This window comes from Clarias gariepinus, chromosome 1 (genome assembly GCF_024256425.1).
Source record: "Clarias gariepinus isolate MV-2021 ecotype Netherlands chromosome 1, CGAR_prim_01v2, whole genome shotgun sequence".
Classification (NCBI taxonomy): Eukaryota; Metazoa; Chordata; class Actinopteri; order Siluriformes; family Clariidae; genus Clarias; species Clarias gariepinus.
This window is the reverse complement of record NC_071100.1, coordinates 11,267,303-11,339,391: the sequence shown is the minus strand read 5'-3', so window position 1 is coordinate 11,339,391 and position 72,089 is coordinate 11,267,303. Positions and strand designations below refer to the sequence as shown.

At 36.9% G+C, this 72,089-nt stretch overlaps 2 pseudogenes; one reads left to right on the top strand and one right to left on the bottom strand.

Annotated features, from left to right (window-relative positions):
- The first annotated feature begins 49,907 nt into the window (after positions 1-49,907).
- On the top strand, positions 49,908-51,993 carry LOC128520159 (E3 SUMO-protein ligase RanBP2-like; annotated as a pseudogene).
- Positions 51,994-52,003: 10 nt separating this feature from the next.
- On the bottom strand, positions 52,004-53,099 carry LOC128522572 (peptidyl-prolyl cis-trans isomerase-like; annotated as a pseudogene).
- Positions 53,100-72,089: the final 18,990 nt, after the last annotated feature.

Genomic DNA, 72,089 nt, shown 5'->3' with positions numbered 1-72,089 from the left:
TAGATAAGGCAAGCTTCCTGGTCGAACGGCTCTAATCACTAGAGGCGAAGTATGCCACGCGCCTCATAGGCTAGACCGCTAGCATCTTTAACCCGACTCGTCTAATGGCGGCGGCCCTTGGGCCGCGGCCCCACGACATATGAAACCCTGCTCTAATTTACGGCCCCGGCTTAATGCAGAGGTGCGCTGTAAATTGAAGAGCATGAGCTGGACACAGCGATTGAAGACTTACTACTCCGGGGCTAACGGCGGAGGACCGAAGGCTTCGACTGTGGGAGATAGTTGGGTAAGAATGCAGAACGGCTTTTTTTTTTTTTTTTTTTTTCTGCAGAAACTTCCAGCACTGTAACAGTTTGGCAGTGGACTGGGTCTACATGTTTTATGTCCTGGAATGTAAAAGATCCTGAAGGACAGAATTTGTCCTGTCCTCCTAGGCTAGGGCACTAGCATCTCCAACCCAACTCGTCTAATGGCGGCTGCCCTTCGGCCGCACCTCCAAGACGTATGAAACCCTGCTCTAATTTACGGCCCTGGCTTAATGCAGAGGTGCGCTGTAAATTGAAGAGCATGAGCTGGACACAGCGACTGAAGTCTTAACTGCTCCGGAGCTAACGGCAGAGGACAGAAGGCTTCGACTGTGGAAGATAGTTGGGATGGAGTGTAAAAGGTCCCGAGGGACAGAATTTCTCCTGTACTCCTAGGCTAGAGCGCTAGCATCTTTAACCCAACTCGTCTAATGGCGGCTGCCCTTCGGCTGCGGCCCCAAGACATATGAAATCTGCTCTGATTTACGGCCCTGGCTTAATGCAGAGGTGCGCTGTAAATTTAAGAGCATGAGCTGGACACAGCGAATTAAGTCTTTACTGCTCCGGAGCTAACGGCGGAGGACAGAAGGCTTCGACTGTGGAAGATAGTTGGGCTGGAATGTAAAAGATCCCGAGGGACAGAATTTCTCCTGTCCTCCTAGGCTAGGGCACTAGCATCTCTAACCTGACTCGTCTAATGGCGGCTGCCCTCCGGCTGCAGCCCCAAGACATATGAAATCTGCTCTGATTTACGCCACTGGCTAGTGCGGTGGTGTACTGTAAATCCTAAGGAGCATAAACTAGACGCAGTTAATGAAGTCTTACTGCCCCGTAGCTTTAACGGCGGAGAACAGAAGCTTCGAAGACAACTGCAGAAGATAGTTGGGTGAGGATGCAGAATAGCTCTAGCTAGCCAATGGCAAAGCCTAAGCACAATAAAAAGGCTGATGAGGCCCGTGAATAAGCCTGCAACTAAGGGGTGCTTTCCACCATCAGTCAGTAGGCGAGGAGCGGCCATGTATGTTCTGAGTGCACTAGGGCAAAAGCCTGAGGTCAATTTTCTTGCAGAAGCTCCAGCACTGAAGCAGTTCGGCAGTGGACTGGGTCTGCATGTTTTGCCATGTCCTAGTGTAGTTTTCCACGCTAGGACCTGTTAACCTCCTGACTGCTGGAGGGAGTATTTCAGAGTCAGAAATAGAGTCATCGTTTCGGGGCAATTGATGTGCCACACGAGCAGATGACCTCTCCAGTTCCCTTGGGCTGGGCGGCCATCTAAGGCCGCACTCCAGCCCCTAAGGAAAAAACGTCTGCCGTTAGCAACTTGCGACGACAGGACGGACCTAGAGTGGGACCCAGGGTCAAGGACGAGGGTCTGAACCACATAAAAAGGGTACGAAGCTCCCGGCGCGTAACCCTTATTACCTCTGGGGATTGGCCCTTGGATGAAATCCCCAGGCACTTAGCCACCACAGAAGCGGTAAAAGTTACTTCCTGCTTAGCTTGAACTCCTTTAGAGTGTTCAAAATGGACTCGACGCGCACAGGAGACAGCTGTGCTCGCATTGCGGTCGGATCTCACATGACACTCAATGTATGCTTTGTGTAGGAAAGAGATCGCTTTCCGTGGCGTTGAGACTCGATCCTAAAGAAAACGAGGTGAGCTACGATGACATGTTGATGCCAAGGCGCTAGCTCCATGAAGAGGGTACGAAGCTCTCGGCGCGTAACCCTTGTTGCCTCTCAGTTGCTGGAGGGAGTATTTCAGGGCCAGAAATAGGGTCATCGTTTCAGGGCAATTAATGTGCCACACGAGAAGATGACCTCTCCAGCTCCCTTGGGCTGGGCGGCCATATAAGGTCGCGCTCCGGCCCCTAAGGGAAAAACGTCTGCCGTTAGCAACTCGCGACGACAGCACGGACCTAGAGTGGGACCCAGAGTCAAGGACGAGGGTCTGAACCACATAGAAAGGGTACGAAGCTCCCGGCACGTAACCCTTGTTGCCTCTGGGGATTGGCCCTTGGATGAAATCCCCCAGCACTGAGCCACCACTGAAACCATTCTGGGAGCGGTGACGTTACCACCTCGCCTAGCTTATCCTCCTTTAGAGTATGCTTAAATGAGTTTGGCGCGTGCAGGAGACAGCTGTGCCCGCGTTGCGCTCAGATTCCACATGACACTCAACCTCATACCTCGTGTAGGAAGGAGAACGCTTTATGGCGTTAGGGCTCCACCCTAAGAAGTGAGGTGAGCTAGGGCGACGTATTGACGCCGACGGAGGGGTGGTGATGGTGGTGGCTGTTAGGTGTTCGGTTCCCTGAAACACGGAAGGAGGAACCCGAGCAACTAACACTTTGTCCTGAGGATACTGGTTTTCCACAGTGCTTCGTGCTTAAGGAGACATAGCTGGCAGTAGGTTCCCCGCTGCCAGCCTCTCTAAAGGTGCACGAACTTTAACACCTCGGCTAGATGGGTGTATCACTGGAGACCGCTGCTCTCCGAAACACCAATGGTGGCGGAGATTGAACCACGGCCTCCTAAGGATGCTGGTCCTCTTCATAGCCTTGTACCTAAAGAGACATAGCTGGCCCCCCCCTTCACAAGAAGCGCCGAAGCACGCTGGAGAAGTGGAAGGTAAAAGACTCATAATCCGGCGAGAGAGCGAGAGAAAAGGAAAATCCTGTCTCGCGCACCTCGGCCAGATTGCACGCCAGAAATGCGCTGCGGGTCACGGTTTCACTTTAAGACGGCGAACCCGAGTGCGCGGGACTTTAATAGGGAGAAAATCGCAATACTTACCTGCTCCCTGAAGCCCGAGGATAGCGTGCTCCTTCCCCAAACACTCAAACAGAAATGCGAAGATCGCCCTCAGCGAGATATTCTTCTACACGGAGGGACGGACTCGTGTCTAACTCGGCCATCTTTTTGGTGAGTAGTAAGACACTTCTATTTTTGCTTTCTGTTAAAATGCTTGCACACACGCACACACACACAACATGGATCCTGAAAAGAAAATGATCTGAGGGCGTTTCCGGTTCATGCCTATTTATAACCTCCAGGTGCACCTCATCGGTTGACGTCACCTGCCTGAGGTTATAGATGCCAAAATATTTGGCGTGTTTGACACACACGTGCTTCACAACCGGTCACGAGGAATCGTTTCCCATAGCGCTTTCGCGCAGCATCGAGTGTAGCTTTTGAAAGGGAACAGCATGTTACAATGTTGAATGCTGATTGGCTAATCACCTTTTATTATTTTATAAGTGATCATACATTGAGTTTTATTATTTCATTTTCATGACAAATATTACATATTAAACAGCTTTATTAATCTGAAGGTGATGATACGGGGGATGGTGATTTCACAAAGGGGATGTTTTTTGTACTTTTTTTCAACAAGCCCTGTATATATTAGTCCAAGAAGTATGCATTTAAGCAAAAGTACTATTTTACCAGGCTGGTAGCCTTTATAGTAATAGTCACACTTGTACTTACTTGTATACTATCATTCCATTTTTAGGTGCCAGCTTATGGGATGGCAGTGTAAGCCCTGCAGAAATCTTGCTTCATCAAGAAATTACAACCATTATTGAGTGAAGCATGGTACCTTTGGTCATGGATATTTAGTGTCCTGTCTATATTTAGACTGTCATTGCTTCTTTAAGACCTCAGGTCTGTGCACACATTTGTATGCAGAACACTTAGGAGTGTGAAGGTGTGCAATCTTTTAAATGTAAAATGTGTGACTTATTAGATTCTAATACAAAAGTCTACTTACTTACTCACATAGTCACATATTAACTGTATAATGTCTGTGGCAGAAGTATTGTTTAAGAGACTGTTTACTAATCAATTTTGCTCACTGTTTTTATGATCTTGTTTGTCATTTGCAAAGTGAAACAGGTTGGGATTATATGTTATGTCCTGTCAAATTTGGTAAATAAATATATAATACAAATTGTAATGTGTGTGCTGTTGCTTTGTTTATAATTTGGTGCCATTATATATGCTTTCATCAATTAAAATATTGCTTAAGTAAAGGGTAAATGCAGTCTATAAATGGTCTATAACATTAATTATGTGATAGACCAGATAGTTTAAATTCTGTTAAAATACAGTTAAAAGTTAGTTGGATTGCAAGCATAAGTTGTTCCGAAAGCGCACTTGTAATCCAGTTCCTTTTTATATCAAAGCAAATTGCCCCATAATAAATAATGGAAACTGAGATAAATTGTTCCACAACCCAAAAATATTAAAATAAAAAAATATATTAATACAAAATATTATTTAAAAATAAAAGAAATTAACCTGCAATTTACCTTTAAAAAAATCATGGCTGAAGTAAGACGTGAGAGGAGAGGAGGACATTAAAAGGGCTACTGTGTAGGACGACTTTTACACACACACACACACACACACACACACACACACACACACACAAAATTAAATCACTCCTCTCTGACGGAGTCTCATTTGAAATCAGGAACAGGAATCTTTAACAAGGAACCCCTCAAATAACACTTGCTTTTGTGTCCTTTTAAGGAGTTTGCGGAAATATGATGAAAAAATAGCATTGTTGTTAAACAGATTCATGTCCCGCCTGCTACAGCATTTTTAACAGATTTTCTTCATGAGTTCCGTTGTTGCAGTACAGTTACTAAAGAACAGTCACTACACTTGATTGTTGACTTGTTGACTATACAAGTGATACACTCGCACTGAGACTGTATAAAGGACGATTAGGCTTAGGGTTAGGTCTTGACATACGAGTAGAAATTTTTTATTTAAAATTTTATTTAAAAAATTTTACTCATCACTCATATAGTCAACATACTTGTGTGCATGTACTGTACTTTACTAGAAATCTATGTTTCCACTGATTTCAGTAAATGCACCACATTCGTTTGTTAAATAATAGTCTAGTTCTACCTTTCATTTCAATTTTATTTACTAAATGTTTTTTTCCATTTTTACTTAGGGTTACCATTCCATTAACTTGTGATTTTTATTAAATTTATTCAGTTTTATATGTTGTTGTACTACTGTGGCTATTCAGGTCTACTCATTTTTAACTGACTTATACTCAATTAATAAAGTATATTTATATGATTTCACATTTTTTTTTATTTTTTAAAGTAAAATTCTTTGCCAAAACAAAATATCAAACCACAGATTAATTGTATTTGTACTGCAATTGCAAATAATGTGTAATTGATTAAATTATCAGAAGTTAATTAAAATTTATAAGATATGTTTGTTGCTAGTTTTCTTTAAGGCCAGTGATTATCCTGTTCCATGTGTCTTTCATGTGCTTGTCATCCATGCTCATCTACAGTTTTGGTTTCCTACCTCTATATAGAGTTTTCAGACCGTCTCAGCTGACCTTGGATTTGCAGGTTTCCGCACCATCACATACAGTGCTCCCACTGCTTTTGATCAACTACTGAAGACCTTGTCTCTAGTGAAAGAGCAACTAGAAACATACATCACAACTGAGTTTGGGAAGGTAGCAAATCAAGGTAAACTGTACTTCTCAACTGTCTTTTATCTTCGGACTATCTGTGATTGTCGCAAATTACATTTAGCGCAATAAGGCTGTTACTAAGCAAAATAAGGTATAATGTAAATACAGTGTAGTGTTGTTTACAAGATAAAGAAGTTCTCGGGTACTCACATTTAGGGCCATGCAATGTTTGTAAACACGCTAATCTTGTTAGTGGCACTTGCTAAAAATGTATCTGCAAGTCCCAACTCACAGAAGCTACAAAAAAGTGCCATCTCAAACATATCTACATTGCACTACACTATCCACTCCCTCATTCCCCCCAACTCCCGAAAACAGTGAGTTTTCAGCAGTTGTTAGATGATGCCCTTGTGCAGATGATCAGGTAAAATTAGTTGTACCTTGCCATGCCTCATCCCACAAAAGCATCACTGAGTGTGCAAAAAACACACATATTGTAAGCACCCCTCTCATCATATGCTCTGCCTCTGTACTCGGCTTTGTATTCAGAGGAGTTAGATCATCCTGGAGGTTACTGTGTGTGCTGCCTTTTGAGTCTGCTGCCTGTACTTTCCATGTGCAACATATGAAATCCTATTTACTATTATCTATATTGTTGCGTTTTACCGCCGGAAAGGACGTTGGAGAGACGAGTGAGCTTAATTGCTGCCCAATGCAATGGCTGGAAGTACTTTATTATGCAAACAGCATGTATAGCATGAGCAGCACATTCACATCCAATGACTCTACATCCAATTCAGCCTAAGCATAAACTGGAGCACATTTAACACCCACACCCACACACAAACAGCATGGCCGAAGCCACTACCCCAAACACCCTTTCCCAACAGGGTGAACACATAGTAGCCCCCGCAAGGCATGCTGGTCGTCAGCTGCGCCCCGCCCACGCCACAATATTAATACTGTTTTCATCATGGCTTTGGTAATATTAAGTTCTATATTCATTAAACAATTACTTTCTACTTATACATATATATGTCTACATCCTACAGATGCTCCTTTCTCTTTTGAACCTGATTCTCCAAGGTCATTTACATTTGCAGACTTGGCAAGGAATCCTGGTGGATTTTTATTCAAAAAGAATGGTAAGTTTTACAAATAATTTTGATCTTTCTAAATAAAAAAAAAAAAAACAACTTCACAAGTAATGATCTTGATCTTTTGATCATTTGATCTTTCTGACTAATTGACAATAGCATTAAGAATTAACGCCAACACAAAACACGAAATATTAAAAACAACTCCGCTTGTTCAATGCTTAAAATGATATTTTTGAAGATGTTATTTTAGTACTAAACTTAAAGTATTTAAAGAATTTTTAAATTATAATTTTTTTGTGTGTGTAAAAACATTATAGATTTGTTGTAATTATATTTACCTTTTAAAATCAAATTTTAATTTAGCTAGTCCTGGGTTTGTAATATTTGAATTAACACAAATAAAAAAAAAATCAACAGTATTTAGAATAAAATAAAGCATATTAAAACGCCAAAACTCTTTTTTTATTGTTTGTTTGTTTTTGTCTGTCTGTCAAGACTCATCTTTTCCCTGGGCTAATGGTAGGACAACAGTCTTTGGTGCCAAATCAACAGCTTTCCAAAAAGAGAAGGAAGACCATAATGGCAGTGTTCAACAAATTTTCCTATCTAACGTATGTTCACATTTAAATAACTATATTAATTAAACCCCCAACTTATGTGTATTTAGGGTCATGTAAAAAAAAAAAAAGTTACAAACATAGGCATATGCTAATGAATGTGCTTCTAAGCATAGGGAGCACAAATCCTGTTTTTGTTTCCATTTTGAGAAATGGTCTGCGGTCAAAACACATAAAACTTACAATGTAATTCTGTCAGCAATTTATAAACAATTTATAAAATTAGATTAATAAAAGTCCTGCAATAAAAAAAAAAATTAAATTAAAAATGTGGTGAGTTCAACCACTATCACCATATTTACATTTTTTTTTATTTTTACAAGCTGTATCTGTAATCATCAAAATTACAGATTTTATTTACAACGCAATTAATCTGCAGATCTTTATTTAATTTTGCCAATTTAAACTGCAGTGCATTCTATCGTGCACTGTTTATTCACCAATTGCACCACTGACTACCTACTGTGACCAATCACATCGTGTCAGACAATTGATCAGTTCAGGTTTGACAATAGGGATAAACAGTACAAAATACAGTAAAATATACTGTACATGAAGCAGAAAAATGCCATGCCTACTCCCAAAAATATACCCAAAAATCCCAAATTTGGACTAATCAGACAGCAGCAGCCCTGAAGCAGATTTAAGGACCCAAGTGCAGATATACAGCTTCTAAGGAGCTGCTTAGACCCGGTTTTAAACGAGGGAGCTGTGGCACACTGGCAGTGTTGAGAACTTTGTTTACTGCCTATTATGGACGTCTCTGGTGAGGATGCTAAATCAGGTCGGATGCCTTCTGCTACAGCCAGTAGTAAAGTTTATACGTGGTTTGGTGTAGAAACCAAAATGCATTAGGTCGTTCTTGTGCAGCCCCTTCCTAAAATTAAAAAAAAAACTGCCTCCGCCAATGAGACAAAGACAGGAGAAAAATAAAAGTGAGGGTTCACTTGAATGCTCTTCAAGAACTTTCTGCTAAACATGATGAGACCTCAAAAGCTCTGTTTGATAAAGTCTCTGCTGTTGCAAAAGGTATCTTTATTTATCTTCGAAACAATGTCCTCACTCACTGCTACAGTTAACTAGCTTGTCATTTATGTAAGTGATCAAAAAAACAAAATGGTAAGACTGGAAAAAACAGTGGAGCAAATGAAAGTTAAAAACAAACAATTGAAGACCAAAATAGCGGACATGCAGAGATACAGCCGGCGCTGGTCGCTAACACTCCACGGCTTAAAGGAGAAGAACGGGGAAGAAACACAACATACACGCATCAATATTTTTGGAAAAGTGGTCACTAAATATTGGGAGAAACTAAAAGATGTTGTTGACATCGCACATTGCCTGGGCCCGCAAAGAAAAGACAGATATGCTCGCTCAGTCATAGTGATCTTTTTTTTGTGTTACTACAGAGATTTGATTAAGGGGAGAGATATCAGGTGCTTTATAGACAATAATCTGCGCCATACTGAAACTCTGTCTCTAAAGGACAAAGCTGCTAGGGGCAAATTGTGGCCTTTTCTCAAAAAGGCGAGGGAAGAAGGCATCATAGTACGGTACATATGGTACACACATCTCTCTGCATAAATGTAATGGTATAATTCTAGAGAATCTAACTTTAGATATTGGTAGGTGTTTAATTCTACTGGTTAAATTGGATAGTTCTGTTTTTATTATAGGAAGTGTGTATGGCTTTAATTCTAACCCTTTAAATAAAGTTATAAATATGGACATTACTAGTAAGTTCCGAATTTTACAATCAAAATACCAGAGTGCATATACTGTATTATGTGGTGACTTCTACTTATGTCTGGATGAATCTATACATCACAGAAGTTCACAGTCTTACAAAATTATTTCGACTGTTTGCTCTGATCTATCATTGACTGACACATGGCATGTCTTTAATCCAGACATTAAAGACTATACTTGGCAAAATAAAGGACAATCTATTAGATCTAGGATTATTTAATTTCTTCTATGGTTTTACAGTTTGCCACAAAAGTATCTCACATCTATGCCCCTTTATCTGATCATAAAGTCATTGTGTTAAAGGTAAAATCTTCCCAGGACTCTAAGGAGGGAAGGGGATATTGGAAATTTAACAATCAGCTTCTTGAAGATAACACTTTCAATACTACCATATGGGAAATAGCTAAAGAACGTTTTGTCATTGAGACAAAAAATTATAAAATTAAATGAAAGCTATAAAATGATCTAAAGAATTACTCTAAGAATTTAAAGGAAACCAATTTACTGAACAAACTGAAATTGTTGATGAGTTTAGAAACTCTAATGCCTGAGGAAGAGACAGAATTAACTAGTATACGAATTGAACTTGATTCAAGATATTTGGAATTGGCAAAAGGTGCCTTTATTAAGGGTTATGTTAAATGACTTGTGAGTGGTGAGAAGAACGCTAGCAATTTTTTTGCTCTAGAAAACTGTTGTCCTCTCTCCTAATAAATGGTGCACCTTGCACAGACCCAGTAGAAATCTCAAGTTCCGTCTCCGCCTTTGATGAGAATTTATACAAGTCTCATTTAAATCACAATGGGTGTTCTGATTATTTTAATAAAATTAATAAGTTTGTCCTGGTCATCACTGAGAAGGAGAAATCAGACTGTGATCACTTTTCAAAATAACTGATGCTGTCTTATCAATTAAAAAGCTTAAATCACCTGGTAGTGGCGGTCTAAGATGTGATTAAATTGCTTATTTTTAATTTCTAATGATTAATTAGTGTATTTATGAGAAATATATAATTGCATTAATGAAGCAGGCAGTCATTTGTTTAATACCTAAGCCAGACTACTAAGGATCTCCAACTTATTGAAAATTGACATCCAATGACACTTTTAAATATTGACTATAAAATTCCAGCTTTAGTTTTCACCATTAGACTTAAAAAGTATTAAACTTTGTGATTGGAGAACCTCAGACAGGCTTTATGAAAGGAAATAACATCCGTAATAACATTAGGCTCGTTTTAGATTTACTGGACTATGCACACTTATTTGTTGTTGACTCCATTATTGCTTTTTTAGATTTTTTTTAAAGCATTTAACAATTAAAACAGTTTTTTTTTTTATTGCAGTCTCTTAAACTTTTTGGTTTTGGTGATACATTTATTAACATAGTCAGCCTATTCTATAATGACAAACAGCTCTGTTATACTACAGTCTAGTACCTCAAAGAGGTTCAGTTTAGAATGAGGAGTCAGACAGGGCTGTCCAATATCTCCCCTCCTTTTTTCATTAGTGGTGATGCTGTCTCGTGATATTCAGAATGATACTATTTTTAAAGCATAATATTTTTAAGGCATCATAATTTTTGATAGAAAGATTAAAATCTCACAGCAGATGACAACAATTTGTTGAAAATTAAATCTCAAGTCAGGGGTAGCTCAGTGGATAAGGCATTGGACTACGGTTCGGAAGATCCCAGGTTCAAACCCCACAACCACCAAGTTATCACTGTTGGGCCCTTGAGCAAGGCCCTTAACCCTCAACTGCTCAGATGTGTAATGAGATAAAAATGTAAGTCGCTCTGGATAAGAGCATCTGCCAAATGCCTAAATGTAAATGTCAAGTATTATATGACTTATCTCTAATTAACCAATTCTCTATAGCCCTTGGATTATCTCTTAATATTGGTAAATGTGAAATTATGCCCCTTCACTCTTGCAATGACACCACAATTGCAAATATACCTGTTAAAAATACTGTTAAATATTTGGGCATTTAATTTTCAAAAGATGTGGCTAAGAGGCAACAACTAAATTTTTCACACAGGCTGAAAATAGTATCTACTCTATGTAATAATTGGTTACAAGAAGATTTGTCTATTTTTGGAAGGATACTTCTTTCTATAGAAGGATTGTCTCACCTTTTTTACCTGGCTCTATCTTTATATGTTTACATTAATAATTGCAGGGAGATAAATAAAATGATCTTTAATTTCATTTGGAAAAATAGATCACAAAAATAAAACAGTCAATTCTTGCAAATAAGAAAACAGGGGAAGGACTTGAAGTATTAGACATAATCTCAACCATGTGTTTAAGATAAATTGGTTAAAAAATGTCTAATAAACCTTTAAACATCTTTGTTTTTTTTTTTTATACCATCTCACATTTTTTGTAAAATTGGTGGGTTAAAATGTTTGCTCTCTTGTGATTTTTCACCATGCAGATTTCCTATTAAACTGTTTCAATTCCACCAGCAAGCACTGTTAGCCTGGAAAATCTGCAATGTCCACAATTTTTCTTCCCATAAAACTTTATTATGGAACAAATACTAATATTACAGTCAAAAGGAAGTCACTTTTTCTTACCAAATGGCATCAAAGAGGTCACATATCTTTGATTCTAGACGATTTAGGTTCTGTTCTTGCATATGAACAGTTTATGAACAAATTAGATTTTCCTATTCCATTTAGAGAACATAAATCAGTTATTTTTGCTATTTCAAGTGGCTTATTACAACTTTATAAATCTAATCTTATTACTTGTGAAATAGCAACTCCGTATGATGAACCAGTCAGTGGAGGTGTTTACTTAAAACCAATAACTTCCTTCTGATTTTCTCTTCTCAGTTGACATTGAAGTCTGATGAAGAAGATATAGAGAAGGTTCTTTTCAATCAGAAGGTAACACTGTTCAAACGGAATCAGGATGATCGCCAGTGGAAGCATCATGGAGATGGTGATCTAAAGATCCTTTCAGTGAAAAAGCACTACCAGGTCCTGATGATGTGTGACAGGATCTTAAATGTGTATGTTAATCACATCATCACCAAGGACATTGAGATGAAGTTTTTAAACAAACACATACTTTTTTGGACAGCTATCAACCATGCAGGTAAAAACATTAAAAAAAATTTTAGAGTATTATTTGAACACCAGTATTGTTCTTTACTCTTTTGTCAAGAATTAAAAAAATCTGCCTTGTTCTTTTTAACCAAACAGAGGGCAACGCTAAGGTGGAACAACTTGCTGCTGAATTCACAACACCTGAATCTGCTGAATCCTTTAGGAAAATCTTTACAGATTGTCAGAGGTGCGTGTCTCACTTTAATTTAGTATTCTGGTATTTAATTAGGTCAGGGGTATTAACTCATTATGGTTATACATTATACAAATCTAATGTCCAGAAAAATCACTTATTAGGCCTACAGATATTTCTGTGTTACTGGAATTAATAAATAAAATTCAGTTCTACTCAATTTTATTTGTATAGCCCTTTAAACAATTGACATTGTCTCAAAGCAGCTTTACACAATTAAAATAACTATTTTAGTTTGTATGAAATGTGAATGTGTATGAATTGAAATGATAAGATTGTCAGTGATGAGCAAGCCTAGAACAACGGCAGTGGGAAGGAAAAACTCCCTGAGATGGCAGTAGAGAGAGACCTTGAGAGAAAACAGACTTAACAGGGAATCCATCCTCATTTGGGTAAAAACGGATAGCAGGGATTGATCTGCAGTCATACTGTGTGAGACTGGAAGTTAAGTATAACAGGAGATGTGTTTAAGTTAATATCTAGTTCAGTTCGTTATTGGAGGCTCAGGTAGACTGTAGGAAACTCCAGTCCTAAACTATGGTATTAGTTGGCAACTAAAGTGATGAGTCCTCAGAGAACAGCTGTCAGCATAAGCTAATGCCAGGACCGTCTTCGTGGAAAAGTGGTACCATCCCCATTCACCACACGCGAAATCCATGCGATGAGATCTCTCGAAAGGGGTCTGGATCACTGGCAGCTCAGGAGCGACATGTTTAGCTCGACAGAGAGACAGGGAGAGAGAAAGAGAAAGTAAAGGGAGAGAAAGGAGAAGAGAAAAAGGAGGAGAGAGAAGAAGAGAATGAGAGATAACAGTTAGGTATGGTCACAGTCACATAATGTATAATGTGAATGTATATTAACTGTAGAGTGCAAGTAGAAACTCCGGCAGGACTAACTATGACAGCATAACTAAAAGGGAGAAACAGAAGAAAACACAGAAATGAGGGGGAACTGGGATGTAAAGCAAACAATCACCTCACCATCAGCAAACCTGAGTGATGAGTAAGGGAAGACAGCATCTAAACATACCAGTTTACTATAATACGTCCATGAGTCCCCCAGATCTGCTTCTCTACGTGGGGCAAATCTATTTACAAAAATGCGTCAAAAGTAGTATTTTAAAATCAACACGAAATTTCACAGGGAGTCAATGCAGTGCAGATAAGATGGGATGTTATATATATATGTATTTTATATATATTTTATGTCAGATGCCCTTCCTGACAAAACCCTCCCATTTTATCTGGGCTTGGGACAGGCACTTCCTCCATTTGTTAGGAATCGAACCAAGGCCTTTCGCCTGGCAGGCGAAACACCTACCACTGTGCCACCAGTGCCCTATTGCCCTCATGACGTCAGACACAAAATCGCTAGTCTGAAAGATTTTAAGTCGGTGGAATTTTAAGGTGACAGTTACTGTTACTTAAGTACTTACAGATACTTAAAATATCAAATTTGTTCAGCTAACTTAAAAAGTGTAATTTCTACAAACTCAAATACGAAAAAGTTCTAAATACTCAAGTATAAAGGTCTTTTAATTTAAACTAATTGTAATTATTTAAGTTAACAGTATTCAATATGTTTAATTACTTATGGGGCTAGTCAAATATGTTACTGTTTTTTCTTTTTGCTTTGTTTCATTTTAAACACATTGAATACTATTTGCCATACATATATGCCATGCTAAACTGCAACAATGTTGTGGTACACCCCTCTTTTAAGCCCAAAACATTGATGCGAATCATAAAAGGACACACTAAGGTGGCTTTATGGCAGATTTCTGGGTTCTGTGTAAGAAGTGTCTTTTTAATGGCTTTATATTACAATTGTAACGGGTGTGTGTGAGCTTTTGGGAAGGCATATATGCAGAGGTGATCTTTGGGGAATGATCTTTTAATAAGAAAAACTGAACATAAGTAGACACTTACACATGGAAACAAAAGAACTGAAATAAACAAAGGCTAAGCTACACAAGCTAAACTGACATGACGGCTAGACAGGACAAGGGGTAACCATAACAGAGGGCTACACACAACTAAGAGATAACACAGGCTAGGCTAGGAGATTACACAGGCTAAGAACTAAAAATAACAGTACATAAACAGAACAGAATCAGAGAACAGAACAAACCAGGAGCTAGGAAAAAAGGCATGACACCAAGAATTAGGCAGATTTGGGGAAATGGCATGACACTAAGAACATGGAACTGTAACACCCACTTAACAGACCAAGAACAACCGAACAAAAGACTATTTATAACAAACGTAATAAGCTACCCTCGGTTCAGGTGTGCTCCCATCACCTGACGTTTAAAGGAAAACCAAGGAAACACAGGAAACACAAAAGAACACAAAATGGAGTCCGGGAGCATGGCGCCATCTGGTGTTTACCCGTGACAACAATCTTTGTGAGGAGGGTAAACCTGCCCTTTACTTTTACTGCCATTACTGAGTAGTACAGTTGTTTATTTTATACCTCTGCTAACTGATTATTTCTTTTTAAATCTCCCAATAGCAGGTTACACACATCATCAATTTCAAAACATCCCATTCCAAAATGACAGCTTTGCCTTCAACTGTGTTTCTGTGACTATCTTTGCTAACAATTTACTGTTGCAACAATAACTCATTCATTATTCATTGAAAAGGCATCGTAAAGGTGAAACAGTCTAGCTTGAACTGACTGTGTAAAAGGTGCTTGTAAGATCTTTCACACGAGTGGCACCACAGACTTGAGTTGAAGTCTTACAGGAAAAGGAGTCATTTAATTTGGAAAATGGGGAATGGAAAGGGTTTGAGAAGGGAGGAAGGGGAAAAAAAGAAGAAGGGGGGACTGGGCAGATTCCCTGCTTGGATGGCAGGACTTAATGTAAAGCACCACAGTCCATACTTCATCAAATGGCATATGGCATCACATATCTTGGTTTTATATCTCCGGACCTTGAGCTAAACTCTTTGCTTTGTTTTTCTAGCACAGAGAAAGTCACCAGCCATGCCATTTGAAGTGGCTCGACCCTTTGCACAACTGCAGAACATTTTTTAAAATTAATATTACTATTTATTTTACTTATTGTATTTTGCAAATTATAGTTTCATTGCAGTTAATTTCTTTGCAGAAGTTTGTTTTTAATCTAAATATATTGCTGTTGCCAGATGAGAAACTTAATAGAGCTGGTTCATTAAGTTTTGGTGTGTTTGTGTTATGTTAAACAAGGGTAACAAGTATTTGTGTTCCATTTCTTATAATTAAAATTCTACTTTACATTATTTTGTTTTCACTCTTATTTAAGACTTTATTCAAAATGTTAAATATTTCTATTTTGAATAATATCAGGGAATAAAAAGAGAAACAGTTTCAATCATTTTCATTTAAGTTGATGATCATTTAAAATAAGTAAAATAAGCTGTTATATCATTCCATTTAATCATTTTATTTAATCATTTATTTTAGGCTGATGATGTAACTAAGAAGAATATCTTGGTTGGAAATGTATCTACAGGGACAAGTTGAAGGATGAGAATTTTGAAGTGTGCCTAACAGGACCTATACTGTTCATGGCCAAATATGTTACCTTTGGGTTAGTCAAAAATATGGTGAAGGAAATTAAAGGGCTGGGATCTAATAAATACAGATGTTTTCTCTATATAAATGTTTTAAATGTATAAAAGTATATTACAAATTATAAATGTATAAAAGTGTGATAAATTTGAGTTATTTTAAAGACAATACAAGTGATTTTACGCCATGAAAATGTCATTATTGAAAGCAAATTTTATCTTTTTATCCTAAGTAAACAAACAAGACAAGTGATGTTTACCCTGCTTTAATAATATCCACTATACAATAGACTCTACCATTCAATTTAATTAAATTATATTAGTAAAGTAACAATATCTGTTGTTGCAAACAGCTTTTTAAAGATTCAAATTCTGGAAATAAATTTAAAAATGTAAAAATTTTACCTTCGTCAATTTGTCACATAGGGAGAGAGTAAAATCCTGTTAAATCTCATATGGAATGCTGCCATTGTAAGCTTATTGACATTGTTATCTCTACTTTACAATGAAGGTAAAATAAAAGTAAAAAAAAAATCTTTTATGTCTGATTGTATTTTTTTTAAAAGCCAGGTAGATACATCCGAATCACAATACATTGAAACTCTGGAAAACTTTATAACTGTTATTGCCCTTGGCGATGATCTGATGATGTTTACGATGTGATGGTGAGATTTGCAAAGCCTTTGACATTTGACATTGAGGAAGATTATTTTTAAAATATTCCACAATGTTACCTGCCGAATACACGTTGAGGTCAATAATATACCATCAGAGGTAGTCTAACATGACTGTTTCCATTTTCTTCAAGAACAGCCACTCTGACAACCAGCAGTCTGTAACATTGTGCTAGGGCTTAGTACAGTCTTGCAGAGCGCCCACTGAAGAAGTGTTTACAATCTAATAGACTAAAAAGCGTCACACACTCAGTCGATAAATTATATACAGTTATCCTCAGGCCTAAATTTCTATTTCACTACATAAATAGTTTAATCCTACTTTAATTCTGTACAATGACTGCATACATGCTATAGCCAGGAGCTTTCAGAACTATAGCCCATGAAAGCTAAGCATGAAAGTCTGGCAATTAGTTCCTGGACAGGAAGTTACCTGGAAGTGGTGCTGAAGTTGTGTTAGAGCGATGAGCAAGATGAGTCACCTGTGGGACAGTGTGGATCAGTGATTCTGTATACAAAAATTTAAATATTATGACTGTCTAGTGCACTGCGATGGATTGTCAACCTGTCTAGGGTCTACCCTGCCCTTGTGCCCTAAGCCTCCTGGAATAGGCTCCAGGCCCTCCGTGACCCTAAATATAGGATAAAGCAGTATAGACGATGAGTAAGAGTGATACCCCTTTTCCACTGCTCTGGTTCCCGTGCCGGTTCCATGCCGGTTCCCAATTTTGGAACCAGTGCCGTGCTTTTCCACAGAAAAAAATTGGTGCCCTAAAATAAGCATAATAAGAACCCGTGACGTCACGAGTGGTGGGCGGAGTTATAGGGAGCCAAAGTCCGTTAATGTGGAGGGCAGACGAAACAAAAGCGCTTTTAGCAATTTGGACATCCGCCGAGATTCAGCAGAAATTGGAAATTGCTTTAAGAAAATAAAAAGTGTATGAGGAAATAAGAGAAGAACTAATAGGTCTTAGTGTGACTACCTGCCCATGCCTGGTTAAGTTTCTTGCCGCCTGGTTAATCAATATATTGATTATATTCTTTGTGCATAGAAACATAAAAAACTAATGTGATACTAGAGCTGCACAAGTTTTGCTAAACTGTGAATCACAATTTTCTTTATCATCTTTGCATTTTCATCTACTGTACACACTGTACTTTGTAAAAGGTTAGTCAATCAACTAGGGAGACCTGGTGTACTGTATAATAAAATAACTGTCTGTTTGTTTTTTAAAAAAGAAGCTTTTTTTAAAAAAAAAAAATATATATATATATATATATATATATATATTTTGTAATTGGCTTTAGTTACGAACCTACACTACATATCTACATATGTTCATTTACATTTACATTTACATTTAGGCATTTGGCAGACGCTCTTATCCAGAGCGACTTACAAAAAGTGCTTTAATGTTTACATAATTGGATACATACTTACACTGGGTTAACTAGGTTAATAACTTAGTGCCATTAGTCCAACACAACTAAGAAGACTTTTTTTTTTTTTTTTTTTTCGGGGGGGGTTTCATTTCAGAGATCCAACCTACATGACTAAGCAAAAAAAAATAAAAGGATCATATCAGAACATATAAGAAAACCCAACTGCACAGTTTAAAAGTACTGTAAACTTTGTGTGAGAAATGTTGCTTTGGGAAAACAAAAAATATGTGAGACAAATAAGATCTCAAAATAAATCTCTGAGATTTAGAGCCATATTTAAGGCACATTTGAGAATAAAAATGTCATTTAGGGCTCAAAGACGGCTCAATTCTGCATATGTGAGACGCACACAAGATAAATGTAAACTATGTGTCTAAATAAGAGGTAATAAGCCACATTTGAGACACCTTTGAGAAGATGCAAAAAAACATCAAAATCTCATTTTAGTCTCAAATTCAACTCTTTTCTGTCTAGGAGACAAATGAGAGATTAACATGAGATCTTATCCTAGAGTTGCTTAGCTATGGGTTACTATCAACAGTCTGGTCCCTGTGGACGAATTCTTGATGCACATTGCTGTGACACTTTCACAGTATGATATATTCAATATAGTGTATGTTGACACTGCCTACTGTTACATCTTTCTTTCATTTTCTCTTTTTTTTTTTTTTGTTGGGTTTCTCTCGTGTGGTCTCTGAGTAGTGCAGTCAATATCAGTCAGTTTTAAATGATAGAAGTTAAAGTCAATTCTGTCACACACCTGACAATTTAAATTTCACTTTAACAGAAATGAAAGTTAAAATTTGTTACTGTTCCTTCTGGGGGTGGATCAGTTTCTATGTTTTTTATTTTTGAGAACAGTCATGTGTTTGCCTAATTTTTGCAAGTTAAAACAGGGGAGCTATTCTTTTAGACACACCTGCTTTCCTCTCGGCTTTTACAAACTAAATCAGGAAGTGTGATCTGCAGTCAGAGATTTGTGCCAGTTTCTTTCTAAGTAAAATGGCAGCAGTATATAATTCAGTGTCTAAAGATCAGTTCAGCTGTTCATTTTGCCTGGATCTACTCAAAGATCCAGTTGCTCTTCTCTGTGGACACCAGATCTGTAAAATGTGTACTGTTGGCTGCTGTTATCAGGAGGATCAGAAGAGAGTCTATCGCTGTTTTCAGTGTAAACTCCAAGCTGTCTCTCCAAGGCATGCTATGAGTAGCACTGCTCTGGATAAAGTAGTAGAGACGTTGATAAAAACAACAATCCAAGCTGCACCTTCAGCTTTATCTGAAGCTCAAGCTATGAATCAACATAAAGGACAAGATACAGTATCAACTGCTTCAAGACAAACTGAGAAACAGGTAACCAGTGGTGGAAGGTAACTCACGACACTGTTACTGTACTCAATTACATATTTCATATATCTGTAAATTACTTGAGTAGGTTTACATGAGGTGCCGTACAGTGCATCTGGAAAGTATTCGCAACGCATCACTTTTTCCACATTTTGTTATGTCACAGTCTTATTCTAAAATTGATTAAATTCTTTTTTTTTCCTCAGAATTCTACACATTACACCCCATAATGATAATAATAGATTAAGAAGAAATAAAATTTTTGCAAATTTATATTAAAAAAAATGTACTGTACATAAGTATTCATAGCCTTTGCCAGGAAGCTAAAAATTGGGTTTAGGCGCATCCTGTTTCCCCTGATCATATTGAGATGTTTCTGTAGCTTACTTGGAGTTCACCTGTGGTAAATTCAGTTGATTGGACATGATTTGGAAAGGCACACACCTGTCTTTGTAAGGTCCCACAGGTGACAGTTCATGTCAGAGCACAAACCAAGCATGAAGTCAAAGGAATTGTCTGTAGACCAAATCTGGGGAAGGTTACCGAAAAATTTCTGACTTTTTTTTTTGATCAGCCACTTAACAATTTAAGATAAACTCAAATGCCAACTGCAACCAGGCCTCCTCAGCCTACATCGAAAACCAGCATAACTAATGCTCTTGTGCCTGAATGGGCATAAATTCCCACACTCCAGAATCTAGTAAATGTTTTCCAAGAAGAGTGTAGGGTTACACCATGGTTAAAGGGCCAGTCACAGAAAGTCAGCTGTGAAAACGTCAAACTCTGTGTTACAACCCTTGGTGGTCTAGGGGTATACAGGTCGCTCACTTAAATTTGTTAGACATTGGCAAGTTGAATTCCCAGCACGGGTTGAAACCAAATTGATGACACGCTCAATACTTTATTAGCAAATGGTGTTTATTTACATAAGGTACAAGAGAAACGGTACCAAGTGAAATATTTACAAATCAAACGAATTGTTTAATGTCAGGCACTAGTCGAAAGACTGGCAATGGGTGCGGCTGAAAATAAACCAAAAACCCAGTCTAACTAATCACAATTAGTTACTGTAAATAAGAATGAAAAATAATAAGAGGCAAGAAAATCTGATGAGCAAAAACACCCTAACTGGCTACGCTATCTAAAAGGGATACATAGGTTGGCACGCACCCTCAACCACAAAGATCACCAGCATATTGACTATGGAAACAAACAAAGCGTGGCCAGGACAAAGTGAGTCTCAAGACTGCCTCTTATTCCTGAAATGGCTTTCTAAAAGCCAGCTGGAAGATGGGGATTGGTCGAAGTACTGAGATGTCAAGCAGCCAATCAGGAACAGCAAGCACTGGATGGAACCACTGAGAGACCTGAAATAAAAGAAAAAGGGCAACAGACAAAAACAACTACACAATAATGTTCTGGAACGTATCGCTCTGTATCCTACCGTTAATAGATTGAAGGTGAATAAAGTTGTGTTTCTGTGCTGATGAAGTTTTTGCAGGTGCAGGAAAAATACAAAGAAAGTATCCAGAACAGAGAAAATGAGCTTCAGAAGCTAAAAACTTCTGTGGAGTCTTACAAGGTAAGTTTTGTATATAAATGAGTGGTTTCTGGAACAGCCACAAACAACAGTCTCAACAGAAATGTCCTGAATGCGGAAGACCCCATCTCTCTTCATCTCTTAACAGGAGGATGTACACATAGCTATCCAGGAATGTGACAATATCTTTACTGAGCTGATCAAATCCATGGAGAGAAAATGTAATGAGCTGACATGGCTAATAAAAGCTCAGGCAAACGCTTCAATAAATCGAGCTGACGAAATCATGAAGGAACTGGAGCAGGAGATTGCAGAGTTGAGGAGGAGAGACACTCAGATGAGTCAGCTTTTACACAAAGAGAATCCTTCACATTTTTTCCAGGTAATACAGTAGTACTGAGACATAATTACATAAATAAAATCATCATCATTTAGCATAAAGTAATTATAACGTTTGTTTAAAAAAATGTTTGTTGCTAGTTTTCATAAGATCTAGTGATTGTCCATGTGACTTCTAGTTCATTACTTTTCCATTCATAACTTTGGTTTCCTACCTGTATATAGAGTTTTCAGTCTGTCTCAGTTGCTCATGGATTTGCAGATTTTCGCACAATCAAATATAGCTCTTCATTAACTTTTGAGGATTTACTGAAGACCCTGTCTCAACTGAGAGAGCAACTAGAAACATTTGTCAACAATGAGTTACAAAAGATCTTAAATCAAGGTATTCTGTCCCTTTCAATTGTCTCTTAACATTCAGTGATTGTCCCAGATTACAGTTAGCACATCATGCTTAGCCTATGAGTAAATACAGTTTAGTTTTGCTTAAAAGATAAGTTAGTACATCTTAAATGTTCTAATAGGTTCTAATGGGTTCTGCAGATATTGCATTTCTTTACTTACAGATGTCGCAATAAAAAACGCACGTTTTGAGAAAAGGGATGCCGCGACTTACCGCGGCTGCGTGTGGCAAGCTGTGAAAATGCACTTCATTACCTGTAGGGGGCAGTCGTGTTTCATATTCACGAATCAGGACATTCACATAGTTAACACTATCAAATTACTGTAAAAGTTAGCCTACTGTCAGAAAATAAAATTAATTTAATTTAAGGCTATTTAAACCAAGGCATTGCCATGTCTTTCATTGTTTTGTCCCTGTTAAGACATTACAAAAACTATATAAGAAACTTACTATGAATTTTAAAGCACGTATTTCGAGCATCTAATTTCATCATTATGAAAATAATATAAAGCACATATACACATATTCATCATAAAAAGATCTATTGTAAAACAAAATAAAATCCATGTTTGCTTCAGCATTGGAAACAATATTGTTTTAGGCTAACTTTATATACAATTCTTCGTACTTGGTCTGGCTTTTGGATAAAATCTTTCCATGCGCCATCGGGCGGATATTTAGTGAAGCACAACACCTTTATTTAAATTCCCGAATGTTGCTTGCAGCAAGTTGCGGCACGCCACACACCAAACTGCGGCATCTCGCAGGAAAACACACGCAGTCTTAATGGCGACATCTGTATATTTATTGTAATGTAAACAAATTAATTATGTGAATGGCCTTGGCTAAAAATGTATCTACAGGTCTCCAAGTAAATCAAATAATTAATAAAAAAGTCCCTCACAAACAAATCTACATTGCACCACAATGTATTTTATCACAGATCTGTCAACAGTTGCTAGATTATGCCACCATTCAGATAATAAAGCTAAATGTACTGCACCTGCCCAGGCCACTTGATAAGTCCACAAATGCCTCAATGAGTGTGCAGACATGGATCACTTAAATGATTGAGATCATAAAAACCTAATATTTAACAAAGATATCTTGAGTAAATAAAATATGCATTTTTTAAATGATGATTTCATTTATTAAGGAAAACAAACTGTCCAAACCTGACTTGGTCTATGTGAAAAAAATAATTGCCCCAACAACATAATAGGATTTGTGAAAGAATTTTGGCCCATCCTTATTTGCGGAATTGTATTAATTCAATTCAATTCAATTTTATTTGTATAGCGCTTTTAGCAATTTTTATTGCCGCAAAGCAGCTTTACACAGTCAAAATAATTATTTAAGTTTGTATGAAATGTGAATTTGTATGAATCAAAATGGTCAGTTTGTCCCTGGTGAGCAAGCCGAGGGCGACAGTGGCAAGGAAAAACTCCCTGAGATGGTAGTAGGAAGAAACCTTGAGAGGAACCAGACTTAACAGGGAACCCATCCTCATCTGGGTGAAACAGAAAGCAGTAAATGATCTGCATTTATACAGTGTGTAGGGTGGCAGGCAGTTCAGCTATAATAGCTGATGTTAATTGATGTTAATACGGAGTCCAGGTAGTTATTGAAGACCCAGGTAGACTTGTAAGAAGTTCCAGTCCTGAACTATCGAACTGTCAAGTCCCCAGAGAAACAGTTGCCAACACCAGTCAAGGCCAGAACCATTTTCTAGGTAGAGAGAATCATCCCCGGACACCAGACGCATCCCAGAGAGACACACGGGGCATTCATGTGACGAGATCTTCAGCCAGAAGCGGGGCACCAGGATGGGTCAGACAGGTCCGGAGGGCAGAGGGAGTCTGGATCACTGGCAGCTCAGGAACAACATGTGTAGCTCGACAGAGAAAGAAAGAGTGAAAGGGGGAGAGAGGAAAGAGAAAGAGGGGGGGAAAGAAGAAAAGGAGAGATGACAGTTAGGTATGGTCACAGTCACACAATGTATAATGTGAATGTATATTAACTGTAATAATATTAATTTTGTCATATTAGAGAGTTTTCAACCATAAAAGGCCTGTTTCAGCTTAAGCCACAGCATCTCAATTATATTTACATACAATCATTCTCCTTCAGGAATTTCATGGTTCCATCAATTATGGAAAGTTGTTTAAGTATAGAAGCTGCAATGCAGCCAGTTAGTTTTATGTCAGACGTAAAGGGACGCACACCTTCCAAAAAGTTCTACGTATGTCATATCAGTCCACAAAATATTTGCCCAAAAGACTTAGAGATAATCCAGATATTCAGATATCCAGTCAAATGGCTTTAAAGTTTACAATACCTTTATATTTTTCAACTGTTGTCTTTAGATCAAGGCATGGTGTGTTGGTTTTTGAGATCATTTAATATGCTTCACACGGTTAATCCAGTATGGATATACATGTATCCCATATGGTGGAGGAAACATCATGATTTCGGCCTGCTTTGCTGCATCAAGGTGCAGTAATTGAGGGTAAAGAATAATAAATGTAAAAAAAACAATTAGAAAATCATTCAGGATAATGTGAAAATGACTGTATGTCAGATGAAACTTTGCAGAAGTAAGGTGATGCAACAGGACAATGACTCAAAACACCAGATCCTTAACAGAATGGCTTCAGAAAAACCAAAATCCACATTTTGGAGTTGCCACATCAGAATCCAGACCTCAACTCAATATAGATGTTATAGAATGACTTGAAAAGAGTCACATACATGAGATTTCTAAAGAATATTTCAGAGCTGAAGCAGTTCTGCCAGTAAGAATAGGCTAAAATTCCTCCTAAACAGTTGAGGTTATTGCTGCCAAAAGGGGTCAATCAGTTATTAATTCTAACTTTTCCACTACCATTTTAAATGTAGAATGAGTGTGTTCTCAATAAGATAAATGTCTGGGGAGTTTTCTTGCCATATACCCAAAATTTAAATGTTTTGTTCCCTGAGCCACTTACTTATGATATTTCCCTCATGGCAAAGTGCTCCATCATGCTGGAAAAGATAGTGTTTGTCACCAAACAAACACTATTTGTATTATTCTTTATTCATGGCTTTGTTCCTAGGCAAAATTGTGAATAAGCCCTCTCCTTTAACTAAGAAGCAACCTCACAGATAAATGGTCTGGAATATCAGTCTGGCCCTGATGATTTTCCTGGACAGAAGTGGCTTCTTTGCAGCTCTTCTTGACACCAGGCCATCTTGCAAAAGTCTTTTACTTCACTGTGCATGCAGTGCACCTACACCTGCCAGTAGACTTTCTTGGGCACCCTAAAGCCTTCTTTAAGGCACCTTGAAGTTCTTGATGATATGATAAATATTTTATTAGGTGCAAACTTACTAGCAGCAATATCATTTGAATCCTTTTTTTGTGTGTGCAAAGCAATGATGCACTAGTTCCCTTGCAAGTAACTATGGTTAAAAACAATGATTTCAAACAACACCCTCCTTTTAAAGCTTCTAGTCAAACTCAACCAGCATGACACAGTGATCTCCAGCCTTGTTCTCATCAACACTTTCAAAGTCGATCAGTCAAGAACAAGTGTCCATGGAGGCTGAAGGTGGGAAAGCTGAGCAGTTTAAGCTTCTTGCGAGTGCTTTTCAATTCAGTTCAATTAAATTTTATTTGTGTAGCGCTTTTAAGAATTGACATTGTCTTAAAGCAGCTTTACACAATCAAAATAATTATTTATGCTTGTATGAGATGTGAACGTGTAGGGATCAAAATGATAAGACTGTCCCTGATAAGCAAGCCGAGGACAACAGCGACATTAGAAAGGAAAAACTCTCTGAGATGGTAATAGGAAAAAAACCTTGAGAGGAACCAGACTCAACAGGGAACCCATCCTCATTTGGGTGAAATGGATAGCAGGGATTGATCTGCATCATACTGTGTGAGACTGGTAATTCAGTATAACAGGAGATGTGTTTAAGTTAAAATTGAGCTCAGTTCATTATTGGAGGCTCAGATAGACTGTAGGAAACCTCAGTCCTGAACTATCAAGCGACTGAAGTCACAAGTCCTCAGAGAACAGCTGTCTGCATCAGCCGAGGACAGGACCGTTTTTGTGGAACCGTCAAAGTCACCACACGCATCCCAGGTCCCTTTTCATAAAAGGGAATTTCTAGAGAAATCGAAGTTTAAAAAGACAGTATGAAAGAGATCCATATGAGTAAGGCAACCAGGGTAGACTACTCACTGAATTTATGTCCAGCTGGCCTTTTATTGGCTGCTTGTCACAGCAAAATGGCAGATTAAAGTCTGCTGCCAGCCAATGAGAGGTGAGGTGCTCCAACCCTCAAAATTGGACAGTGGAACTGACTTGAATGCTAAATGAAGTCTTCCGATTTACCTTTCCGGTCGAACAAGAAGCTTACTTATAATCAGGCGCTGGCGATGGCCCTGCCATCATAATACATACATACATACAGTGGAACCTTGCATTGTAAGAATAATTAGCCCCGGGAAAGCGTGCTTGTACAGGAAAAACTCTTATATCAAAGCAAATTTCCCCCATATAAAAATAATGGAAACTCAGATGATTCGTTCCACAACAAAAATATTCATATAGCCAAGCCAACACCTTAATGGTTCCTTAAACCATTGTTAAACTATTTTTGTCATGGTGCAGTACACTGCTAAAAGACGCCACTGCCATCAGGGAATACTGATTACAAGAAGTGGTGTACTTGGTTAGTAACATCTGTTTAGGAAGGTGGTATGTGTTAAAGCAAAATTCACATTAATGGGAGAAAGCAACTTTTCCTAGCAGTACATTGCCTATACCATCTCTTCTATATGCACTGGTGTGCCCTATTCCCTTAGAAAGAGAGAAAAAGTCACCCTGACCTTAATCTGATAAAAAATTTGTATGTAGAACTGACAAAAATATAGTAGTGATCTGAGGATTTTTTTTTTCAGAAATAAAAAACTGAGTTTAATGAATTTGTCTAAGATGTATGTAAACTTCTGACTTCTGACACATATGATCGTGTGACCACAATACACCATGTGGACCATGGTTACAATAGAAAAAGCTTCATCAGGATTTTTTTTTTTTTTTCCTTGTAACTTTACTCAGAAATGTGAAGTTGTTGTTTAAAAAAATGTTCCCCAAGACTTTAGAGATGTAAGGCTTTCAGCTTTAGGTATGTGGAACTTTATCAATATTTCTATACAACTTTATGACGTGCAGTTTCTGACAAAAGTTTTTTTTTTCACCTCTGACAGATGTACCTTTTTCTTTTACACATAATTCTCCAAGTTCATTTACATTCGCTGACTTGGCAAAGAATTCTGGAGGATTTCCATTCGTAAAGAAAGGTAGGCTTTTTACTGTATTAGACATTAAAAACATTTTAAATTTAAATAAAGAAATGTTAAAGATAAATACAAAAAATAAAATTAGAAATACTATAGTGGACTTCCGACCCACTGGGGACATGATGAAAGGAAGTAAATGTTAAATAAATCTTTCTCTCTACTATAATTCTGATTCTGATTTTACATTCCTAAAATAAAGTAGTGATCCTAAGATTTGATGTCGGAAAAAAAGTTTTGACTTCTGACACATATAATGGACTCCAATCTGTCATTTATTTGTGTAACAAAACCACAGTACTTAGTACATACTATGATACAGAGTATGACTACAATACACCATGTGGTCCAGGTTTACAATAGATAAACCTTCTTCAATGTGTTTTTTTTTTTTTTTTTAACCTTGAAGCCTCCCTGAAAAATGTGATGTTATAATTAAAAAATATTCCTAAAGATTTTAGGGTGGAAAAGCTTTAGGCCTTGAGGTATTTGGAACTTTAGCAATATTTTTATTCACTTAATGACAATTTCTAACAAAGGTGTTTATTTTTTGTGTCTTTTTCCACCTCTGACAGATGTCCCTTTTTCTTTTACACTTGATTCTCCAAGTTTACTTACATTTGCTGACATAGCAAGGAATTCTGGAGGATTTTCATTTGTTAAGAAAGGTAGGTTTTTTTGTTAGACATTTAAAACATTTTAAACGCAAAATAAAGGAATGTCAAAGTTGAATACAACAAAATAAAATCTGATAGGAAATTAGGAAATACATTGCTATTACTGAAACTGTTCATATGGTTTAAAGTAGAAACCCAATGCAATCATATCAACCTTCATGAAATTTAAACTGACAAAACCAAAAGATAACCACCAAATACATTTGTATTTATCTGACCGATAAACAGATAAAGAAAATTTATGTTTTTCGAACATTTGACAATAGCCTTAAGATTTAAAGCCAACACAGAGCAATGACTGTTGAAAACAACCCCTTAACAATGCTCAAACTTAAATGCTGGAAAGTGTTTAAAGCACTGTAAACACATGAAAACTGACTTAAAAAAAAAAACTGACTTACAAATCAAATAAATTTTTTTAAATATAATTTGTTTAAGAAATGCAGTCAGAACAGGTTAAATATAAAATATGGGATGTCAAATAAGTTCCATCACATGTGCTACGCACAAGTCATGGGTACATAATTTTACAGACTTTCACATGACTGCAACACAACAAACATTTGATGTAACTTTATTAGGAACTTAAAAAAAAATTTATGTTCTTTGGAGGGTCATATTTACTGTACTTAACCACTGAATATATTCCTTAGGGTGGAATACTGTATGTACAGTATAAGCCTTCTCCTTAACATGAAAAATGAAAATCTTATTCATTCAAGCCATTATGTATTATGTAACAGGTTATGTTACTGCATAAAACAGGCTGGGCAATACTTTAAATACAGTGGAACCCCAGATTGCGAGTTATCTGGTTAGCGAGCGTTCTGCAAGACGAGCAAAAATTTGTAATAAACCCGCCAGTCCTAATACTGTATACCAGTACCAAATATCATCGAGTCTTATGTGGCATGCATGGTCGGCCCCTGTGCATGTGCATCACTCTTATAGTCAACATCTGTGCATGTGTGTACTGTTTACTATAACACTGTAACCATGCATGTACGCATAAAGCATCTTCTATTGTGTGTGTGTGTGTGTGTGTGTGTGTGCGTGTGTGTGTGTGTGTGTGTGTGTTTGTAAGCACCTTCTTGGTTAAATGAGAGTCACTATCAGTAAACTAGTGTGTGCGTGTGAGTGTGCGCACGTGGGTGTGTGTGTGAAAGTCATCCTACACAGCCCACTACACCCCCTTTTTCTTCATCTCTCTGTGATCTTAATCACTAAAATTTTTTTTCAAAGCTAAAGTGCAGGTTAATTTATTTTATTTTTACTTATATATATATTTATACTTATATAATAAATATATAATATTTTTGTATTAATTATTTTTATATGATTTTTTTTTCATTGTGGAACGAATCATCTAAGCTTCCATTATTTCTTATAGGGGAAATTCACTTTGAAATATGAGTCTTTTGATATACAAGCAGGTGCAAAATATACAAATTCGTTCCGAATTATGCTTACAATCCAAATTTCCACTGTAATTGTATTAATAATATACCGATATGATGCACTGATGAATTTAATTTTTAAACTTGAATTGCGTATAGGGTTTTGACTCTTGCCACTAAAATTAATTAAAATAACTATGAAATTCCTTAATCTTAAAAAAAAAATGACTCAAATGTATACCCATAAACTCTTCCTTATTTGTTTGTTTGTTTGTTTTTTTGTTTGTTTTTTTACTGGCTGGCTGGCTGTCTATCTATCTCTCAAGACCCATCTTTTTCCTGGACTAATGATAGGGTGGCAGTCTTCAGTACCAGAGCTACAGCTTCCAATAATGAGCAGGAAGATTATGAGAGCAGTGATGAAGATATTTCATTATCTAATGTATGTTCACATTTAAGTAATTTCATTAATATTTTAACATGTTAAAGTGTTAACACATTTAGATAATTTCTTGTTTTAAAATCATTTACAGTATGTTTCTATTTTTTATCAGCATTTGCATTATATGCTTTATATTCCAAGTTTGTATTTCTGTTTATTTTATTGCATCTTCTACTTTTACCATTTTTTTTTTTCAATTCATGATGAGTACGTTAGTTTTTTTTTTCTTAAAACAACAAATGAAATCCATTTATCGAAGATCCACCTGGAGTAATTACTAGCAACAAAACCCTGACTAAGGTACGTTAAATATTTATTATGGCCAACACAGAGCTATTTAAAGTGTGAAGTGCAGGATGTTTAGTCATTCTTCCTCTGTAATTAATAATAATTTTATCTGTGGGTGTTTATTAGTTAACACTTTGGCGAAGTAGACTTTAGCATTACAGGAGTCAACCAGACCTTAGAGAGGGTTAGTGAGCAGCATTAATTCTATAGGGGGTGCCATTTTATTAATTCATGAGAGCAGTGTTACCTATCATTCTATAGGGGATTGTATAGCCATCCTCCAGCTCCAGGTTGAGCCCTCATAGCGGGGTGAGTGGGTGATGACTTGGCTGCATAATCGCTCAGTCACAGCTAATGCTAAGGCTGGCTCACCAGAACACACCTGTTCTCTGTCTAAAGTTTTCTCTCCTTGGTTTGCACTCAGCATTGGTTTTCCCAGATACAGTAGTATTACATGCTAGAGCTAACAATATACTCCTCTGTAAGTTGGAGGTTAGTAAGACTAACTTTATAGTAAGTAAAGGCAATGTCAGATGAAGTAACATGTTCTGGCCACATCCCGATGCAATAAAGTGACAAAGCTAATAGCAGGTTATAGTTGCTAAACCGCTGAATGTCCAGGTGGTACAGTGTGGGCTTTTGCATGAAGTTAAATTCAATTAAATTTCAATTAAAAAATTTTTTTATATAGCGCTTTTAACAATAGTCATTGTCTTAAAGCAGCTTCACAATAATGAAAAGAAAATTTATGGAAGTGTGTATGTGTGAGGAAAATGTGTCTAGATAATAATAAGATGAATGAATAATGAATAAAATGTCTCTGATGAGCAAGCCAAGGGTGACGGCGACAGTGGCAAGAAAAAACTCCCTGAGATGGCAATAGGAAGAAACCTTGAGAGGAACCAGACTCAACAGGGAACCCAACCTCATTTGGGTAATAACAGATAGAAATTATATAACATCATGTGTGTTATGCAGCCGATAAAATCAATATAACAAAAGTTCTTTAAATTAACATGAAGTCCAGTTCAGCACAGGGTAGTCAGCAGGTGCAGAGGGCAGGTGGGGTCTCCAACCAACCAAAGAAGAATCCAGCTGGCGTTGGCCTTTGTCTACTGAAGCTTGCACAATCTCCAGATGCCTCGGGATGGGTAGAAGAATAAAGAACAGATGAAAATAATTAGCACAGATGCCATTCAGGATAGATGTACTGGAGTATGAGGTTATGGGATGAGTTACGCGTATGCCAGATTAAAGAGATGCATCTTAAGTTCACTTTTAAAACGGGGAAACTGTGTCTGAGCCCCTAACACCGTCTGGAAGGCTTTTCCCAAGTTTGGAGCTAAATATAAAAAAGCCCTACCCCCTTTTGTGGATTTTGATATTATGGGAACTACCAGAAGAAGTTGATATGGGAGCTACAGTAAACCATTTAAAGCCTTGTATGTAAGTAATACTATTTTGTAATTAATTCTAAACTGAACAGGTAGCCAGTGCAGGGATGATAATATTGGGCTTATATGATCATATTTTCTGGATCTAGTGAGAACCCTGGCGGCTAAACTTTGGACTAACTGAAGCTTGTTTATTGAGGATGCGAGACAACCACCTAGTAATGCATTACAATAGTCCAGTCTGGAGGTCATGAATGCATGAACTAGCTTTTCTGCATCAGATAGGGATAAGATGCTCCTAAGTTTGGCAATATTTCTAGGGTGGAAAAGGTTGTTTTTGTCATATTGGAGATATGATTTTCCAAGGACAAGTTACTGTCTAATATCACGCCCAGGTCTTTTACTGTTGAGCTGGTAGTAACAGTACATCCTTCTAAACACAGGCTAAATTGTGAAAGCTGTTGTGTGCTGGTTTTTGGGCCAATAAGTAATATCTCTGTCTTTATCTGAATTTAGTAAAAAAAAGTTATCGATCATCCAATATTTTATATCATAGACACAATCAATTAGCCTAGAAAACTTAGGTATTTCATTTGGTTTAGTTGAGATATATAATTGGGTATCATCAGCATGACAATGGAAACTAAAAACTAAAACCCCACAGACTGATCAGGCGACTGAATATTTAGAGTCAGCATTCCATTATCATATCCTTGGATAATGTATCTCTGGATGGTCTACTCTAAGGGAAAGACAAAAAAAAACTTGCTTTCTGGTATACTGATCACATGCGCACCTTACACCACAAACAGAAAGCTTGAAATCTAGAATATAAACGACTTCAAACTAAATTAGTAGTATGTCAAATAGCATGTTAGGAGAGTGTCCTAAACTATAAAAAGCACTTACTGTTGCCAGATCAACTCTCATAGAAGATAACAAAAATAATTCCAGATTTTTTATTTAATACTGTAGCAAAATTAACTAGGAATAAGACTACCACAAAAGTATTCACACAAATACCATGTCATAGTGGGAACTTTAAGCTTTTTTTATTTTTTATTTTTATTTATATACAGTATATGTATATAATAAAAAAATAAAACTTATCAAATTAGTACTTAAAATATGTTCTCCCCTTCAAGCAAATTCATCAGCGTGTGTACTAGATCCTGTACCTTTCTTTGTTTTTCTTTCAAACAAATAATACCAGAAATAACTGAACTGAGCTCTTCATTCAACTATGGATACATTATAAATCTTTTAAACTAGCAGTTATTAACCCCCTAATTAGGAAACCTGACCTTGACCCCTGTTAGTCATTCAACTGTAGGCCAGTATTAAATCCTAGAAATGGCTGTTACAGTGGTGCTATGCTCATATCTACATAGGAATAACATTCAAGAAAAGAATCAGTCAGGATTTAGGCCTCATCATAGCACAGAGACAATGCTTTTTAAAGTGGTAAATTACCACCCACTGGCCTCTGATCAAAGTCGGCTATCTTTATTGTGTTACAGTACTTGACTTTCAGTTGATCATAGTCAACTGATGACCATTGACCATTGATCATAATATTCTCCTTGATAGATTAGAAAATGTAGTAGGAGTGAAGGAAACGGCCCTCTTCTTGTTTAGGTCTTATCTTTTAGTAGATGTAAATGGTGACTATTTAAAAGACTAATTAAAGTGAATTTTAATGTTTCACAGGGTTCAGTTTTTGGCCCACTCCTATTTTCCCTTTACATGCTTCATCTGGGCAATATACAGTGGCTACGGAAAGTATTTAGAACCCCTTAAATTCTGTACCCTTTGTTAAATTGCAGGCATTGCAAAAATTATTTTTTCTCATTAATGTACAGTACACAGCGCCCATTTTTGCAGATTTATTAAAAAAGAAAAACTAAAATATCACATGGTCCTAAGTATTCAGACCCTTTGCTGTGACACTCATATTTAACTCAGGTGCTGTCCATTTCTTTTGATCATCCTTGAGATGGTTCTACACCTTCATGTGAGTCCAGCCATGTTTGATTATACTGATTGGACTTGATTAGAAAAGCCACACACCTGTCTGTATAAGACCTTACAGCTTACAATGCATGTTAGAGCAAATGAGAATCATGAGGTTAAAGGAACTGCCTGAAGAGCTCAGAGACAGAATTGTGGCAAGGCACAAATCTGCCCAAGGTTACAAAAAAAATTCTGCTGCACTTAAGATTCTGAAGAGCACAGTGGCCTCCATAATCCTTAAATGGAAGACATTTGGGATGACCAGAACCCTTCCTAGAGCTGGCCGTCTCAGCCTTGGTGAGAGAGGTAAAGAAGAACCCAAAGATCTGTGTGGCTGAGCTCCAGAGATGCAGTCGGGAGATAGGAGAAAGTTGTAGAAAGTCAACCATCACTGCATTTCTCCACTAGTCAGGGCTTTATGGCAAAGTGGCCCGACAGAAGCCTTTCCTCAAGGCAAGACACATGAAAGCCTGCATGGAGGACTCCAAGATGGTGAGAAATGATAAGACCAAGATAGAGCTTTTTGGCCTTAATTCTAAGCAGTATGTGTGGAGAAAATCAGGCACTGCTCATCACCTGTTCAATACAGTCCCAACAGTGAAACATGAAGCATGGAGGTGGCAGCATCATGCTGTGGGGGTGTTTTTCAGCTGCAGTGACAGGACGACTGGTTGCAATCGAGGGAAAGATGAATGCAGCCAAGTACAGGGATATCCTGGACTAAAACCTTCTCCAGACTGCTCAGGACCTCAGGCTGGGCCGAAGGTTTACCTTCCAACAAGACAATGACTTAAGCACACAGCTAAAATAATGAAGGAGTGGCTTCACAGTAACTCTGTGACTGTTCTTAAATGGCCCAGCCAGAGCCCTAACTTTAACCCAATTGAGCATCTATGGAGAGACCTATAAATGACTGTCCACCAACGTTTACCATCCAACCTGACAGTATTGGAAAGGATCTGCAAGAAGGAATGGCAGAGGATCCACAAATCTAGGTCACAAATCCAAAAATGTGTTGCATCTTTCCCAAAAAGACTCATGGTTGTATTAAATCAAAAAGGTGCTTCTACTAAATACTGAGCAAAGGGTCTGAAGGACAATGTGATGTTTCAGTTTTTATTTTTTAATAAATCTGCAAAAAATGTCAACAATTCTGTGTTTTTTAAAGAGTCTGTAAAGGACATAAGCCACTTATTAAATAATTAATGCTAATTAACTTCATTCTGATTAATTCTGACAATACAGAAATACTAGTTCAAGGCCCATGTGCAGCTAGGGCCCAGAACTAGTTAGCTAGAAGTAACCTTTCTGATTACACAGAACTACAGTATGGATGGCCTTTCTGTTTCATCATGTGCACCGATAAAATATTATCTTTTATTTAAAGCTCATGTAGATATTATCAGCATAACCAATTTTCATCTCAGAAAAGTTGCCAAGATAATGAGTATATCATCATGGACAGTATTAGGGTGAACTGGTATGTTTAGATGCTGTCTTCCCCACTCTCATTGATCACTTAGGTTTGTTGACGGTGGTGTGACTGGTTGGCTTACTTCCCAGGAAGCAGTGATGACTGTGTTTCCTTATGGCTCTCCCATACATCTATACTGTCATAGATTTACATTTACATTTAGGCATTTGGCAGACGCTCTTATCCAGAGCGACTTACATTTTTATCTTATTATACATCTGAGCAGTTGAGGGTTAAGGGCCTTGCTCAAGGGCCCAACAGTGGCAACTTGGTGGTTGTGGGGTTTGAACCTGGGATCTTCCGAACCGTAGTCCAATGCATGCAATGCATAAAATGTACATTGAGCTTATACATTTATTGACTGCTAGCATACCTAACTGCTCTCTCTCTTTCTCTTTCTGTCAGGCTACAAATGGAACACCAGTGTTGCCAGTGATGCAGACCCCTCTGCCCTGTGGACCTGTCTGACACATTGTGGTGCCACACATTTGGTTGGACTTCTCATCTATGGAGGCCTCTGTCTCTCTGCTAAGGATGGCCTCTTGTGGTCTGCTTGGGATGCATGCAGTGACGGTTCCACTTGAAGATGTCAAGGACTCGGCTGATGAAGACAGTCAGTGAATTCTTATTTTATGATAGTGGTCATCACAAGTCATTAATTAGCAATTAGTTGGGAAAGAGATGGAAAAATAAGAGGTTTAGTTGATACTAAGCCATGGTCATGTAAACCAAGAAAGATGTCATTCACTGGTGCCAGGAGAATTGTTTGAAATGCAAAGAAAAACACTTCATGCCACAAAAAGGCCAACTTACAGTATGTCTGACAGCACCTAGACATGCCTTAAATCTTCTGGAGCAGAGTCATTTGGAGTGATGAGACCAAAATTTAACTTTATGTTTGGAGAGAAGTCAACAAGGCCTACGGTTGAAAAGTACACCATCCCACATTGGCCATCACAGTCTCCTGACTTTAATATCATCGAATCACTCTGGGGAGATCTCAAATCTGCAGTTCATGCAAGACAGCAAGAAAATGAAAGAAACTGAAGGCATTTTGCCAAGAAGTTTAGGTAGCTGTACCACCTGAGAGAATCAAGGACCACAGGCACAGTTATTACAAAAGACTACATGCCACCATTGATGCTAAAGGAGGCAAGAACTAAAGATAAGCAAACATTGAACAGTACTTATTTCCTTGTTTTCTTTACTGTCATGTTTTATTTGATGGATTTGCCATTTTGTTAAACCTTACATATGAACTTGTGTCTTATAGGAAATGAAATAAAGTTGTTTTGCCTTCTTACTTGCGTTTTCTTAAAAAATACACATATTGCAAATTCCCTGAAGGTATCCAAACTTTTGAGCTTGTTTAGCACTGTCACCTTGCAACTGTAGGATCTGGGTTTGATTCCCACCTTTGGTCTGGGTCTATGGAGTTTGCATGTTCTTCTTGTGCATGGTTGGTTAGCCCAAAAACATACTGATTAGGCTAATTGGCGTTCCCAATTTGCCTGTAGTGTGAATGAGTGTGTGAGTGTGTGATAAATTGGCACTCCCCACTACCCTGTAATACAGGATAAGAGTAATCAGAGAAAGAGAGAGATAATTGAATTGGACTGCTAAAAACCCAACTTCTGTGTATTCTGGAACATCTAAGAAAAAATGAGAACTATGGAAAGATAGGCATATGTTTCTGAAAGTCTCTTAACTTAGAGTAAGTTTATGTATAAAATAGACAGCATAAAGTGTGTGTTTTTATTTTGAGGAATTATTTTCTGCAGACAAACCGTATAAATCCTGCAGCAATTGTGTCAGACTTTTTCAAAAACATTTCTAGATTTGTAAGAAATAATAAATTGCATTTTTTTGTGCTAAAATTAAATAAATTAATTAAATAAATAAAAAATAAAGCATTAGTTTCACCACCTTTTTTATGAGCTGTAATCATCCAAATTGATGAAATATTTCACTTTAAATGTAATTATTCTTGACATTAAATGGCGATACTTTTATTAAATGGTGATTTAATCAATGTGTGTGTTTGTGTGTAAAACCAGTAACATCCTTTCGATCTCCCATTCTCAGCTTACCTTCAAGTCTGATATAGCTGATGAAGTTGAGAAGACTCTTTTCAAGCAGAAGGTAAATATGTTCAAATGGGATCATGATGTAGGCGAGTGGAAAGAGCATGGAGTTGGTGATCTGAAGATCCTCTTCCATCCGGTGCAAAAGTACTACCAGGTCCTGATGAGGTGTGACAGGGTCTTAAAGGTGTGTGTTAAACACATCATCTCCAAGGACTTCGAGATGAAACCCTTGAACACATCTGTACACACAGTGGTTTGGACGGCTAATTACTATGCAGGTTAGAAACTTGAATGTTATGGTGCTATTATTTCAATATTAACAACAATATTCAACAATAATGCATTGTTCTTTGGTGTTTTGTCAAGTTAGAAATATAACCTGCCTTTTTTTGGACAAAATTTGTTTTTTTCCCCCAAACAGAGGGCAATGCTGTAGTGGAGCAGCTTGCTGCCAAATTCAAGACACCTGAATTTGCTCAATCCTTCAGGAAAATCTTTTCAGATTGTCAGAGGTGCAGGTCTCACTTTCATTTAGTATTCTGTTATTCAGTTAGGTCAGGGGTGTCAAACTCATTTCAGTGCTATGTGATACAAGTCTAGTGTCATGACCAGAAAAATCACCTAATAGACCAATACACATCAACGTGTGTGTTTAATGTTTTAATTTATCAAATTAATAAAAAGCTTGCAAGTGATACAGTATGTAACAGGTTTGGTCCCTGAGGATAATCCAAACAATCTAGACAAATCTGACAAAGCCATCTGTGCCCACAGCCTCTGGACCACCTTGGATTGAAATGACTGAAACACCAACTATATTTGATCTTTATTCCATTTACGCTTATGGTTTTATCCAGTGTGATTTTTTAAATTAATATTATTACTCTATTTATTATTCTTATTATTGTTTAATTTCCCATATAAGCAGTTGAGGGTTAAGGGCCTTGCTCAAGGGCTCAAATATAACAGCTTGGTGGTACCATAAGTTTAAAATTGGGACCTTCTGATCAGTAGTTAAGCACCTTATCTTATCTGCATGTTGTTAATTTTCATGCAGTGGAGCCACTACAGCGGATTATGATTTTGTCAGATGTCAAAAGGATGGACATGTTTCTGTACTTGATCTCTCTCACAGAGAGCTTATTAGTGATGTTCAGCACCAGGTGTTTCTCCTCCTTTAACACTGGAGACAATAACCCCAAAGCGTGGAAACGTTTTCTTTTTTTTTTCTCGGCGGATAATGGAATATCTGAATATTTTCTAGAAATATTCTTCAGTCAGTGTTAAATTAAAATGATTCATTCCAATTTTATGACGAAGTCAAATCTAGACACTAAATTGACTAATCTATAGTTAGCACAAAACCCAACCAACCTGTTTGCCTGGGGCCAAGACTCCCATTGTATTCTAATCACTTCCAAGCAATGTCAAGCAATGCTCTGAGATCATCCCAAACCACTGATTTAGTGATCAGGCAATCTGTACAAATGGCTGCATAGAACCACACCGATAAGAGTCACAATGAGATGTTCTATGAGGTTACTGGTCTCGACCACTTTTCTTCTCAGAAACCGCCTGATCCACCGTGGTACCATACTTCTAGTTAGAGTTTTTATCACTTTCATCACTTTTAATCACAGATGAAATTTTTGTGTGTGTGTGTGTATATTGTTGGAATGCTTTGTAGGTGTGTATGCATGTTTTCCAACTTTTCTATTTAAAAACGATCTCTGAATTCGAATATATTGAAATCAATATAACAGAAGTTCTTTAAATTAACATGAAGTCCAGTTCAGCACAGGGTAGTCAGCAGGTGCAGAGGGCAGGTGGGGTCTCCAACCAACCAAAGAAGAATCCAGCTGGCGTTGGCCTTTGTCTACTGAAGCTTGCACAATCTCCAGATGCCTCGGGATGGGTAGAAGATTAAAGAACAGATGAAAATAATTAGCACAGATGCCATTCAGGATAGATGTACTGGAGTATGAGGTTATGGGATGAGTTACGCGTATGCCAGATTAAAGAGATGCATCTTGAGTCTACTTTTAAAACGGAGAAACTGTGTCTGAGCCCCGAACACCGTCTGGAAGGCTTTTCCCAAGTTTGGAGCTAAATATAAAAAAGCCCTACCCCCTTTTGTGGATTTTGATATTATGGGAACTACCAGAAGTCTGTTTTTTTTTTTATCTTAAGGAGCGTGGTGGATTGTAGTGTATCAGAAGACTGGTATGGTAGGTATGTGGGAGCTACAGTAAACCATTTAAAGCCTTGTATGTAAGTAATATTATTTTGTAATTAATTCTTAACTGAACAGGTAGCCAGTGCAGGGATGATAATATTGGGCTTATATGATCATATTTTCTGGATCTAGTGAGAACCCTGGCGGCTAAACTTTGGACTAACTGAAGCTTGTTTATTGAGGATGCGAGACAACCACCTAGTAATGCATTACAATAGTCCAGTCTGGAGGTCATGAATGCATGAACTAGCTTTTCTGCATCAGATACGGATAGGATGCTCCTAAGCTTGGCAATATTTCTAGGGTGGAAAAGGTTGTTTTTGTCATATTGGAGATATGATTTTCCAAGGCCAAGTTACTGTCTAATATTACGCCCAGGTCTTTTACTGTTGAGCTGGTAGTAACAGTACATCCTTCTAAACACAGGCTAAATTGTGAAAGCTGTTGTGTGCTGGTTTTTGGGCCAATAAGTAATATCTCTGTCTTTATCTGAATTTAGTAAAAAAAAGTTATCGATCATCCAATATTTTATATCATAGACACAATCAATTAGCCTAGAAAACTTAGGTATTTCATTTGGTTTAGTTGAGATATATAATTGGGTATCATCAGCATGACAATGGAAACTAAAAACTAAAACCCCACAGACTGATCAGGCGACTGAATATTTAGAGTCAGCATTCCATTATCATATCCTTGGATAATGTATCTCTGGATGGTCTACTCTAAGGGAAAGACAAAAAAAACTTGCTTTCTGGTATACTGATCACATGCGCACCTTACACCACAAACAGAAAGCTTGAAAGCTAGAATATAAACGACTTCAAACTAAATTAGTAGTATGTCAAATAGCATGTAAGGAGAGTGTCCTAAATTATAAAAAGCACTTACTGTTGCTAGATCAACTCTTATAGAAGATAACAAAAATAATTCCAGATATTTTATTGAATACTGTAGCAAAATTAACTAGGAATAAGACTACCACAAAAGCATTCACACAAATACCATGTAATAGTGGGAACTTTAAGCTTTTTTTATTATTTTTTATTTATTTATATACAGTATATGTATATAATAAAAAAAATAAAACTTATCAAATTAGTACTTAAAATATGTTCTCCCCTTTAAGCAAATTCATCAGCGTGTGTACTAGATCCTGGACCTTCCTTTGTTCTCTATAACAAATAATACCAGAAATAACTGAACTGAGCTCTTCATTCAACTATGGATACATTATAAATCTTTTAAACTAGCAGTTATTAAACCCCTAATTAGGAAACCTGACCTTGACCCCTGTTAGTCATTCAACTGTAGGCCAGTATTAAATCCTAGAAATGGCTGTTACAGTGGTGCTATGCTCATATCTACATAGGAATAACATTCAAGAAAAGAATCAGTCAGGATTTAGGCCTCATCATAGCACAGAGACAATGCTTTTTAAAGTGGTAAATTACCACCCACTGGCCTCTGATCAAAGTCGTGTATCTTTATTGTGTTACAGTACTTGACTTTCAGTTGATCATAGTCAACTGATGACCATTGACCATTGATCATAATATTCTCCTTGATAGATTAGAAAATGTAGTAGGAGTGAAGGAAACAGCCCTCTTCTTGTTTAGGTCTTATGTTTTAGTAGATGTAAATGGTGACTATTTAAAAGACTAATTAAAGTGAATTTTAATGTTTCACAGGGTTCAGTTTTTGGCCCACTCCTATTTTCCCTTTACATGCTTCATCTGGGCAATATACAGTGGCTACGGAAAGTATTTAGAGCCCCTTAAATTCTGTACCCTTTGTTAAATTGCAGCCATTTGCAAAAATTATTTTTTCTCATTAATGTACAGTACACAGCGGCCATTTTTGCAGATTTATAAAAAAAAAAAAAAACTAAAATATCACATGGTCCTAAGTATTCAGACCCTTTGCTGTGACACTCATATTTAACTCAGGTGCTGTCCATTTCTTTTGATCATCCTTGAGATGGTTCTACACCTTCATTTGAGTCCAGCCATGTTTGATTATACTGATTGGACTTGATTAGGAAAGCCACACACCTGTCTGTATAAGACCTTACAGCTTACAATGCATGTTAGAGCAAATGAGAATCATGAGGTTAAAGGAACTGCCTGAAGAGCTCAGAGACAGAATTGTGGCAAGGCACAAATTCTGCCCAAGGTTACAAAAAAATTTCTGCTGCACTTAAGATTCTGAAGAGCACAGTGGCCTCCATAATCCTTAAATGGAAGACATTTGGGATGACCAGAACCCTTCCTAGAGCTGGCCGTCTCAGCCTTGGTGAGAGAGGTAAAGAAGAACCCAAAGATCTGTGTGGCTGAGCTCCAGAGATGCAGTCGGGAGATAGGAGAAAGTTGTAGAAAGTCAACCATCACTGCATTCCTCCACTAGTCAGGGCTTTATGGCAAAGTGGCCCGACAGAAGCCTTTCCTCAATGCAAGACACATGAAAGCCTGCATGGAGGACTTCAAGATGGTGAGAAATGATAAGACCAAGATAGAGCTTTTTGGCCTTAATTCTAAGCAGTATGTGTGGAGAAAATCAGGCACTGCTCATCACCTGTCCGATACAGTCCCAACAGTGAAGCATGAAGCATGGAGGTGGCAGCATCATGCTGTGGGGGTGTTTTTCAGCTGCAGTGACAGGACGACTGGTTGCAATCGAGGGAAAGATGAATGCAGCCAAGTACAGGGATATCCTGGACAAAAACCTTCTCCAGACTGCTCAGGACCTCAGGCTGGGCCGAAGGTTTACCTTCCAACAAGACAATGACTTAAGCACACAGCTAAAATAATGAAGGAGTGGCTTCACAGTAACTCTGTGACTGTTCTTAAATGGCCCAGCCAGAGCCCTAACTTAAACCCAATTGAGCATCTATGGAGAGACCTATAAATGACTGTCCACCAACGTTTACCATCCAACCTGACAGTATTGGAAAGGATCTGCAAGAAGGAATGGCAGAGGATCCACAAATCTAGGTCACAAATCCAAAAATGTGTTGCATCTTTCCCAAAAAGACTCATGGTTGTATTAAATCAAAAAGGTGCTTCTACTAAATACTGAGCAAAGGGTCTGAAGGACCATGTGATGTTTCAGTTTTTATTTTTTAATAAATCTGCAAAAAATGTCAACAATTCTGTGTTTTTATAAAGAGTCTGTAAAGGACATAAGCCACTTATCAAATAATTCATGCTAATTAACTTCATTCTGATTAATTCTGACAATACAGAAATACTAGTTCAAGGCCCATGTGCAGCTAGGGCCCAGAACTAGTTAGCTAGAAGTAACCTTTCTGATTACACAGAACTACAGTATGGATGGCCTTTCTGTTTTATCATGTGCACCAATAAAATACCTGTGTGTGATTATCTTTTATTTAAAGCTCATGTAGATATTATCAGCATAACCAATTTTCATCTCAGAAAAGTTGCCAAGATAATGAGTATATCATCATGGACAGTATTATGGTGAACTGTTATGTTTAGATGCTGTCTTCCCCACTCTCATTGATCACTCAGGTTTGTTGACGGTGGTGTGACTGGTTGGCTTACTTCCCAGGAAGCAGTGATGACTGTTTCTCCTTATGGCTCTCCCATACATCTATACTGTCATAGATAATCACTGCTTTCACTCTGCATAAAATGTACATTGAGCTTATACATTTATTGACTGCTAGCATAACTAACTGCCCTCACTCTCACTCTCTCTTTCTGTCAGGCTACAAATGGAACACCAGTGTTGCCAGTGATGCAGACCCCTCTGCCCTGTGGACCTGTCTGACACATTGTGGTGCCACAGATTTGGTTGGACTTCTCATCTACAGTATGGAGGCCTCTGTCTCTCTGCTAAGAATGGTCTCCTGTGGTCTGCTTGAGATGCATGCAGTGACGGTTCCACTTGAAGATGTCAAGGACTCGGCTGATGAAGACAGTCAGTGAATTCTTATTTAATGATAGTGGTCATCACAAGTCATTAATTAGCAATTAGTTGGAAAAGAAATGGAAAATAGGAGGTTCTGTTGATACTAAGCCATGGTCATGTAAACCAAGAAAGATGTCATTCACTGGTGCCAGGAGAATTGTTTGAAATGCAATTCTCAGAAAAACACTTCATGCCACAAAAAGGCCAACTTACAGTATGTCTGACAGCACCTAGACATGCCTTAAATCTTCTGGAGCAGAGTCATTTGGAGTGATGAGACCAAAATTTAACTTTATGTTTTGAGAGAAGTCAACAAGGCCTACGGTTGAAAAGTACACCATCCCACAGTGGCCATCACAGTCTTCTGACTTTAATATCATCGAATCACTCTGGGGAGATTTCAAATCTGCAGTTCATGCAAGACAGCAAGAAAATTACAGAAACTAAAGGCATTTTGCCAAGAAGTTTAGGTAGCTGTACCACCTGAGAGAATCAAGGACCTCAGGCACAGTTATTACAAAAGACTGCATGCCACCATTGATGCTAAAGGAGGCAAGAACTAAAGAACTAAAGATAAGCAGACATTGAACAGTACTTATTTCCTTGTTTTCTTTACTGTCATGTTTTATTTGATGGTTGTGCCATTCTGTTAAACCTTACATATGACCTTGTGTCTTATAGGAAATGAAATAAAGTTGTTTTGCCTTCTTACTTGCCTTTTCTTAAAAAATACACATACTGCAAATTCCCCGAAGGTATCCACACTTTTGAGCTTGTTTAGCACTGTCACCTTGCAACTGTAGGATCTGGGTTTGATTCACGTCTTTGGTCTGGGTCTATGAAGTTTGCATGTTCTTCTTGTGCGGGTTAGCCCAAAAACATACTGATTAGGCTAATTGGCATTCCCAATTTGCCTGTAGTGTGAATGAGTGTGTGAGTAATCATCCAAATATAAAAATGATGAAATATTTCACTTTAAATGTAATTATTCTTGACATTAAATGGCGATACTTTCATTAAATGGTGATTTAATCAATGTGTGTGTTTGTGTGTGAAACCAGTAACATCCTTTCGATCTCCCATTCTCAGCTTACCTTCAAGTCTGATATAGCTGATGAAGTTGAGAAGACTCTTTTCAAGCAGAAGGTAAATATGTTCAAATGGGATCATGATGTAGGCGAGTGGAAAGAGCATGGAGTTGGTGATCTGAAGATCCTCTTCCATCCGGTGCAAAAGTACTACCAGGTCCTGATGAGGTGTGACAGGGTCTTAAAGGTGTGTGTTAAACACATCATCTCCAAGGACTTAGAGATGAAACCCTTGAACACATCTGTACACACAGTGGTTTGGACGGCTAATTACTATGCAGGTTAGAAACTTGAATGTTATGGTGCTATTTTTTTAATATTAACAACAATATTCAACAATAATGCATTGTTCTTTGGTGTTTTGTCAAGTTAGAAATATAACCTGCCTTTTTTTGGACAAAATTTGTTTTTTTCCCCCAAACAGAGGGCAATGCTGTAGTGGAGCAGCTTGCTGCCAAATTCAAGACACCTGAATTTGCTCAATCCTTCAGGAAAATCTTTTCAGATTGTCAGAGGTGCAGGTCTCACTTTCATTTAGTATTCTGTTATTCAGTTAGGTCAGGGGTGTCAAACTCATTTCAGTGCTATGTGATACAAGTCTAGTGTCATGACCAGAAAAATCACCTAATAGACCAATACACATCAACGTGTGTGTTTAATGTTTTCATTTATCAAATTAATAAAAAGCTTGCAAGTGATATGTAACAGGTTTGGTCCCTGAGGATAATCCAAACAATCTAGACAAATCTGACAAAGACATCTGTGCCCACAGCCTCTGGACCACCTTGGATTGAAATGACTGAAACACCAACTATATTTGATCTTTATTCCATTTACGCTTATGGTTTTATCCAGTGTGATTTTTTAAATTAATATTATTACTCTATTTATTATTCTTATTATTGTTTAATTTCCCATATAAGCAGTTGAGGGTTAAGGGCCTTGCTCAAGGGCTCAAATATAACAGCTTGGTGGTACCATAAGTTTGAAATTGGGACCTTCTGATCAGTAGTTAAGCACCTTATCTTATCTGCATGTTGTTAATTTTCATGCAGTGGAGCCACTACAGCGGATTATGATTTTGTGAGATGTCGAAAGGATGGACATGTTTCTGTACTTGATCTCTCTCACAGAGAGCTTATTAGTGATGTTCAGCACCAGGTGTTTCTCCTCCTTTAACACTGGAGACAATAACCCCAAAGCGTGGAAACGTTTTCTTTTTTTTTTCTCGGCGGATAACGGAATATCTGAATATTTTCTAGAAATATTCTTCAGTCAGTGTTAAATTAAAATGATTCATTCCAATTTTATGACGAAGTCAAATCTAGACACTACATTGACTAATCTATAGTTAGCACAAAACCCATCCAACCTGTTTGCCTGGGGCCAAGACTCCCATTGTATTCTAATCACTTCCAAGCAATGTCAAGCAATGCTCTGAGATCATCCCAAACCACTGATTTAGTGATCAGGCAATCTGTACAAATGGCTGCATAGAACCACACCTATAAGAGTCACAATGAGATTAATTTTCTTTTGCAACACATATTTAAGACTTATTTAACTATTTTGATGAATAATAATTGGAAATATATATAATAATTGCCAGCTTTATGCAAGTTGATGATACTTTTAAGTTAACTAAGTCTGTTTTTTTTTATGTTTTTTTAGGGTGATATAACCAAACAGGATGGCTCAGGTGTTGTCCAGGGACATACTGTATTTAAGGTTGATTGGGACATCAGGACAAAACTCGAGGTGGTGGTGGTGGGAGGTGGAGTTACAGTATAGCTTATGCATATTTTTGTCATTTGTGCTTTTTAACATCCTTGTGACCCAAAGAAATTATGCAATGAAGAATTTTGTTTGACTTTGTGTGAAAATCTTATTTCTGCAGGTCTGACTAATTTACACAGATGGATTAAACAACAACAGATTTAAGTTGTTTTCAAGACAATACACGTGACATTTCATCATTGAAGTATCATTAAGGCATTCATAATCTTTAAAATAAATTTCCAAAAATTCTAAGCTGCTATTAACAAGTATGAATATCTAATATTACTAATAATACCTTTGATCATTAAACAAATGCTAATTTTAGAACCATTTGTCCATCATGACAAACACATCTTTACAGTTAAGATTTTTAAATGAATATTTTTTTATTATATTTGCTACAATACTATATCTGTGTTATTATTTTAATTGTTGAGCTGAATTAAGTCAAGCGACCTTGACAATTTTTTTATTAAATGGTAAATATGTAACAGGGAAATGTAGTGAATGAATTTTGATTAGCATTTAATAAATGTGTTAACTTGTAAAGTAGAATAACCTATATCTGATGAACCACAGAAGACTATAGACTGACCTGTTTAGCTGAAAATGGTCTGTGTCATTGTTCATGGTACAGATAATGTATTGACTCCCAGCCAAAGTCAAAAGCTATTTGTGTGTCCTTAGGAAGACCTAACGAGATATATTTTCTATCTTTTGATCACTCCTGTACTGCATGCATTATGTATGAATATAACCAAATTATATCAGTTTACCTCAACTTTATGAGACGGCCCTGACTGGGTGACAGCTGCTACCCTGACCTTCATGATTGTTATAAATAAACATTAACTTGACCATTCACATTGTTTCTGCTTCTCTTATTTTACAGGTGATTTTTTGGTAGGCATATTAACAGTGAAACCTTGGTCTGTGAGTGTTTTGCAAGAAGAACAAAAGTGTTACAAAACTTAATAAACGAGCAAGATCTTGATATACGTGTGCTGTAGTACACATGCACTTTGTCTGCCGAGCGTCATGTGACCACAACTGAACCAAAAGTTCTTTTCAAATACATCCTACGGGATTATGGGTGATCATCTCCTATGCTCAGTCTCAATGCACATGCATCACTCATATAATCAACATCTATGCGCACGTGTACTGTTTACTATAACATTGTGACCACGTGTGTGTGCACACGTAAAGCATTTTTTTGTGTGTCCAACTTTAGTGACTGTTCTTTAGTAACAACAGCCTGTAACAACAGCCCCCATAAATAAAAAAACGTTTAAAAGGCTTTAGCAGTGTGGGAGCTGAATCTGTTTAACCACAATGCAACGTCACATTTCCGCAAAATCATCAAAAGAAAGCAAACGCAATTGTCATTAGAGAAGTTCCTTGTTAAAGACGTTTTCTGACAGAGCAGCGATTCTGTTTGTGTGTGTGTGTGTCTGTGTGTGTGTGTGTGTGTGTGTGTGCATATGTGTGTGAAAGTCACCCTAGACAGTAGCCCCTCCTCTTCGCCTCCCTCATCTTAATTCGGCCAATATTCTTATTAAAGGTAAAGTGCAAGTTAATTTGTCTTATTTTTACTTTATATTTTGTTTTAATTAATTTTAGACTATTTTTGGGTTGTGAAATGAATCATCTAAGTTTCTAGTATTTCGTATGGGGGAAATTCCCTTTGATATAAGAGTGTTTTGATATAAAAGCCTGCTTTGGAAACAAATTGTGCTTGCAATCCAAGGTTTAACTGTTTATAGTAAATATATACATTTCTTTTTGTGTGTTTTTTTTTTTTTTTTTTTGACAACATATACAATAATAATAATAAAAAAAATATATTGGGCATATGCAACAATCAATTATCATAATTCTCTTATTGATCCTAAATAAAATTATGAAGAGTATTCCATGACAATCAACATTCCTTGAAAGTTGTCCTACACCAAAACACTAATAAATCTGGGAATATTATATCGATGACAAAGAAACAATGTTTAACCTGGCTTAACATTCTAGGATTCTTTATTTCAATGATTATCACAGCTGATTCTGAAAGAGAAATCGAGAGTATGTAGTTCACATGCACAAATAAAACAAAAATATTGATGTGGCAGGGGACAGTTCCCAGAGTAGGTGAAGAGGGTAACCATACTGATTGGTTCATTTGGATTTCTAACTTTCATTATTCCTTTATATACTGTACAGTGGTGTGAAGTGTTTAGCCCCTTACTGATTTCTTTGAAACTTTTATGTTTCAGATCATCAAACAAATTTAAATATTAGTCAAAGATAACACAAGTAAATACATAATGCAGTTTTTAAACGAAGATTTTTTTTATTAAGGGAAACAAAATCCAAAACTACATAACCCCATGTGAAAAAGTGTTTGCCTTTGGCACAATGTTGGTTTAGTAGATAATGGCAAAGTTGAAAACTGTAAATTAAATTAGACTCTTTTTATTACCACCAATAATAAGAAAACACATTTATATGTCCAGAACTGTATCCATTAATTTTATTTAAACTAAGAAAATATAAATAACCATTATGATGATAAACTACATAATACACACCTAGTACAACCACTTTTTCTCTCAGCAAGGTGGATGAAAATAAATGCATAAAAACAAAGCACCAATTGCCTCAGACTGTCATTTGTATGAGCTGGCTCTGCATCTTCCTCATCATCCTTCACTTCGATACTTTCACCATCAGCTTGGTTACTGTAGCTCAGCTGTTCTTTATCATCATCAGCAGCATCATTACAGCATTGTTGAAGAACTGTGACTCATTTGTGTCTAAGGTCTTGGAAAAGATTGTGTTTCTTGAACTTCAATCTTTTCTTGCTTTAAACAGTTTGTTGGAGCACTTTCAATCTGGTTTTAAGGAGGCCCACAGTACTGAATCAGCCCTCTTGAGAGTGTTAAACGACATCTTTTTAACCACTGATACTGGAGATTCTGTGGTCCTTGTTCTTCTAAAGCTATCATCTGCTTTTGACGCTATCAATCTCTCAATATTTTTAAATAGACTAGAGTCCTGGGTGGGTCTCTCTGGCATAGTCTTAAAATGGTTTTAGTCATTTTTATCTGACAGAAAATATGGGGTTATTGATTGATTTCTCCTCGTCGACTTCTTTCCCCTGTAGTCTTCCACAAGGCTCTGTGTTGGCTCCCACTCTATTTTCATTGTGCATGCTACCTCTGGGCTCCATTTTTGGGAAACATGGGGTATCTTTCCACTTTTACGCTGATGACACACAAGTCAGATCCATCCTGGATCTGCAAATTTCACCACCATCACATACAGTTTTTCTTTAACTTTTGAGAAACTACTGAAGTCTGTGTCTCAACTGGGAGACAAACTAGAAACATTTTTCAATACAGAGTTTAAGAAAATATCACCTGGAGGTAAACTGTACTTCATAATTGTCTCTGATTGCCATGTGTAAGACCAAGCTTTTTTTAAAAAAAACACAATAACTGTACTAATGGTACTTGCTAAAATTGTTTGTCTGTAGCAATACGACTACAAATTTGCAGTTTTTTGTTACAATTATGTTGTCAAGCAAATTTTGACCTCATGTAGATTCGCCTCTATAATTTTAATTGAGTAAATCCAGCAACAATGTAACTATTTCAAACATTTTTTAAAGTGCATTATCCAATTTATTAAAATGGACATGAATACAGACTGTGTCTAGCCACATCATGTTTATATTTATCAAACCTGCCACTCAAATAATTAATGTTCATTGTAAATATTTTAAGATAGGTAGATTTATTAGTAAATAAAATGTCTAATGTCTCACAGCTCAAATCAGTGGAGATGCAGATGATTGTGTAATTATCTGGGAGAAGAAGCCGACAATGAAGGAGGAGAGAAAGGCCAAGAGCCTGCATCTGCCCCTTACCTTCTTCTGTGGTATTAGTAGTGATTCAGACACTGAGTCTGACAGTCTAGAGGACTTTGAAACAGAGCTACAAAAGATCCAGCAAGCTCTGGTGAGTGCCATAAAGGAATTCTAAACAAATCGGCAGATTTGAATTTTTAAGTATTACGCTTTTTTGAACACAAAAACAAACCTTTTTATAAGAAGGCCACTATGCCCTTTGTTTTGCAGTGCACGTGGCACGTTGTTCTGTAGCTATTGTGCAACTACAGTATTGTGATTTTCAGGAGTTCAAAAAATGTGAAGAATTTATCACAGACCTCAATCTTTGTATCCTGGTGGTGGACTATATAGCTTTCATCTAATGTTGGGATCCCTTTAGGAAAAGTCATTACATTTTAGGTTGAGGGTTTAGGTGTTTTCTTTGCTGCTAAACATAGGTGCAGATCATTTCTGACCCTGAAGACAGCACATGGGTTATAGTTTAATGGTTCTTAAGTAGTTTATACTGTACTAATAAATCCTAAAATGCACTACAGCCAAGAAACAACACATGCTGTGTTGCTATGTTAGTAATTGTCCTTCATAGTTATGTCACAGGATTTTGTGTTTTTTTTTTAGGCTTAATAAAAGTATTTTGTTTCAGAGAGAAATAAACTGAAACAAGGAAACAAATAAGAGCTGCTCTGCACAGTCTGCTAAAGCTGATAGCTGTCCTGTTGTCCCTTTACATAAAGATCCATAAAGCTGAAACATCAACTATGCTTAAAATAGAGAGCATCAATCTTGTTTGTTAAAATTAATTATGAACAGAAATTATTTACTGCAGACAGAACATTGAATATGAACAGAAATGTTCAACAGCATGCCTAAGACAAGTCTGCTCTTCTGTAAATTAAAAATGTAATTGTTATGATTTTAGTGTTGGAGAAGCATGAGTTTAGCTACTATCATTATATTTAATGAAGTATAAACCAGCAACTTTCTTCTGGTTTCCCATTTTTAGGTTGAGGTGAAGTCTGGTGAAAAAGATGAGGGAATTCATTTTAAGCAGAGGGCAAAACTCTTTAGATGGGATCTTGACCAGTGGAAAAAGCTTGGAGTTGGTGATATGAAGATCCTCTTCCATCCAGTGAAAAAGTACTACCACATCCTGATGAAGCATGAACAAAATTTAAAGATGTTTGCTAACCACATCATCACTAAAGACATGGAGCTGAAACCCATGAGTACATCTGCTAACGCATTGGTTTGGACAGCCAATGACTACGCAGGTCAGAACATTGCTATGTAATTATGCAATTATTTCACTCTTTTTGGTTCAATGTCTTATCAAGTTTGAATTTTAAACCTTTATCTTTTTATCAAACAGGGGGCAATGCCAAGGTAGAGCAGTTTGCAGTCAAATTCAAGACACCAGAACTTGCTGAATTCTTCACAGAGTTCTTCACAAATTGTCAGAGGGGCATGTCTCAAGAAGACTCAGTCCAGTGTAAAGTCATGCACATTTCTAAACCAAGCAACCCAGTGTTATTTTTCACTATAGCTGCTGACTCTAAGTCAATTGGCACGTTTACAATGGAACTTTTTGCAGACATCGTACCTAAAACTGCAGAAAACTTTAGAGCTTTGTGCACTGGTAAGAAAGGATTTGGTTACCAGAATTCCATTTTTCACAGAATTATTCCTGATTTTATCTGTCAGGTAAATTTTTATTTGGTATTATAGTACTACTGTAAGTGAGGTCTATGGTCTTAAACTCATTTTAGGACCACATTACATTTAAAATGTACAACACATGAACAACATGTGTAGACATCACAATATATGTCAATACATCAATGATTTTATTTTTAAGGGTGGTGATATAACCAACCATGATGGCTTAAGTGGAAAGAGTATCTACGGGGACAAGTTTCAGGACGAAAACTTTGAAGTGCGCCACACAGGGCCAGGTATAGTGTCCATGGCCAATCGTGGCAGAGATACAAACAACTCTCATTTTTTTATCACATTGAAAAAAAACTGAGCATTTGGACTTCAAACATGTGGCTTTTGGCACTGTCAAACATGGCATGGATGAAAAAAAAAGTACTACAGCTGTCCACAGTCTACAACTGTTATCATTTTGCTCGGTTTGCCCTTCCTAGAGCCCAGGTTTCCTATTTGTTTCACCACATCCATGCCATGTTTGACAGTGCCAAAAGCCACATGTTTGAAGTCCAAATGCTCAGTTTTTTTTCAATGTGATAAAAAAATGAGAGTTGTTTGTATCTCTGCCACGATTGGCCATGGACACTATACCTGGCCCTGTGTGGCGCACTTCAAAGTTTTCGTCCTGAAACTTGTCCCCGTAGATACTCTTTCCACCTGAGCCATCATGGTTGGTTATATCACCACCCTTAAAAATAAAATCATTGATGTATTGACATATATTGTGATGTCTACACATGTTGTTCATGTGTTGTACATTTTAAATGTAATGTGGTCCTAAAATGAGTTTAAGACCATAGACCTCACTTACAGTAGTACTATAATACCAAATAAAAATTTACCTGACAGATAAAATCAGGAATAATTCTGTGAAAAATGGAATTCTGGTAACCAAATCCTTTCTTACCAGTGCACAAAGCTCTAAAGTTTTCTGCAGTTTTAGGTACGATGTCTGCAAAAAGTTCCATTGTAAACGTGCCAATTGACTTAGAGTCAGCAGCTATAGTGAAAAATAACACTGGGTTGCTTGGTTTAGAAATGTGCATGACTTTACACTGGACTGAGTCTTCTTGAGACATGCCCCTCTGACAATTTGTGAAGAACTCTGTGAAGAATTCAGCAAGTTCTGGTGTCTTGAATTTGACTGCAAACTGCTCTACCTTGGCATTGCCCCCTGTTTGATAAAAAGATAAAGGTTTAAAATTCAAACTTGATAAGACATTGAACCAAAAAGAGTGAAATAATTGCATAATTACATAGCAATGTTCTGACCTGCGTAGTCATTGGCTGTCCAAACCAATGCGTTAGCAGATGTACTCATGGGTTTCAGCTCCATGTCTTTAGTGATGATGTGGTTAGCAAACATCTTTAAATTTTGTTCATGCTTCATCAGGATGTGGTAGTACTTTTTCACTGGATGGAAGAGGATCTTCATATCACCAACTCCAAGCTTTTTCCACTGGTCAAGATCCCATCTAAAGAGTTTTGCCCTCTGCTTAAAATGAATTCCCTCATCTTTTTCACCAGACTTCACCTCAACCTAAAAATGGGAAACCAGAAGAAAGTTGCTGGTTTATACTTCATTAAATATAATGATAGTAGCTAAAGTCATGCTTCTCCAACACTAAAATCATAACAATTACATTTTTAATTTACAGAAGAGCAGACTTGTCTTAGGCATGCTGTTGAACATTTCTGTTCATATTCAATGTTCTGTCTGCAGTAAATAATTTCTGTTCATAATTAATTTTAACAAACAAGATTGATGCTCTCTATTTTAAGCATAGTTGATGTTTCAGCTTTATGGATCTTTATGTAAAGGGACAACAGGACAGCTATCAGCTTTAGCAGACTGTGCAGAGCAGCTCTTATTTGTTTCCTTGTTTCAGTTTATTTCTCTCTGAAACAAAATACTTTTATTAAGCCTAAAAAAAAACACAAAATCCTGTGACATAACTATGAAGGACAATTACTAACATAGCAACACAGCATGTGTTGTTTCTTGGCTGTAGTGCATTTTAGGATTTATTAGTACAGTATAAACTACTTAAGAACCATTAAACTATAACCCATGTGCTGTCTTCAGGGTCAGAAATGATCTGCACCTATGTTTAGCAGCAAAGAAAACACCTAAACCCTCAACCTAAAATGTAATGACTTTTCCTAAAGGGATCCCAACATTAGATGAAAGCTATATAGTCCACCACCAGGATACAAAGATTGAGGTCTGTGATAAATTCTTCACATTTTTTGAACTCCTGAAAATCACAATACTGTAGTTGCACAATAGCTACAGAACAACGTGCCACGTGCACTGCAAAACAAAGGGCATAGTGGCCTTCTTATAAAAAGGTTTGTTTTTGTGTTCAAAAAAGCGTAATACTTAAAAATTCCAATCTGCCGATTTGTTTAGAATTCCTTTATGGCACTCACCAGAGCTTGCTGGATCTTTTGTAGCTCTGTTTCAAGGTCCTCTAGACTGTCAGACTCAGTGTCTGAATCACTACTAATACCACAGAAGAAGGTAAGGGGCAGATGCAGGCTCTTGGCCTTTCTCTCCTCCTTCATTGTCGGCTTCTTCTCCCAGATAATTACACAATCATCTGCATCTCCACTGATTTGAGCTGTGAGACATTAGACATTTTATTTACTAATAAATCTACCTATCTTAAAATATTTACAATGAACATTAATTATTTGAGTGGCAGGTTTGATAAATATAAACATGATGTGGCCAGACACAGTCTGTATTCATGTCCATTTTAATAAATTGGATAATGCACTTTAAAAAATGTTTGAAATAGTTACATTGTTGCTGGATTTACTCAATTAAAATTATAGAGGCGAATCTACATGAGGTCAAAATTTGCTTGACAACATAATTGTAACAAAAAACTGCAAATTTGTAGTCGTATTGCTACAGACAAACAATTTTAGCAAGTACCATTAGTACAGTTATTGTGTTTTTTTTAAAAAAAGCTTGGTCTTACACATGGCAATCAGAGACAATTATGAAGTACAGTTTACCTCCAGGTGATATTTTCTTAAACTCTGTATTGAAAAATGTTTCTAGTTTGTCTCCCAGTTGAGACACAGACTTCAGTAGTTTCTCAAAAGTTAAAGAAAAACTGTATGTGATGGTGGTGAAATTTGCAGATCCAGGATGGATCTGACTTGTGTGTCATCAGCGTAAAAGTGGAAAGATACCCCATGTTTCCCAAAAATGGAGCCCAGAGGTAGCATGCACAATGAAAATAGAGTGGGAGCCAACACAGAGCCTTGTGGAAGACTACAGGGGAAAGAAGTCGACGAGGAGAAATCAATCAATAACCCCATATTTTCTGTCAGATAAAAATGACTAAAACCATTTTAAGACTATGCCAGAGAGACCCACCCAGGACTCTAGTCTATTTAAAAATATTGAGAGATTGATAGCGTCAAAAGCAGATGATAGCTTTAGAAGAACAAGGACCACAGAATCTCCAGTATCAGTGGTTAAAAAGATGTCGTTTAACACTCTCAAGAGGGCTGATTCAGTACTGTGGGCCTCCTTAAAACCAGATTGAAAGTGCTCCAACAAACTGTTTAAAGCAAGAAAAGATTGAAGTTCAAGAAACACAATCTTTTCCAAGACCTTAGACACAAATGAGTCACAGTTCTTCAACAATGCTGTAATGATGCTGCTGATGATGATAAAGAACAGCTGAGCTACAGTAACCAAGCTGATGGTGAAAGTATCGAAGTGAAGGATGATGAGGAAGATGCAGAGCCAGCTCATACAAATGACAGTCTGAGGCAATTGGTGCTTTGTTTTTATGCATTTATTTTCATCCACCTTGCTGAGAGAAAAAGTGGTTGTACTAGGTGTGTATTATGTAGTTTATCATCATAATGGTTATTTATATTTTCTTAGTTTAAATAAAATTAATGGATACAGTTCTGGACATATAAATGTGTTTTCTTATTATTGGTGGTAATAAAAAGAGTCTAATTTAATTTACAGTTTTCAACTTTGCCATTATCTACTAAACCAACATTGTGCCAAAGGCAAACACTTTTTCACATGGGGTTATGTAGTTTTGGATTTTGTTTCCCTTAATAAAAAAAAATCTTCGTTTAAAAACTGCATTATGTATTTACTTGTGTTATCTTTGACTAATATTTAAATTTGTTTGATGATCTGAAACATAAAAGTTTCAAAGAAATCAGTAAGGGGCTAAACACTTCACACCACTGTACAGTATATAAAGGAATAATGAAAGTTAGAAATCCAAATGAACCAATCAGTATGGTTACCCTCTTCACCTACTCTGGGAACTGTCCCCTGCCACATCAATATTTTTGTTTTATTTGTGCATGTGAACTACATACTCTCGATTTCTCTTTCAGAATCAGCTGTGATAATCATTGAAATAAAGAATCCTAGAATGTTAAGCCAGGTTAAACATTGTTTCTTTGTCATCGATATAATATTCCCAGATTTATTAGTGTTTTGGTGTAAGACAACTTTCAAGGAATGTTGATTGTCATGGAATACTCTTCATAATTTTATTTAGGATCAATAAGAGAATTATGATAATTGATTGTTGCATATGCCCAATATATTTTTTTTATTATTATTATTGTATATGTTGTCAAAAAAAAAAAAAAAAACACACAAAAAGAAATGTATATATTAACTATAAACAGTTAAACCTTGGATTGCAAGCACAATTTGTTTCCAAAGCAGGCTTTTATATCAAAACACTCTTATATCAAAGGGAATTTCCCCCATACGAAATACTAGAAACTTAGATGATTCATTTCACAACCCAAAAATAGTCTAAAATTAATTAAAACAAAATATAAAGTAAAAATAAGACAAATTAACTTGCACTTTACCTTTAATAAGAATATTGGCCGAATTAAGATGAGGGAGGCGAAGAGGAGGGGCTACTGTCTAGGGTGACTTTCACACACATATGCACACACACACACACACACACACACAGACACACACACACACAAACAGAATCGCTGCTCTGTCAGAAAACGTCTTTAACAAGGAACTTCTCTAATGACAATTGCGTTTGCTTTCTTTTGATGATTTTGCGGAAATGTGACGTTGCATTGTGGTTAAACAGATTCAGCTCCCACACTGCTAAAGCCTTTTAAACGTTTTTTTATTTATGGGGGCTGTTGTTACAGGCTGTTGTTACTAAAGAACAGTCACTAAAGTTAGACACACAAAAAAATGCTTTACGTGTGCACACACACGTGGTCACAATGTTATAGTAAACAGTACACGTGCGCATAGATGTTGATTATATGAGTGATGCATGTGCATTGAGACTGAGCATAGGAGATGATCACCCATAATCCCGTAGGATGTATTTGAAAAGAACTTTTGGTTCAGTTGTGGTCACATGACGCTCGGCAGACAAAGTGCATGTGTACTACAGCACACGTATATCAAGATCTTGCTCGTTTATTAAGTTTTGTAACACTTTTGTTCTTCTTGCAAAACACTCACAGACCAAGGTTTCACTGTTAATATGCCTACCAAAAAATCACCTGTAAAATAAGAGAAGCAGAAACAATGTGAATGGTCAAGTTAATGTTTATTTATAACAATCATGAAGGTCAGGGTAGCAGCTGTCACCCAGTCAGGGCCGTCTCATAAAGTTGAGGTAAACTGATATAATTTGGTTATATTCATACATAATGCATGCAGTACAGGAGTGATCAAAAGATAGAAAATATATCTCGTTAGGTCTTCCTAAGGACACACAAATAGCTTTTGACTTTGGCTGGGAGTCAATACATTATCTGTACCATGAACAATGACACAGACCATTTTCAGCTAAACAGGTCAGTCTATAGTCTTCTGTGGTTCATCAGATATAGGTTATTCTACTTTACAAGTTAACACATTTATTAAATGCTAATCAAAATTCATTCACTACATTTCCCTGTTACATATTTACCATTTAATAAAAAAATTGTCAAGGTCGCTTGACTTAATTCAGCTCAACAATTAAAATAATAACACAGATATAGTATTGTAGCAAATATAATAAAAAAATATTCATTTAAAAATCTTAACTGTAAAGATGTGTTTGTCATGATGGACAAATGGTTCTAAAATTAGCATTTGTTTAATGATCAAAGGTATTATTAGTAATATTAGATATTCATACTTGTTAATAGCAGCTTAGAATTTTTGGAAATTTATTTTAAAGATTATGAATGCCTTAATGATACTTCAATGATGAAATGTCACGTGTATTGTCTTGAAAACAACTTAAATCTGTTGTTGTTTAATCCATCTGTGTAAATTAGTCAGACCTGCAGAAATAAGATTTTCACACAAAGTCAAACAAAATTCTTCATTGCATAATTTCTTTGGGTCACAAGGATGTTAAAAAGCACAAATGACAAAAATATGCATAAGCTATACTGTAACTCCACCTCCCAGAGTTTTGTCCTGATGTCCCAATCAACCTTAAATATGTCCCTGGACAACACCTGAGCCATCCTGTTTGGTTATATCACCCTAAAAAACATAAAAAAAACATACTTAGTTAACTTAAAAGTATCATCAACTTGCATAAAGCTGGCAATTATTATATATATTTCCAATTATTATTCATCAAAATAGTTAAATAAGTCTTAAATATGTGTTGCAAAAGAAAATTAATCTCATTGTGACTCTTATAGGTGTGGTTCTATGCAGCCATTTGTACAGATTGCCTGATCACTAAATCAGTGGTTTGGGATGATCTCAGAGCATTGCTTGACATTGCTTGGAAGTGATTAGAATACAATGGGAGTCTTGGCCCCAGGCAAACAGGTTGGATGGGTTTTGTGCTAACTATAGATTAGTCAATGTAGTGTCTAGATTTGACTTCGTCATAAAATTGGAATGAATCATTTTAATTTAACACTGACTGAAGAATATTTCTAGAAAATATTCAGATATTCCGTTATCCGCCGAGAAAAAAAAAAGAAAACGTTTCCACGCTTTGGGGTTATTGTCTCCAGTGTTAAAGGAGGAGAAACACCTGGTGCTGAACATCACTAATAAGCTCTCTGTGAGAGAGATCAAGTACAGAAACATGTCCATCCTTTCGACATCTCACAAAATCATAATCCGCTGTAGTGGCTCCACTGCATGAAAATTAACAACATGCAGATAAGATAAGGTGCTTAACTACTGATCAGAAGGTCCCAATTTCAAACTTATGGTACCACCAAGCTGTTATATTTGAGCCCTTGAGCAAGGCCCTTAACCCTCAACTGCTTATATGGGAAATTAAACAATAATAAGAATAATAAATAGAGTAATAATATTAATTTAAAAAATCACACTGGATAAAACCATAAGCGTAAATGGAATAAAGATCAAATATAGTTGGTGTTTCAGTCATTTCAATCCAAGGTGGTCCAGAGGCTGTGGGCACAGATGTCTTTGTCAGATTTGTCTAGATTGTTTGGATTATCCTCAGGGACCAAACCTGTTACATATCACTTGCAAGCTTTTTATTAATTTGATAAATGAAAACATTAAACACACACGTTGATGTGTATTGGTCTATTAGGTGATTTTTCTGGTCATGACACTAGACTTGTATCACATAGCACTGAAATGAGTTTGACACCCCTGACCTAACTGAATAACAGAATACTAAATGAAAGTGAGACCTGCACCTCTGACAATCTGAAAAGATTTTCCTGAAGGATTGAGCAAATTCAGGTGTCTTGAATTTGGCAGCAAGCTGCTCCACTACAGCATTGCCCTCTGTTTGGGGGAAAAAAACAAATTTTGTCCAAAAAAAGGCAGGTTATATTTCTAACTTGACAAAACACCAAAGAACAATGCATTATTGTTGAATATTGTTGTTAATATTAAAAAAATAGCACCATAACATTCAAGTTTCTAACCTGCATAGTAATTAGCCGTCCAAACCACTGTGTGTACAGATGTGTTCAAGGGTTTCATCTCTAAGTCCTTGGAGATGATGTGTTTAACACACACCTTTAAGACCCTGTCACACCTCATCAGGACCTGGTAGTACTTTTGCACCGGATGGAAGAGGATCTTCAGATCACCAACTCCATGCTCTTTCCACTCGCCTACATCATGATCCCATTTGAACATATTTACCTTCTGCTTGAAAAGAGTCTTCTCAACTTCATCAGCTATATCAGACTTGAAGGTAAGCTGAGAATGGGAGATCGAAAGGATGTTACTGGTTTCACACACAAACACACACATTGATTAAATCACCATTTAATGAAAGTATCGCCATTTAATGTCAAGAATAATTACATTTAAAGTGAAATATTTCATCATTTTTATATTTGGATGATTACTCACACACTCATTCACACTACAGGCAAATTGGGAATGCCAATTAGCCTAATCAGTATGTTTTTGGGCTAACCCGCACAAGAAGAACATGCAAACTTCATAGACCCAGACCAAAGACGTGAATCAAACCCAGATCCTACAGTTGCAAGGTGACAGTGCTAAACAAGCTCAAAAGTGTGGATACCTTCGGGGAATTTGCAGTATGTGTATTTTTTAAGAAAAGGCAAGTAAGAAGGCAAAACAACTTTATTTCATTTCCTATAAGACACAAGGTCATATGTAAGGTTTAACAGAATGGCACAACCATCAAATAAAACATGACAGTAAAGAAAACAAGGAAATAAGTACTGTTCAATGTCTGCTTATCTTTAGTTCTTTAGTTCTTGCCTCCTTTAGCATCAATGGTGGCATGCAGTCTTTTGTAATAACTGTGCCTGAGGTCCTTGATTCTCTCAGGTGGTACAGCTACCTAAACTTCTTGGCAAAATGCCTTTAGTTTCTGTAATTTTCTTGCTGTCTTGCATGAACTGCAGATTTGAAATCTCCCCAGAGTGATTCGATGATATTAAAGTCAGAAGACTGTGATGGCCACTGTGGGATGGTGTACTTTTCAACCGTAGGCCTTGTTGACTTCTCTCCAAACATAAAGTTAAATTTTGGTCTCATTACTCCAAATGACTCTGCTCCAGAAGATTTAAGGCATGTCTAGGTGCTGTCAGACATACTGTAAGTTGGCCTTTTTGTGGCATGAAGTGTTTTTCTGAGAATTGCATTTCAAACAATTCTCCTGGCACCAGTGAATGACATCTTTCTTGGTTTACATGACCATGGCTTAGTATCAACAGAACCTCCTATTTTCCATTTCTTTTCCAACTAATTGCTAATTAATGACTTGTGATGACCACTATCATTAAATAAGAATTCACTGACTGTCTTCATCAGCCGAGTCCTTGACATCTTCAAGTGGAACCGTCACTGCATGCATCTCAAGCAGACCACAGGAGACCATTCTTAGCAGAGAGACAGAGGCCTCCATACTGTAGATGAGAAGTCCAACCAAATCTGTGGCACCACAATGTGTCAGACAGGTCCACAGGGCAGAGGGGTCTGCATCACTGGCAACACTGGTGTTCCATTTGTAGCCTGACAGAAAGAGAGAGTGAGAGTGAGGGCAGTTAGTTATGCTAGCAGTCAATAAATGTATAAGCTCAATGTACATTTTATGCAGAGTGAAAGCAGTGATTATCTATGACAGTATAGATGTATGGGAGAGCCATAAGGAGAAACAGTCATCACTGCTTCCTGGGAAGTAAGCCAACCAGTCACACCACCGTCAACAAACCTGAGTGATCAATGAGAGTGGGGAAGACAGCATCTAAACATAACAGTTCACCATAATACTGTCCATGATGATATACTCATTATCTTGGCAACTTTTCTGAGATGAAAATTGGTTATGCTGATAATATCTACATGAGCTTTAAATAAAAGATAATCACACACAGGTATTTTATTGGTGCACATGATAAAACAGAAAGGCCATCCATACTGTAGTTCTGTGTAATCAGAAAGGTTACTTCTAGCTAACTAGTTCTGGGCCCTAGCTGCACATGGGCCTTGAACTAGTATTTCTGTATTGTCAGAATTAATCAGAATGAAGTTAATTAGCATGAATTATTTAATAAGTGGCTTATGTCCTTTACAGACTCTTTAAAAAAACACAGAATTGTTGACATTTTTTGCAGATTTATTAAAAAATTAAAACTGAAACATCACATGGTCCTTCAGACCCTTCGCTCAGTATTTAGTAGAAGCACCTTTTTGATTTAATACAACCATGAGTCTTTTTGGGAAAGATGCAACACATTTTTGGATTTGTGACCTAGATTTGTGGATCCTCTGCCATTCCTTCTTGCAGATCCTTTCCAATACTGTCAGGTTGGATGGTAAACGTTGGTGGACAGTCATTTATAGGTCTCTCCATAGATGCTCAATTGGGTTTAAGTTAGGGCTCTGGCTGGGCCATTTAAGAACAGTCACAGAGTTACTGTGAAGCCACTCCTTCATTATTTTAGCTGTGTGCTTAAGTCATTGTCTTGTTGGAAGGTAAACCTTCGGCCCAGCCTGAGGTCCTGAGCAGTCTGGAGAAGGTTTTTGTCCAGGATATCCCTGTACTTGGCTGCATTCATCTTTCCCTCGATTGCAACCAGTCGTCCTGTCACTGCAGCTGAAAAACACCCCCACAGCATGATGCTGCCACCTCCATGCTTCATGCTTCACTGTTGGGACTGTATTGGACAGGTGATGAGCAGTGCCTGATTTTCTCCACACATACTGCTTAGAATTAAGGCCAAAAAGCTCTATCTTGGTCTTATCATTTCTCACCATCTTGGAGTCCTCCATGCAGGCTTTCATGTGTCTTGCATTGAGGAAAGGCTTCTGTCGGGCCACTTTGCCATAAAGCCCTGAATAGTGGAGGAATGCAGTGATGGTTGACTTTCTACAACTTTCTCCTATCTCCCGACTGCATCTCTGGAGCTCAGCCACACAGATCTTTGGGTTCTTCTTTACCTCTCTCACCAAGGCTGAGACGGCCAGCTCTAGGAAGGGTTCTGGTCATCCCAAATGTCTTCCATTTAAGGATTATGGAGGCCACTGTGCTCTTCAGAATCTTAAGTGCAGCAGAAATTTTTTTGTAACCTTGGGCAGATTTGTGCCTTGCCACAATTCTGAGCTCTTCAGGCAGTTCCTTTAACCTCATGATTCTCATTTGCTCTAACATGCATTGTAAGCTGTAAGGTCTTATACAGACAGGTGTGTGGCTTTCCTAATCAAGTCCAATCAGTATAATCAAACATGGCTGGACTCAAATGAAGGTGTAGAACCATCTCAAGGATGATCAAAAGAAATGGACAGCACCTGAGTTAAATATGAGTGTCACAGCAAAGGGTCTGAATACTTAGGACCATGTGATATTTTAGTTTTTTTTTTTTTTTATAAATCTGCAAAAATGGCCGCTGTGTACTGTACATTAATGAGAAAAAATAATTTTTGCAAATGGCTGCAATTTAACAAAGGGTACAGAATTTAAGGGGCTCTAAATACTTTCCGTAGCCACTGTATATTGCCCAGATGAAGCATGTAAAGGGAAAATAGGAGTGGGCCAAAAACTGAACCCTGTGAAACATTAAAATTCACTTTAATTAGTCTTTTAAATAGTCACCATTTACATCTACTAAAACATAAGACCTAAACAAGAAGAGGGCTGTTTCCTTCACTCCTACTACATTTTCTAATCTATCAAGGAGAATATTATGATCAATGGTCAATGGTCATCAGTTGACTATGATCAACTGAAAGTCAAGTACTGTAACACAATAAAGATACACGACTTTGATCAGAGGCCAGTGGGTGGTAATTTACCACTTTAAAAAGCATTGTCTCTGTGCTATGATGAGGCCTAAATCCTGACTGATTCTTTTCTTGAATGTTATTCCTATGTAGATATGAGCATAGCACCACTGTAACAGCCATTTCTAGGATTTAATACTGGCCTACAGTTGAATGACTAACAGGGGTCAAGGTCAGGTTTCCTAATTAGGGGTTTAATAACTGCTAGTTTAAAAGATTTATAATGTATCCATAGTTGAATGAAGAGCTCAGTTCAGTTATTTCTGGTATTATTTGTTATAGAGAACAAAGGAAGGTACAGGATCTAGTACACACGCTGATGAATTTGCTTAAAGGGGAGAACATATTTTAAGTACTAATTTGATAAGTTTTATTTTTTTTATTATATACATATACTGTATATAAATAAATAAAAAATAATAAAAAAAGCTTAAAGTTCCCACTATTACATGGTATTTGTGTGAATGCTTTTGTGGTAGTCTTATTCCTAGTTAATTTTGCTACAGTATTCAATAAAATATCTGGAATTATTTTTGTTATCTTCTATAAGAGTTGATCTAGCAACAGTAAGTGCTTTTTATAATTTAGGACACTCTCCTTACATGCTATTTGACATACTACTAATTTAGTTTGAAGTCGTTTATATTCTAGCTTTCAAGCTTTCTGTTTGTGGTGTAAGGTGCGCATGTGATCAGTATACCAGAAAGCAAGTTTTTTTTGTCTTTCCCTTAGAGTAGACCATCCAGAGATACATTATCCAAGGATATGATAATGGAATGCTGACTCTAAATATTCAGTCGCCTGATCAGTCTGTGGGGTTTTAGTTTTTAGTTTCCATTGTCATGCTGATGATACCCAATTATATATCTCAACTAAACCAAATGAAATACCTAAGTTTTCTAGGCTAATTGATTGTGTCTATGATATAAAATATTGGATGATCGATAACTTTTTTTTACTAAATTCAGATAAAGACAGAGATATTACTTATTGGCCCAAAAACCAGCACACAACAGCTTTCACAATTTAGCCTGTGTTTAGAAGGATGTACTGTTACTACCAGCTCAACAGTAAAAGACCTGGGCGTAATATTAGACAGTAACTTGGCCTTGGAAAATCATATCTCCAATATGACAAAAACAACCTTTTCCACCCTAGAAATATTGCCAAGCTTAGGAGCATCCTATCCGTATCTGATGCAGAAAAGCTAGTTCATGCATTCATGACCTCCAGACTGGACTATTGTAATGCATTACTAGGTGGTTGTCTCGCATCCTCAATAAACAAGCTTCAGTTAGTCCAAAGTTTAGCCGCCAGGGTTCTCACTAGATCCAGAAAATATGATCAAATAAGCCCAATATTATCATCCCTGCACTGGCTACCTGTTCAGTTTAGAATTAATTACAAAATAGTATTACTTACATACAAGGCTTTAAATGGTTTACTGTAGCTCCCACATACCTACCATACCAGTCTTCTGATACACTACAATCCACCACGCTCCTTAAGATAAAAAAAAAAAAAACAGACTTCTGGTAGTTCCCATAATATCAAAATCCACAAAAGGGGGTAGGGCTTTTTTATATTTAGCTCCAAACTTTGGAAAAGCCTTCCAGACGGTGTTAGGGGCTCAGACACAGTTTCCCCGTTTTAAAAGTAGACTCAAGACGCATCTCTTTAATCTGGCATACGCGTAACTCATCCCATAACCTCATACTCCAGTACATCTATCCTGAATGGCATCTGTGCTAATTATTTTCATCTGTTCTTTAATCTTCTACCCATCCCGAGGCATCTGGAGATTGTGCAAGCTTCAGTAGACAAAGGCCAACGCCAGCTGGATTCTTCTTTGGTTGGTTGGAGACCCCACCTGCCCTCTGCACCTGCTGACTACCCTGTGCTGAACTGGACTTCATGTTAATTTAAAGAACTTCTGTTATATTGATTTTTCGGCTGCATAACACACATGATGTTATATAATTTCTATCTGTTATTACCCAAATGAGGTTGGGTTCCCTGTTGAGTCAGGTTCCTCCCAAGGTTTCTTCCTATTGCCATCTCAGGGAGTTTTTCCTTGCCACTGTCGCCGTCACCCTTGGCTTGCTCATCAGAGACATTTTATTCATTATTCATTCATCTCATTATTATCTAGACACATTTTCCTCACACATACACACTTCCAAAAATTTTCTTTTCATTATTGTGAAGCTGCTTTGAGACAATGACTATTGTTAAAAGCGCTATATAAAAAAAAATTGAATTGAAATTTAATTGAATTTAACTTCATGCAAAAGCCCACACTGTACCACCTGGACATTCAGCGGTTTAGCAACTATAACCTGCTATAAGCTTTGTCACTTTATTGCATCGGGATGTGGCCAGAACATGTTACTTCATCTGACATTGCCTTTACTAACTATAAAGTTAGTCTTACTAACCTCCAACTTACAGAGGAGTATATTGTTAGCTCTAGCATGTAATACTACTGTATCTGGGAAAACCAATGCTGAGTGCAAACCAAGGAGAGAAAACTTTAGACAGAGAACAGGTGTGTTCTGGTGAGCCAGCCTTAGCATTAGCTGTGACTGAGCGATTATGCAGCCAAGTCATCACCCACTCACCCCGCTATGAGGGCTCTAATACTGGAGCTGGAGGATGGCTATACAATCCCCTATAGAATGATAGGTAACACTGCTCTCATGAATTAATAAAATGGCACCCCCTATAGAATTAATGCTGCTCACTAACCCTCTCTAAGGTCTGGTTGACTCCTGTAATGCTAAAGTCTACTTCGCCAAAGTGTTAACTAATAAACACCCACAGATAAAATTATTATTAATTACAGAGGAAGAATGACTAAACATCCTGCACGTTCACACTTTAAATAACTCTGTGTTGGCCATAATAAGTATATAACGTACCTTAGTCAGGGTTTTGTTGCTAGTAATTACTCCAGGTGGATCTTCGATAGATGGATTTCATTTGTTGTTTTAAGAAAAAAAAACTAACGTACTCATCATGAATTGAAAAAAAAAATGGTAAAAGTAGAAGATGCAATAAAATAAACAGAAATACAAACTTGGAATATAAAGCATATAATGCAAATGCTGATAAAAAATAGAAACATACTGTAAATGATTTTAAAACAAGAAATTATCTAAATGTGTTAACACTTTAACATGTTAAAATATGAATGAAATTACTTAAATGTGAACATACATTAGATAATGAAATATCTTCATCACTGCTCTCATAATCTTCCTGCTCATTATTGGAAGCTGTAGCTTTGGTACTGAAGACTGCCACCCTATCATTAGTCCAGGAAAAAGATGGGTCTTGAGAGATAGATAGACAGCCAGCCAGCCAGTAAAAAAAACAAAAAAACAAACAAACAAACAAAAAAGGAAGAGTTTATGGGTATACATTTGAGTCATTTTTTTTTTAAGATTAAGGAATTTCATAGTTATTTTAATTAATTTTAGTGGCATTTAGTGGCAAGAGTCAAAACCCTATACGCAATTCAAGTTTAAAAATTAAATTCATCAGTGCATCATATCGGTATATTATTAATACAATTACAGTTGAAATTTGGATTGTAAGCATAATTCGGAACGAATTTGTATATTTTGCACCTGCTTGTATATCAAAAGACTCATATTTCAAAGTGAATTTCCCCTATAAGAAATAATGGAAGCTTAGATGATTCGTTCCACAATGAAAAAAAAATCATATAAAAATAATTAATACAAAAATATTTTATATTTATTATATAAGTATAAATATATATAAGTAAAAATAAAATAAATTAACCTGCACTTTAGCTTTGAAAAAAAAAATTGTAGTAATTAAGATCAAAGAGAGATGAAGAAAAAGGGGGTGAAGTGGGCTGTGTAGGATGATTTTTACACACACACCTGCGTGCGCACACTCACACGCATACACTAGTTTACTGAGACTCTCATTCAACCAAGAACGCGTTTACACACACACACACACACACACACACACACACACACACACACACACACACACACACCACAATAGAAGATGCTTTATGCGTACATGCATGGTTACAGTGTTATAGTAAACAGTACACACATGCACAGATGTTGACTATAAGAGTGATGCACATGCACAGGGACTGACCATGCATGCCACATAATACTCGATGATATTTGGTACTGGTATACAGTATTAGGACTGGCGGGTTTATTACAAATTTTTGCTCGTCTTGCAGAACGCTCGCTAACCAGATAACTCGCAATCTGGGGTTCCACTGTATTTAAAGTATTGCCCAGCCTGTTTCATGCAGTAACATAACCTGTTACATAATACATAATGGCTTGAATGAATATGATTTTCATTTTTCATGTTAAGGAGAAGGCTTATACTGTACATACAGTATTCCACCCTAAGGAATATATTCAGTGGTTAAGTACAGTAAATATGACCCTCCAAAGAACATACATTTTTTTTTAAAGTTCCTAATAAAGTTACATCAAATGTTTGTTGTGTTGCAGTCATGTGAAAGTCTGTAAAATTATGTACCCATGACTTGTGCGTAGCACATGTGATGGAACTTATTTGACATCCCATATTTTATATTTAACCTGTTCTGACTGCATTTCTTAAACAAATTACATTTAAAAAATTTTATTTGATTTGTAATTTTTTTTTTTTTTAAGTCAGTTTGCATGTGTTTACAGTGCTTTAAACACTTTCCAGCATTTAAGTTTGAGCATTGTTAAGGGGTTGTTTTCAACAGTCATTGCTCTGTGTTGGCTTTAAATCTGAAGGCTATTGTCAAATGTTTGAAAAACATAAATTTTCTTTATCTGTTTATCGGTCAGATAAATACAAATGTATTTGGTGGTTATCTTTTGGTTTTGTCAGTTTAAATTTCATGAAGGTTGATATGATTGCATTGGGTTTCTACTTTAAACCATATGAACAGTTTCAGTAATAGCAATGTATTTCCTATCAGATTTTATTTTGTTGTATTCAACTTTGACATTCCTTAATTTTGCGTTTAAAATGTTTTAAATGTCTAACAAAAAACCTACCTTTCTTAACAAATGAAAATCCTCCAGAATTCCTTGCTATGTCAGCAAATGTAAGTGAACTTGGAGAATCAAGTGTAAAAGAAAAAGGGACATCTGTCAGAGGTGGAAAAAGACACAAAAAATAAACACCTTTGTTAAAAATTGTCATTAAGTGAATAATAATATTGCTAAAGTTCCAAATACCTCAAGGCCTGAAGCTTTACCACCCTAAAATCTGTAGGAACATTTTTTAATTATAACATCACATTTTTCAGGGAGGCTTCAAGGTTAAAAAAAAAAAAAAAACACATTGAAGGAGGTTTATCTATTGTAAACCTGGACCACATGGTGTATTGTAGTCATACTCTGTATCATAGTATGTACTAAGTACTGTGGTTTTGTTACACAAATGAATGACAGATTGGAGTCCATTATATGTGTCAGAAGTCAAAACGTTTTTTTCCGACATCAAATCTTAGGATCACTACTTTATTTTAGGAATGTAAAATCAGAATCAGAATTATAGTAGAGAGAAAGATTTATTTAACATTTACTTCCTTTCATCATGTCCCCAGTGGGTCAGAAGTCCACTATAGTATCTCTAATTTTATTTTTTGTATTTATCTTTAACATTTCTTTATTTAAATTTAAAATGTTTTTAATGTCTAATACAGTAAAAAGCCTACCTTTCTTTACGAATGGAAATCCTCCAGAATTCTTTGCCAAGTCAGCGAATGTAAATGAACTTGGAGAATTATGTGTAAAAGAAAAAGGTACATCTGTCAGAGGTGAAAAAAAAAAAAAAACTTTTGTCAGAAACTGCACGTCATAAAGTTGTATAGAAATACTGATAAAGTTCCACATACCTAAAGCTGAAAGCCTTACATCTCTAAAGTCTTGGGGAACATTTTTTAACAACTACTACACATTTTTGAGTAAGGTTACAAGGTAAAAAAAAAAAAATCTTGATGAAGCTTTATCTAGCGTAACCATGGTCCACATGGTGTATTGTGGTCACACAATCATATGTGTCAGAAGTCAGAAGTTTACATACATCTTAGACAAATACATTAAATTAAATTTTTAAATTCTAAGCAAAAAATCCTCAGATCACTACTTTATTTTTGTCAGTTCTACATTATCAGTTTAAGGTCAGGGTGACTTTTTCTCTCTTTCTAAGGGAATAGGGCACACCAGTGCAGATAGAAGAGATGGTATAGGCAATGTACTGCTAGGAAAAGTTGCTTTCTTCCATTCATGTGAATCTTGCTTTAACACATACCACCTTCCTAAACAGGTGTTACTGACCAAGTACACCACTTCTTGTAATCAGTATTCCCTGATGGCAGTGGCATCTTTTAGCAGTGTAGTGCACCATGACACATTACAAAAATAGTTTAACAATGGTTTAAGGAACCATTAAGGTGTGGGCTTGGCTATATGAATATTTTAGTTGTGAAACGAATCGTCCGAATTTCCATTATTTTTATATGGGGGAAATTTGCTTTGATATAAGAGTTTTTCCTGTACAAGCACGCTTTCCAGGGGCTAATTATTCTTACAATGCAAGGTTCCACTGTATGTATGTATGTATTATGATGGCAGGGCCATTGCCAGCGCCTGATTAAAAGCAAGCTCCTTGTTCGACCGGAAAGGTAAATCGGAAGACTTCATTTAGCATTCAAGTCAGTTCCACTGTCCAATTTTGAGGGTTGGAGCACCTCACCTCTCATTGGCTGGCAGCAGACTTTAATCTGCCATTTTGCTGTGACAAGCAGCCAATAAAAGGCCAGCTGGACATAAATTCAGTGAGTAGTCTACCCTGGTTGCCTTACTCTTGTGAATCTCTTTCATACTGTCTTTTCAAACTTGGATTTCTCTAGAAATTCCCTTTTATGAAAAGGGACCTGGGATGCGTGTGGTGACTTTGACGGTTCCACAAAAATGGTCCTGTCCTCGGCTGATGCAGGCAGCTGTTCTCTGAGGACTTGTGACTTCAGTTGCTCAATAGTTCAGGACTGAGGTTTCCTACAGTCTATCTGAGCCTCCAATAATGAACTGAACTCAATTTTAACTTAAACACATCTCCTGTTATACTGAACTACCAGTCTCACACAGTATGATGCAGATCAATCCCTGCTATCCATTTCACCCAAATGAGGATGGGTTCCCTGTTGAGTCTGGTTCCTTTCAAGGTTTTTTCCTATTACCATCTCAGAAAGTTTTTCCTTGCTAATGTCGCTGTTGTCCTTGGCTTGCTTATCAGGGACAGTCTTATTATTTTGATCCATACACGTTCACATCTCATACAAGCTTAAATAATTCTTTTGATTGTGTAAAGCTGCTTTGAGACAATGTCAATTGTTAAAAGCGCTTCACAAATAAAATGTAATTAAACTGAATTGAAAAGCGCTCCCAAGAAGCTTACATTGCTCAGCTTTCCCACCTTCAGCCTCCATGGACACTTGTTCTTGACTGATCGACATTGAAAGTGTTGATGAAAACAAGGCTGGAGATCACTGTGTCATGCTGATTGAGTTTGACTAGAAGCTTTAAAAGGAGGGTGTTGTTTGAAATCATTGTTTTCACTCTGTTACCCATAGTTACTTGCAAGGGAATTAGTGCAGGCATCATTGCTTTGCACACAAAAAAAGGATTCAAGTAATTTCATAACATCTCTATTGAGTTGAGGTCTGGGCTCTGACGTGGCAACTCTAAAATGTGAATTTAGTTTTTTCTGAAGCTATTCTGTTAAGGATCTGGTGTTTTGAGTCATTGTCCTGTTGCATTACCCTACTTCTGCAAAGTTTCATCTGACATACAGTCATTTTCACATTATCCTGAATAATTTTCTAATAATTTTTTTTACATTTATTATTCTTTACCCTCAATTACTGCACCTTGATGCAGCAAAGCAGGCCGAAATCATGTTGTTTCCTCCACCATACGAGATACATGTATATCCATACTGGATTAACCGTGTGAAGCATATTAAATGATCTCAAAAACCAACACACCATGCCTTGATCTAAAGACATTCAACAACAGTTGAAAAATAAAGTATTGTAAAATTTAAAGCCATTTATAAGGACTGGATATCTGAATATCTGGATTATCTCCAAGTCTTTTGGGCAAATATTTTGTGGACTGATAAGACAAACGTAGAACTTTTTGGAAGGTGTGCGTCCATTTACGTCTGACATAAAACTAACTGGCTGCATTGCAGCTTCTATACTTGAACAACTTTCCATAATTGATGGAACCATAAAAATCCTGAAGGAGAATGATTGTGTGTAAATATAATTGAGATGCTGTGGCTTAACCTGAAACAGGCCTTTCATGGTTGAAAACTTTCTAATATGACTAAATTAAAACAATGTAAACAATGTGGGTTTATGTAAAAAAAAAAAAAATTTTTTACATAGACCCAGTCAGGTTTGGACAGTTTTTTTTTCTTAATAATCTATAATAAAAAATCTATATTTTATTTACTCAGGCTATCTTTGTTTAATATTTAGTTTTTATGATCTCAATCATTTGAGTGATCCATGTCTGCACATTTATTGAGGCATTTGTGGACTTATCAAGTGGCCTGGGCAGGTGCAGTACATTTAGCTTCATTATCTGAATGGTGGCATAATCTAGCAACTGTTGACAGATC